The sequence below is a fragment of the Ranitomeya imitator genome, chromosome 8 (assembly GCF_032444005.1).
Source record: "Ranitomeya imitator isolate aRanImi1 chromosome 8, aRanImi1.pri, whole genome shotgun sequence".
Lineage (NCBI taxonomy): Eukaryota > Metazoa > Chordata > Amphibia > Anura > Dendrobatidae > Ranitomeya > Ranitomeya imitator.
This window is the reverse complement of record NC_091289.1, coordinates 13,159,141-13,231,229: the sequence shown is the minus strand read 5'-3', so window position 1 is coordinate 13,231,229 and position 72,089 is coordinate 13,159,141. Positions and strand designations below refer to the sequence as shown.

Genomic DNA, 72,089 nt, shown 5'->3' with positions numbered 1-72,089 from the left:
ATGTTTGATAGGAGTCAGATCTGTGTCGACGATGATACAACAATTTAATTAAATGGGATCAGCCCAATTTACAGGTAGCAAAAACAAACAAATCTTCCTGATTTCTTCACACTCAGCAACACCAAGCAGCCAAAATATAGAAATGTATTTGCTTCATCTCTCTCTTTCCGCCACTGGCAGAACATGCTTGTCCTGGCAGCACCTAGAGAGGGAACGTGACCGTCCATGTGAAGGCAGCTACTTAATGAAACCACCGCTATTCATGGATTTTATGAGCGTGATCGGCTACAGAAATCAAATATGCTTACAATTACATCTTGTGAGTCTGACAGCGTTTACCGAGAGATGCCGACCAGAAATGGCTATTAATATCCAGAAGCTTCAATATTACTTTATGTCCGCACACCCCGGACCGCGCTGATGGCTGGGATTTTGCTTTTTCCCGAAATAAAGAGCTTAGAAAAACAAGCTACGGTACGGCCTATGGGGAATTGGGAATATTTTAGGTTTGAAAAAAAAAAATTATGGGTAAAGACGGGTTATTGGTGTGGACGAAACAATGGAGAATGACACCTATTGGGCTGCACTCAGACGGCCGTCAGTTGTCAGAAAGTATTAATATTCTGTAGTTCTATATGCAAAACATTAGGGCTCATTCACACACCCGATTTGTGACATTGATCAGAGTTTGATCAGATTACGGTCCGAGTATCATGCATTTTTCTCATGTCTGTTTTTGGAACCAACCTTGATGAATCTATTGAAAAGAATGGATCGAACGCAGATAAGATACCTTTTGTGCCTCATCCGAGTTTTGTTCCTTTTTTACTGCTTCGAGGGATTCTTCAGCTTTGGGGTTCAAGTCCGCAGTAACTCTGTGTGACTGCAGACTTGTGAATCTTGACAGCGTGTACAAAGCACTGTATCAGGATTCTCCAGTGCCGGCGCCTGTAACAGCGGGTGCGTTACTGCAAGTATATATGGTCACATGCCGACAAGACGTGTGCAGCCTCGTTTAATACAAGTGAATGAAGCAAAACTGGACACATCTAGTCGGAATGTGGCCAGTTGCGTGCAAATCACATATTTTCCACTCAGAGTGGCACCAGAAAATCCTGACAGTGCACACTGTGCACGTAGAGTGACTGCAGACTTGAGCCCCAACTATGGGCAACCCCTTTAATAGCTGAGGAGAAACTTGGATACATTTAGGCAAAAATGCACCTTAATTTAGACTAGCTGACCCATGGCAGTATATTACCGCAGATTGGTTACCCAGGCAAACCGCACTTCACATTGTGCATAGAATGATCGGTAATATAATCATCATGCCCACAGGCTATCGCTGTTCTTGGAAACACATGTCCTGTTAACACAAAATGATGTGCTGCCATGAACGATTATTTTTTACAAGCAAAATTAAAAATCATTTCACCCAACGAACAAGTATGTTGCATGCTGCTCGTTCAACAGGTGATTGGCAGCTGCATGACTATCAGGAAATTAGCGTTCATAGTAAAGCTTGTTCCCAATAATCGGCCAGTGTAAATGCACCCAACCAGCCCATAAGCTTTCTTCACACAGTTTTGTGTTGCATTTTTTTTGCTCGAGGTGAGGAACCATCTATCTTGTTATCGAGAAGAGGAACCAACCAGCTTGTTATCAAGGAGAGGGACCATCAAGCTTACTATCGAGGAGAAAGACTACCCAGCTTGTTATCGAGAAGAGAGGCCATCCAGCTTGTTATTCAGTAATGGGACCATCCAGCTTGTTATCAAAGAAAGGGACCATCCAGCTTGTTATGGAGGAGATAGATGATCCAGCTTCTTTCTGAGGAGAAGAACCATTCAGCCTGTTATCGAGGAGAAGGACCATCCAGCTTGTTATGGAGGAGAGGGACCATCCAGCTTATTATGGAGGAGGGGGACTATCCAGCTTGTTATCGAGAAGCTGGACCATCCATATTGTTATGGAGGAGAGGGACCATCCATATTGTTATGGAGGAGAGGGACCATCCAGCTTGTTATGGAGGAGAGGGACCATCCAACTTGTTATCGAGAAGATGGACCATCCATATTGTTATCGAGGAGAAGTACCATTTAGCTTGTTAGGAAGGAAAGGGACCATCCAGCTTGTTATCAAGGAGAAGGACTATTGGACTTGTTATGCAGGAGAGGGACAATCCAACTTATTACCGAGGAGAGGCACCTTCCAGCTTGTTATCGAACTGAGGTACATTCCAGCTTATTATCCAGAAGGACCATTCAGATTGTTATTGAGGAGAAAGACCCTACAGCTTATTATTGTGTAGAAGGAAAATTGAGATTGTTATTGAGTAGAGGAACGATGCAGCTTGTTATCGAGGAGATGGATCATCCAGCTTGTTATTGTGGAGAGGGGACATTTTGCTAGTTATCATTTCTGATGGTTGAGTCTGTATTAGTGCCTATGGCAGTGGCAGCGCACACTTGAGGCACCATTAATGCTGAGCATTACATGGCAGTGTTACATTTGCTCCATCCAGACGATATCTATTTCAGAAAAGGCTGTACATATTTCAGCAGGACAATGGTGAACCACATATTGCATCCATCACATTATCACGGCTCTGCAGAAGAATAGTTTGGATGATGAACAAGCCACCTTCAGTCCAGACCTCTCACCAATAGAACACTTCTATAATAGATAGATAATAAACAGATTATTGATAGATAATTTCGAGATAGATGATAGATAATACATACAGTACAGACCAAAAGTTTGGACACACCTTCTCATGGAAAGATTTTTCTGTATTTTCATGACTATGAAAATTGTAAATTCACACTGACGGCATCAAAACTATGAATTAACACATGTGGAATTATATACTTAACAAAAAAGAGTGAAACAACTGAAAATATGTCTTATATTCTAGGTTCTTCAAAGTAGCCATCTTTTGCTTTGATGACTGCTTTGCACACTCTTGGCATTCTCTTGATGAGCTTCAAGAGGTAGTCACAGGGAATGGTTTTCACTTCACAGGTGTGCCCTGTCAGGTTTAATAAGTGGGATTTCTTGCCTTATAAATGGGGTTGGGACCATCAGTTGTGTTGAGCAGAAGTCTGGTGGATACACAGCTGATAGTCCTACTGAAAAGACTGTTAGAATTTGTATTATGTCAAGAAAAAGCAGCTAAGTAAAGAAAAACGAGTGGCCATCATTACTTTAAGAAATGAAAGTCAGTCCGTCCGAAAAATTGGGAAAACTTTGAAAGTGTCCCCTAGTACAGTTGCAAAAACCATCAAGCGCTACAAAGAAACTGGCTCACATGAGGACCGCCCCAGGAAAGGAAGACCAAGAGTCACCTCTGCTTCTGAGGATAAGTTTATCCGAGTCACCAGCCTCAGAAATCGCAGGTTAGCAGCAGCTCAGATTAGGGACCAGGTCAATGCCACACAGAGTTCTAGCAGCAGACACATCTCTACAACAACTGTTAAGAGGAGACTTTGTGCAGCAGCCTTCATGGTAAAATAGCTCCTAGGAAACCACTGCTAAGGTCAGGCAACAAGCAGAAGAGACTTGTTTGGGCTAAAGAACACAAGGAATGGACATTAGACCAGTGGAAATCTGTGCTTTGGTCTGAAGAGTCCAAATTTGAGATCTTTGGTTCCAACCACCGTGTCTTTGTGTAACGCAGAAAAGGTGAACGGATGGACTCTACATACCTGGTTCACACCGTGAAGCATGGAGGAGGAGGTGTAATGGTGTGGGGGTTCTTTGCTGGTGACACTGTTGGGGATTTATTCAAAATTGAAGGCATACTGAACCAGCATGGCTACCACAGCATCTTGCAGCGGCATGCTATTCCATCCGGTTTGCGTTTAGTTGGACCATCATTTATTTTTCAACAGGACAATGACCCCAAACACCTCCAGGCTGTGTAAGGGCTATTTGACCAAGAAGGAGAGTGATGGGGGCTATGCCAGATGACCGTGCCTCCACAGTCACCAGACCTGTACCCAATCGAGATGGTTTGGGGTGAGCTGGACGCAGAGTGAAGGCAAAAGGGCCAACAAGTGCTAAGCATCTCTAGGAACTCCTTCAAGATTGTTGGAAGATCATTTCCGGTGACTACCTCTTGAAGCTCATCAAGAGAATGCCAAGAGTGTGCAAAACAATTATCAAAGCAGAAGGTGGCTACTTTGAAGAACCTAGAATATAAGACATAATTTCAGTTGTTTCACACTTTTTTGTTAAGTATATAATTCCACATGATAGATAATAGATAGATAATAGATAAATAGATGATAGATAATAGATGATAGAACCATATCAGATCTATTGACACATTGTCACTGTTTCTTCCTGTTACATCCCGGGCGCTGGAGGTTTTGGGAAGATTCCAGGTCCTGACACGTCTGTGCGTGAATGTGGCCTTGGATCAGGCAGTGTAAATTATATCTTAATGGGCATTTCAACACATTTCTCTTTGATTTTACCAGAGTTATGAAAATATGAGTTAAGGCAAATCTAAAAACAAGCTCGTGAATCACTCATTGACGAGGGAGAAAAAGGCTTCTTTGGAAGTAAGAAAAAAAATCTTTTGACATAAATTAAAAAGCTCCTACAAGTTATTCTCTTTTTTTACGTCCCCTGATGGAAGTAGCAAAAACTGACTTCATGTTAGTTGTATCGAGGATCTGTAGAATTCCTCATCTCCGGGGTACGGCCGGGGGCTCGATGGGAGAGAAAGGACACCTGTGTTGGCCACGGCTGAGCCAGGATTGGGACGGGGCATTTGATACCTGGGCTTTGAGTCGCTAACGTCGGCCCTTCCCGTCCCGGATGTGGGAGGGTTAAAGGGGCTTTATTGGCCTAACAGCGGAACAGAAAGTGCTCAGTGAAAAAAGGAAAGATGTGTCTGGGGTGTAATATTATGGAAAAATAAAAAGGGGGTTTTAAAGGGACTTGTTTAGGCGCAGCCCCCGATACTGTAACACAGGCCTGGAATACACTGCCGGCTTTATCATAGCTGCAGAACATGAGCGGATGGAAAAACCTGAGGAAGTGCGAGATCATGCAGGGGATGATAGATTGATGGAACAGGATCTCACGAAGGTGGGTCGTGTAAATCCCCCCCAATCACAGTGCTCAGTGGTGGGATTTATCTTTAACCCCTTAAATACTGATCGCAAAGTTATGATGAGCTCTGAGGGCTGTGAAAGGGGCCGTCCAGGAATCTGGGGTATGCGATAAATGTGTGACTATGTCCTGAAGACACGAGTTATCCTTTGGAAGTGTATGGGAGGGGCAATAGCTGTATGTGGGAGGGACAATAGCTGTATGTGGGAGGGACAATAGCTGTATATGGGAGGGGCAATAGCTGTATGTGGGAGGGACAATAGCTGTATATGGGAGGGACAATAGCTGTATATGGGAGGGGCAATAGCTGTATGTGGGAGGGACAATAGCTGTATATGGGAGGGGCAATAGCTGTATGTGGGAGGGACAATAGCTGTATATGGGAGGGACAATAGATGTATATGGGAGGGACAATAGCTGTATGTGGGAGGGACAATAGCTGTATGTGGGAGGGGCAATAGCTGTATGTGGGAGGGAAAATAGCTGTATGTGGGAGGGACAATAGCTGTATATGGGAGGGACAATAGATGTATATGGGAGGGACAATAGCTGTATGTGGGAGGGACAATAGCTGTATGTGGGAGGGGCAATAGCTGTATATGGGAGGGACAATAGCTGTATATGGGAGGGACAATAGCTGTATGTGGGAGGGACAATAGCTGTATGTGGGAGGGACAATAGCTGTATATGGGAGGGACAATAGCTGTATGTGGGAGGGACAATAGCTGTATGTGGGAGGGACAATAGCTGTATATGGGAGGGACAATAGCTGTATGTGGGAGGGACAATAGCTGTATGTGGGAGGGACAATAGCTGTATGTGGGAGGGACAATAGCTGTATGTGGGAGGGACAATAGCTGTATATGGGAGGGACAATAGCTGGATATGGGAGGGACAATAGCTGTATATGGGAGGGACAATAGCTGTATATGGGAGGGACAATAGCTGTATATGGGAGGGACAATAGCTGTATATGGGAGGGACAATAACTATATGGGAGGGACAATAGCTGTATGTGGGAGGGACAATAGCTGTATGTGGGAGGGACAATAGCTGTATATGGGAGGGGCAATAGCTGTATGTGGGAGGGACAATAGCTGTATGTGGGAGGGACAATAGCTGTATGTGGGAGGGAAAATAGCTGTATGTGGGAGGGACAATAGCTGTATATGGGAGGGGCAATAGCTGTATGTGGGAGGGACAATAGCTGTATGTGGGAGGGACAATAGATGTATGTGGGAGGGACAATAGCTGTATATGGGAGGGGCAATAGCTGTATGTGGGAGGGACAATAGCTGTATATGGGAGGGACAATAGCTGTATGTGGGAGGGACAATAGCTGTATGTGGGAGGGACAATAGCTGTATATGGGAGGGACAATAGCTGTATATGGGAGGGACAATAGCTGTATGTGGGAGGGACAATAGCTGTATGTGGGAGGGAAAATAGCTGTATGTGGGAGGAGCAATATCTCTATGTGGGAGGGAAAATAGCTGTATGTGGGAGGGGCGACAGCTGTATGTGGGAGGGACAATAGCTGGATATGGGAGGGACAATAGCTGGATATGGGAGGGACAATAGCTGTATATGGGAGGGACAATAGCTGTATATGGGAGGGACAATAGCTGTATATGGGAGGGACAATAGCTGTATATGGGAGGGACAATAGCTGTATATGGGAGGGACAATAACTGTATATGGGAGGGACAATAGCTGTATGTGGGAGGGACAATAGCTGTATGTGGGAAGGGCAATAGCTGTATGTGGGAGGGAAAATAGCTGTATGTGGGAGGGACAATAGCTGTATATGGGAGGGACAATAGATGTATATGGGAGGGACAATAGCTGTATATGGGAGGGACAATAGCTGTATGTGGGAGGGACAATAGCTGTATGTGGGAGGGACAATAGCTGTATGTGGGAGGGACAATAGCTGTATGTGGGAGGGACAATAGCTGTATATGGGAGGGACAATAGCTGGATATGGGAGGGACAATAGCTGTATATGGGAGGGACAATAGCTGTATATGGGAGGGACAATAGCTGTATATGGGAGGGACAATAGCTGTATATGGGAGGGACAATAACTGTATATGGGAGGGACAATAGCTGTATGTGGGAGGGACAATAGCTGTATGTGGGAGGGACAATAGCTGTATATGGGAGGGGCAATAGCTGTATGTGGGAGGGACAATAGCTGTATGTGGGAGGGACAATAGCTGTATGTGGGAGGGAAAATAGCTGTATGTGGGAGGGACAATAGCTGTATATGGGAGGGGCAATAGCTGTATGTGGGAGGGACAATAGCTGTATGTGGGAGGGACAATAGATGTATGTGGGAGGGACAATAGCTGTATATGGGAGGGGCAATAGCTGTATGTGGGAGGGACAATAGCTGTATATGGGAGGGACAATAGCTGTATGTGGGAGGGACAATAGCTGTATGTGGAAGGGACAATAGCTGTATATGGGAGGGACAATAGCTGTATATGGGAGGGACAATAGCTGTATGTGGGAGGGACAATAGCTGTATGTGGGAGGGAAAATAGCTGTATGTGGGAGGAGCAATATCTCTATGTGGGAGGGAAAATAGCTGTATGTGGGAGGGGCGACAGCTGTATGTGGGAGGGACAATAGCTGGATATGGGAGGGACAATAGCTGGATATGGGAGGGACAATAGCTGTATATGGGAGGGACAATAGCTGTATATGGGAGGGACAATAGCTGTATATGGGAGGGACAATAGCTGTATATGGGAGGGACAATAGCTGTATATGGGAGGGACAATAGCTGTATATGGGAGGGACAATAACTGTATATGGGAGGGACAATAGCTGTATGTGGGAGGGACAATAGCTGTATGTGGGAAGGGCAATAGCTGTATATGAGAGGGACAATAGCTGTATATGGGAGGGACAATAGCTGTATATGGGAGGGACAATAGCTGTATATGGGAGGGACAATAGCTGTATATGGGAGGGACAATAACTGTATATGGGAGGGACAAGAGCTGTATGTGGGAGGGACAAGAGCTGTATATGGGAGGGACAATAGCTGTATGTGGGAGGGACAATAGCTGTATATGGGAGGGACAATAGCTGTATGTGGGAGGGACAATAGCTGTATATGGGAGGGACAATAGCTGTATGTGGGAGGAGCAATATCTCTATGTGGGAGGGAAAATAGCTGTATGTGGGAGGGACAATAGCTGTATGTGGGAGGGGCGACAGCTGTATGTGGGAGGAGCAATAGCTGTATATGGGAGGGACAATAGCTGTATGTGGGAGGGACAATAGCTGTATGTGGGAGGAACAATAGCTGTATGTGGGAGGAGCAACAGCTGTATGTGGGAGGGACAATAGCTGTATGTGGGAGGAGCAATAGCTGTATGTGGGAGGAGCAACAGCTTTATGTGGGAGGGACAATAGCTGTATGTGGGAGGAGCAATAGCTGTATGTGGGAGGAACAATAGCTGTATGTGGGAGGGACAATAGCTGTATGTGGGAGGAGCAATATCTCTATGTGGGAGGGAAAATAGCTGTATGTGGGAGGGACAATAGCTGTATGTGGGAGGAGCAATATCTCTATGTGGGAGGGAAAATAGCTGTATGTGGGAGGAGCAATATCTCTATGTGGGAGGGAAAATAGCTGTATGTGGGAGGGGCGACAGCTGTATGTGGGAGGGACAATAGCTGGATATGGGAGGGACAATAGCTGGATATGGGAGGGACAATAGCTGTATGTGGGAGGGAAAATAGCTGTATGTGAGAGGGGCAATAGCTGTATATGGGAGGGACAATAGCTGTATATGGGAGGGACAATAGCTGTATGTGGAAGGGACAATAGCTGTATGTGGTAGGGACAATAGCTGTATGTGGGAGGGAAAATAGCTGTATGTGGGAGGAGCAATATCTCTATGTGGGAGGGAAAATAGCTGTATGTGGGAGGGACAATAGCTGGATATGGGAGGGACAATAGCTGGATATGGGAGCGACAATAGCTGTATATGGGAGGGACAATAGCTGTATATGGGAGGGACAATAGCTGTATATGGGAGAGACAATAGCTGTATATGGGAGGGACAATAGCTGTATATGGGAGGGACAATAGCTGTATATGGGAGGGACAATAACTGTATGTGGGAGGGACAATAGCTGTATGTGGGAGGGACAATAGCTGTATGTGGGAGGGACAATAGCTGTATGTGGGAGGGACAATAGCTGTATGTGGGAGGGAAAATAGCTGTATGTGGGAGGGACAATAGCTGTATATGGGAGGGGCAATAGCTGTATGTGGGAGGGACAATAGCTGTATATGGGAGGGAAAATAGCTGTATATGGGAGGGACAATAGCTGTATGTGGGAGGGAAAATAGCTGTATGTGGGAGGGAAAATAGCTGTATGTGGGAGGAGCAATATCTCTATGTGGGAGGGAAAATAGCTGTATGTGGGAGGGGCGACAGCTGTATGTGGGAGGGACAATAGCTGGATATGGGAGGGACAATAGCTGGATATGGGAGGGACAATAGCTGGATATGGGAGGGACAATAGCTGTATATGGGAGGGACAATAGCTGTATATGGGAGGGACAATAGCTGTATATGGGAGGGACAATAACTGTATATGGGAGGGACAATAGCTGTATGTGGGAGGGACAATAGCTGTATATGGGAGGGACAATAGCTGTATATGGGAGGGACAATAGCTGTATATGGGAGGGACAATAGCTGTATATGGGAGGGACAATAGCTGTATATGGGAGGGACAATAACTGTATATGGGAGGGACAATAGCTGTATGTGGGAGGGACAAGAGCTGTATATGGGAGGGACAATAGCTGTATGTGGGAGGGACAAGAGCTGTATATGGGAGGGACAATAGCTGTATGTGGGAGGGACAATAGCTGTATATGGGAGGGACAATAGCTGTATGTGGGAGGAGCAATATATCTATGTGGGAGGGAAAATAGCTGTATGTGGGAGGGGCGACAGCTGTATATGGGAGGGACAATAGCTGTATATGGGAGGGACAATAGCTGTATATGGGAGGGACAATAACTGTATATGGGAGGGACAATAGCTGTATGTGGGAGGGACAATAGCTGTATATGGAAGGGACAATATCTCTATGTGGGAGGGAAAATAGCTGTATGTGGGAGGAGCAATATCTCTATGTGTAAGGGACAATAGCTGTATGTGGGAGGGACAATAGCTGTATATGGGAGGGACAATAACGGTATATGGGAGGGACAATAGCTGTATGTGGGAGGAGCAATAGCTGTATATGGGAGGGAAAATAGCTGTATGTGGGAGGGACAATAGCTGTATGTGGGAGGGACAATAGCTGTATGTGGGAGGAACAATAGCTGTATGTGGGAGGAGCAACAGCTGTATGTGGGAGGGACAATAGCTGTATGTGGGAGGAGCAACAGCTGTATGTGGGAGGGACAATAGCTGTATGTGGGAGGAGCAATAGCTGTATGTGGGAGGAACAATAGCTGTATGTGGGAGGGACAATAGCTGTATGTGGGAGGAGTGACATCTGTATGTGGGAGTGACAATAGCTGCATGTGGGAGGAGCAATATCTCTATGTGGGAGGGAAAATAGCTGTATGTGGGAGGGACAATAGCTGTATGTGGGAGGAGCAATATCTCTATGTGGGAGGGAAAATAGCTGTATGTGGGAGGGGCAATATCTCTATGTGGGAGGGACAATAGCTGTATGTGGGAGGGACAATAGCTGGATATGGGAGGGACAATAGCTGTATGTTGGAGGAGCAATAGCTGTATATGGGAGGGACAATAGCTGTATGTGGGAGGGACAATAGCTGTATGTGGGAGGGACAATAGCTGTATGTGGGAGGGACAATAGCTGTATGTGGGAGGAGCAACAGCTGTATGTGGGAGGGACAATAGCTGTATGTGGGAGGGACAATAGCTGTATGTGGGAGGAGCAACAGCTGTATGTGGGAGGGACAATAGCTGTATGTGGGAGGAGCAATAGCTTATGTGGGAGGAACAATAGCTGTATGTGGGAGGGACAATAGCTGTATGTGGGAGGGACAATAGCTGCATGTGGGAGGAGCAACAGCTGTTTGTGGGAGGAACAACATCTGTATGTGGGTGGGACAATAGCTGCATGTGGGAGGGACAATAGCTGTATGTGGGAGGAGCAACAGCTGGATGTGGGAGGGGCAATATCTGTATGTGGGAGGGACAATAGCTGTATATGGGAGGGACAAAAGCTGCATGTGGGAGGAGCGACAGTTGTATGTGGAAGGGACAATAGCTGTATATGGGATGGGCAATATCTGTACGTGAGAGGAGCAACAGCTGTATGTGGGAAGGGAACAGCAGCTTAAGTGGGAGGGGCTGCAGCTGAATTTGGGAGAGTGGCAGCTGGATGTGGGAGTGGCTACAGCAGGATGTGGGAGTGGCTGCAGCAGGATGTGGGAGGGGTCGGAAGCTGAATATGGGAAGGGCGGCAGCTGGATGTGGTAAGGAGTAGCAGCTGTACATGAGAGGGGCAGCAGCTGTATTTGGGAGGGGCTGTATCTGTATGTGGGAGGGATTGTAAGCTGAATATGGGAATGTATGTGGGAGGGGTGGCAGTGTAATTTGCGACGGGCTGCAGTTGGGGAAAACCGGGTCCAGCAAGTATTATAATTCTACTTCCCAAATGTAGCAGAGCTAATAGTTGGCTACCAACAGCTCTAATGTGACTATCCACCATGTTGGAGATCGATGACGGGGTTAACCCTTGCACAGGACTCCGAGCGCTCCTTATTCTGTGATATTAGTGAGCATTTTCATTACTTTAATTCTTCTGCAGGATCGGCCTTTTTCAGCGGCATTTTATCCATTGCAGCTGAGCTAATTTGATGAAAGGGTGAAACAGATTTTGGAGCCAGGTTAAATATGTCGAGTTCCTACCTACGAGCATCTCTCTGCCTCTCAGCGGCAGCCAAAACCAACACGTCACTGAATAACATAACAAGACCTGGAGGGATTGGATTACTGAATGAGGGGGTTGGATGCCTCTAATAACGCTGCTATTCTATTAAAACTTCCATCAAACTCTTCAGACGTGGAGGGGAAAGTCTCCGCCGTTCCACCAGGGGTAAAAATAGCCCCCGGTCCTGGCTGTGTACTGAAAAGAGGCTGCGAATAAATATCAGGATCTGAATAAAAGTCATAGCCACAGTAAAACACGTTAGAGACAAAATTAGAAAACTTAAAATGTTCCCCCTTCTGGCTACATGATTTCCTAATACGTCATACAGCAGGTGCCATGTATAAAGCAGGCTCAGGAGCTGAGACCGCCGCACACAGGGCAGATGCTGGCTGTGCTGCACAGCTAACATCTGCCCCTCTCAGCAGCGAATGGAGATACCTCTGATCGCTGCTATTTAGCCCTTAAATACCATTGTATGTCTCTGACAATGGACCTTAAGTGTCATTATCGGGCTCCGGTGTGCAAAGAAACTCATGTCATGGCGTAATCCTGGGATGTCGATGATTTGTCATGGCAGCTGTGGACTTGCTGAAGGCCCCCATTGCTGCCAGTTTGGTATTCCTCTGGATACCAGTAACACGATGGGCTTCATAGGAGACCTTGACTTGCACTACATACATATGAGGCACATAAAGCGCCCTAAAAAAGTACTCATATCCTGTGATAGCAACAAAAAGTAGCAAGTATTTGTGAAGTGTAAAGGAAATGATACCTGGTTTTCTAAATATTTTAAAATTATAAGTCTGACGATTGTGAGGTACATTTGTATTCAGCCGCCTGTAGTTTGATACGCCTATATAAAATACTGAGTGACCAATCGCCTCCAGAAGTCACATAATAATTACATTGAGTCTACCTGTGTGTCATTTCTTCTCAGTATAACTACAGCTGTTCTGTGAAGGCCTCAGAGGTTTGAGAACATTAAGGAACAAACAGCATAATGAAAACCAAGGAGCCCACCAGACAGGTCAGGGATAAAGTAGTGGAGAAGAGGAAAGCAGGGTTAGGTTATAATAAATAGCACAAGCTATGACCATCTCATGGAGCGCCGTTCAATCCATCAGCCAAAAATGGAAGGAGTATGGCACAACTACAAACCTACGAAGACATGGTCGTCCACCTAATCTGACATCCCAAGCAAGGAGAGATCTAATTAGAGAAGCAGCCAAGAGGCCCATAGTCACTGTGGAGGAGCTGCAGAGATCCACAGCTCAGGTGGGAGAATCTGTCCACAGGACAACTATTATTATACTGCACAAATCTGGCCCTTATGGAAGAGTGGCAAGAAGAAGCCATTTTTTAAAGCCATAGAGAGTCCTGTTTACAAAAAACTATGTAGGGGACACAGCAAGCATGCGGAAGAAGGTGCTCTGGTCAGATGAGACCAAAGGAGAACTTTTTGGGCTAAATGCAAAACACTATGTGTGGTGGAAAAGTAACACTGCACATCACCCTGAAAACACAGTCCCCACTGTCAAACATAGTGGTGGCAGCATCATGCTGTGGGGAGGCCTTTCTTCAGCAGGGGCAGGGAAGCTGGTCAGAGTTGATTGAAAGATGTATAGAGCTAAATACTGGGCAGTCCTGGAGGAAAACTTGTTAGAGACTGCAAAGGATTTGAGACTGAAGCATAGGTTCACCTTCCAGCAGGACAACACCCTGCCAGAGCTACAATGGAGGGTAAACATCAGAGCATATTCATGTGCGTGAACAGCACCGTTACGGACCAGACCTAAACACCAGAGGATCTGTAACAAGACATGAAAATTGCTGATCATAGACGTCTCCATCCAGTCTCACTGAGCCAGAGCGAGTGTGCAAAGAGGAAAGGGCAAAATGTCACCTCTAGATGTGCAAAGCTGGAGAGCCAGACCCCAAAAGACTGCAGCAGTAATTACAGCGAAAGGTGGTCCTGCAAAGTACTGACTCAGGGGGCTGAATACAAATGCATAACACAATGTTCAGATTTATATCTGTATCATTTCCTTTACTCTTCTTGTTCTCTCATGAAATCTCAATAAAAAAATGTGGAAAAGTTTACGGTATATGAACACTTTTATAAGGCAGGATAGATAGATAGATAGATAGATAGATAGATAGATAGATAGATAGATAGATAGATAGATAGATAGATAGATAGAAGATAGATAGATAGATGATAGATAGATAGATAGATAGATAGATAGATAGATAGATAGATAGATAGATAGAAGATAGATAGATAGAAGATAGATAGATAGATAGACAGATAATAGATAGATAATAGATGACAGATAGATAGATAGATAGATAGATAGATAGATAGATAGATAGATAGATAGATAGATAGATAAGAGATAAATAGATAGATAATAGATGATAGATAATATATAATAAATAGATTGATAAAATATAGATGGATGATAGATAGATAGATAATAGAGAGATGATAATAGATAGATAATAGATAGATAATAGAGAGATGATAGATAGATAGATAGATAGATAGATAATAGATGGATAGATAGATAGATAGATAGATAGATAGATAGATAGATAGAATTCTCACCGATCCTCATGATGGGAAGGAAATCCAGAATGATCATTTTAGTTGTTCCTCCGGTTTCTTTAGACATTTCCCCGTCGATCAGTAATTGTCATTCTTTATTAGTTTCGAGCATGTCTTCTCCGGTCCTCTGCGGTCAGTGCCGGCTGCTAGGACTCTCATCATCCTCATGTAGGCTGAGGTCAGCTGACCGAGTACAATGTCAGTGAGTCCCTTGTTCCGTCCGCTGGAGTCCTGCGCTCCAGGTCAGCCCTGGTGAATGAGTCCAGGGGCCGGTGACCAGCGGGGCTCAGACTTGTTTCGCCTCTTTGTTCGGGGTTGTGACAGATGTAATGGCGCGCACATTCCTCGGGTCACACTGTACTTTTAAGTCTGGAGAATTGAGTTTTACATCTACATGAACACAGGCCTCACACAATCCGCAAGAGCAGCAATAGCCTCCTGGTATTCCAAGCACGAAGCGTGGCGTGCGACAATGACGACGGGATAAAAGCCACGTCAGGAGACGGAGAAACGATCGCCATATCACTGCCCAGACAAGTGTGCCTTATACACGGGTGCACAAACTTTTCATTTTATACAATGCCCGCAGTCAGTCTAAACTACTTAAAGGGATTATCTGAGAATTAAAAATAAAGCGTGACCTGTGAATCCCCCCACCACTCAGTGTTTGTAGTCTGTTACTATGGAGTAGCGCTGGTCGGCTTAGCCGCTGCATACACAAAACGGGAATAGACTTTATTTTAGTTGTAAAAATTAGCAAATTTGCTGTGTTTTCTATTTAAATGGTCTCATCTGACGGGGCAGTGCGATGACTAACGAATTACAAAGTGCTTCATTTACCCTATAATGATGAAATGCCCGACTGTAAGAGGTCATCATGGCAGACACCAAATTGGCAATTATAGGATGGAGGCTTTTCTTAGAACAGATGGTGCTGTGGGTTACACATAATCTAGAGACCCACGATGTAAAGTTGGTGGAGTAAGGCTGAACTTGATGGGCCTGTGTCATCTCTTTTACCTATGTAACATTTTCAAACTTAAAATCACTCTGAAGTGTCGGCCACTAGGTGTCTCCCTTCTGTGTTACTTGTGGCCCACGGCCTGCGCTCCATAGCCTGCTGTCATGTGTCATCCACATCGGCAACAGAAACACTCTGAGATGGATTACAGGAAGTGAGGGTGTGTCTTTGTCTCTACAGGAAGTGAGGGTGTGTCTTTGTCTTTCTACAGGAAGTGAGGGTGTGTCTTTGTCTTTCTACAGGAAGTGAGGGTGTGTCTTTGTCTCTACAGGAAGTGAGGGTGTGTCTTTGTCTTTCTACAGGAAGTGAGGATGTGTCTTTGTCTCTACAGGAAGTGAGGGTGTGTCTTTGTCTTTCTACAGGAAGTGAGGGTGTGTCTTTGTCTCTACAGGAAGTGAGGGTGTGTCTTTGTCTCTACAGGAAGTGAGGGTGTGTCTTTGTCTTTCTACAGGAAGTGAGGGTGTGTCTTTGTCTCTACAGGAAGTGAGGGTGTGTCTTTGTCTTTCTACAGGAAGTGAGGATGTGTATTTGTCTCTACAGGAAGTGAGGATGTGTATTTGTCTCTACAGGAAGTGAGTGTTTGTCTTTGTCTCTACAGGAAGTGAGTGTTTGTCTTTGTCTCTACAGGAAGTGAGGATGTGTATTTGTCTCTACAGGAAGTGAGGATGTGTATTTGTCTCTACAGGAAGTGAGTGTTTGTCTTTGTCTCTACAGGAAGTGAGTGTTTGTCTTTGTCTCTACAGGAAGTGAGTGTTTGTCTTTGTCTCTACAGGAAGTGAGGATGTGTATTTGTCTCTACAGGAAGTGAGGGTGGGTGTTTGTCTCTACAGGAAGCGAGGGTGGGTGTTTGTCTTTCAATAAGAATTGAGGGTGTGTTCTTGTCTTTCTACAGGAAGTGAAGGTGTGTCTTTGTCTTTCTGATCCTGTTCTGTTTGTTGAACAACAAACAGAAAGACAATATTTAAAATAAGGGCATTGGACAGCAACAGGAGCAATGCATTATGGGACCATGCATGCAGGGAAGTGAGGTAAAGGACTGCTCTTGGACACGTTACACTGGCCTGAGCCCCAGAAGCAACTTTTCTTATGGTTGTGGATGAGAGCAATGAGATCATTTACTGTAATTTTGGGTGAAATGGCTGCTGTGTATAAAGATGCATGATAGCAATTACATTGAATAATATGTGGTTACGAAGGTGGACTTAACCCTTTGGCAGTGTTGCTTGTTCCTAATGTCAGAGTAACCCCATGACACGGATGATGCTATGAATTAGTGTGAGATACCAGTGACATGACGTACAGGACGCTCAGCTCCGAGCTGCAGCCTTGCACAGACTTTTCTATCCACAAGCACAATGGAAAATATAAAACCTGCTAAATAAAAGTGACTTTTTTTTTCCAAACAGGAAGGCGGAGATGAGCGATCTGTGTCTACGTACAAGGACACAACTGGCACTAAAAATAAGGTCTTTGGGAGAAGTGACATCATGGGACCTGTGCAGACAAATAATCTAATAATGAAAAATACAAGCAAAGTCCATGAGGAGGATTGTTCCCAGCAATGCGTCATGGGGCACATACTGTATGACAGAGGCACCACGTGGCTGCCAGGGGTTGGGACAGAGAAGATCCAACCCCGGTGTAAAAAAAAAAAACATTTCCGGACTCCCATCTCTGGCATAACTACATTATTAGCAAATAAGAATATGGCATCCTGTGTCATGAAGAATGCAAAGCAAACATCAGGTCCTGCCCCATGATGGAGGGTCTATTTGATCTTTAGTCCCCCCTCCCGTCTATGTCCTACATACATGTACTTTGTATAATTTGGGTCCCCAAAATGTCATTTTATGGATTGTTACTGACTACAGAATACTGCACTCCGACAACTATGTTAGTGAGGCTAATATATGTCCAGGAGGTTGTCGCTTCCCTTCATCCACTGCTTTACTCAGCAGAGATCAACACAGAGGACAGGATAAATCCCCTTCTCGTTGATAAATCTGTGCTCCAAGCTGAGGTATAATGAGAGTCACATACTGGTGGACTAGTCAGACCCCGGTCATCAGACAGACCCTTTAATCTTATGCAGCCTGGACTAGACAGACCCCGGTCATCAGACAGACCCTTTAATCTTATGCACCCTGGACTAGTCAGACCCCGGTCATCAGACAGACCCTTTAATCTTATCCAGCCTGGACTAGTCAGACCCCGGTCATCAGACAGACCCTTTAATCTTATGCAGCCTGGACTAGTCAGACCCTGGTCATCAGACAGACCCTTTGGTCTTATGCAGCCTGGACTAGTCAGACCCCGGTCATCAGACAGACCCTTTAATCTTATGCAGCCTGGACTAGACAGACCCCGGTCATCAGACAGACCCTTTAATCTTATGCAGCCTGGACTAGTCAGACCCTGGTCATCAGACAGACCCTTTGGTCTTATGCAGCCTGGACTAGTCAGACCCCGGTCATCAGACAGACCCTTTAGTCTTATGCAGCCTGGACTAGTCAGACCCCGGTCATCAGACAGACCCTTTAATCTTGTCCAGCCTGGACTAGTCAGACCCCGGTCATCAGACAGGCCCTTTAGTCTTATGCAGCCTGGACTAGTCAGTCCTCGGTCATCAGACAGACCCTTTAGTCTTATGCAGCCTGGACTAGTCAGACCCCGGTCATCAGACAGACCCTTTAATCTTGTCCAGCCTGGACTAGTCAGACCCCGGTCATCAGACAGGCCCTTTAGTCTTATGCAGCCTGGACTAGTCAGTCCTCGGTCATCAGACAGACCCTTTAGTCTTATGCAGCCTGGACTAGTCAGACCCCGGTCATCAGACAGACCCTTTAATCTTATCCAGCCTGGACTAGTCAGACCCCGGTCATCAGACAGGCACTTTAGTCTTATGCAGCCTGGACTAGTCAGTCCCCGGTCATCAGAGAGACCCTTTAGTCTTATGCAGCCTGGACTAGTCAGAGCCCGGTCATCAGACAGACCCTTTAGTCTTATGCAGCCTGGACTAGTCAGACCCCGGTCATCAGACAGACCCTTTAGTCTTATGCAGCCTGGACTAGTCAGACCCCAATCATCAGACAGACCCTTTAATCTTATGCAGCCTGGACTAGTCAGACCCCGATCATCAGACAGGCCCTTTAGTATTATGCAGCCTGGACTAGTCAATCCTCGGTCATCAGACAGACCCTTTAGTCTTATGCAGCCTGGACTAGTCAGATTCCGGTCATCAGACAGACCCTTTAATCTTATGCAGCCTGGACTAGTCAGTCCCCGGTCATCAGACAGACCCTTTAGTCTTATGCAGCCTGGACTAGTCAGACCCCGATCATCAGACAGACCCTTTAGTCTTATGCAGCCTGGACTAGTCAGATTCCGGTCATCAGACAGACCCTTTAGTCTTATGCAGCCTGGACTAGTCAGTCCTCGGTCATCAGACAGACCCTTTAGTCTTATGCAGCCTGGACTAGTCAGATTCCGGTCATCAGACAGACCCTTTAATCTTATGCAGCCTGGACTAGTCAGTCCCCGGTCATCAGACAGACCCTTTAGTCTTATGCAGCCTGGACTAGTCAGACCCCGATCATCAGACAGACCCTTTAGTCTTATGCAGCCTGGACTAGTCAGACCCCGGTCATCAGACAGACCCTTTAATCTTATGCAGCCTGGACTAGTCAGATCCCGGTCATCAGACAGACCCTTTAATCTTATGCAGCCTGGACTAATCAGATCCTGGTCATCAGACAGACCCTTTAGTCTTATGCAGCCTGGACTAGTCAGACCACGGTCATCAGACAGACCCTTTAATCTTATGCAGCCTGGACTAGTCAGATCCCGGTCATCAGACAGACCCTTTAATCTTATGCAGCCTGGATTAATCAGACCCCGGTCATCAGACAGACCCTTTAGTCTTATGCAGCCTGGACTAGTCAGACACCGGTCATCAGACCCTTTAGTCTTGTGCAGCCTGGACTAGTCAGACACCGGTCATCAGACCCTTTAGTCTTATGCAGCCTGGACTAGTCAGACCCCGATCATCAGACAGACCCTTTAGTCTTATGCAACCTGGACTAGTCAGACCCCGATCATCAGACAGACCCTTTAGTCTTATGCAGCCTGGACTAGTCAGATCCCGGTCATCAGACAGATGCTTTAAGGTACCGTCACACTTACGCTGCAGCGATACCGACAACGATCCGGATCGCTGCAGCGTCGCTGTTTGGTCGCTGGAGAGCTGTCACACAGACCGCTCTCCAGCGACCAACGATGCCGGTAACCAGGGTAAACATCGGGTTACTAAGCGCAGGGCCGCGCTTAGTAACCCGATGTTTACCCTGGTTACCATCGTTAAAGTAAAAAAACAAACACTACATACTTACCTACCGCTGTCTGTCCTCGGCGCTCTGCTTCTCTGGTCTGACTGTGAGCACAGCGGCTGGAAAGCAGAGCGGTGACGTCACCGCTCTGCTTTCCGGCTCACAGCCAGTACAGGAGGAGTGCAGAGCACAGCGCTGGAGGACAGACAGCGGTAGGTAAGTATCTAGTGTTTGTTTTTTTTTTACTTTTAGGATGGTATCCAGGGTAAACATCTGGTTACTAAGCGCGGCCCTGCGCTTAGTTACCCGATGTTTACCCTGGTTACCAGTGAAGACATTGCTGGATCGGTGTCACACACGCTGATCCAGCGATGTCAGCAGGAGTCCAGCGACGAAATAAAGTTCTGGACTTTATTCAGCAACCAACGATCTCCCAGCAGGGGCCTGATCGTTGGTCGCTGTCACACATAACGATTTCATTAACGATATCGTTGCTACGTCACAAATAGCAACGATATCGTTAACAATATCGTTATGTGTGAAGGTACCTTAAAGTTCTGGACTTTCTTCCCCGACCAGCGACAGCACAGCAGGGGCCTGATCGCTGCTGCCTGTCACACTGGACGATATCGCTAGCCAGGACGCTGCAACGTCACGGATCGCTAGCGATATCGTCTAGTGTGACGGGGCCTTTAGTCTTATGCAGCCTGGACTAGTCAGATCCTGGTCATCAGACAGATGCTTTAGTCTTATGCAGCCTGGACTAGTCAGATCCCGGTCATCAGACAGACCCTTTAGTTTTATGCAGCCTCGACTAGTCAGACCCCGGTCATCAGACAGACCCTTTAGTTTTATGCAGCCTGGACTAGTCAGACCCCGGTCATCAGACAGACCCTTTAGTTTTATGCAGCCTGGACTAGTCAGATTCCGGTCATCAGACAGACCCTTTAGTTTTATGCAGCCTGGACTAGTCAGATCCCGTTCATCAGACAGACCCTTTAGTTTTATGCAGCCTGGACTAGTCAGACCCCGGTCATCAGACAGACCCTTTAGTTTTATGCAGCCTGGACTAGTCAGACCCCGGTCATCAGACAGACCCTTTAGTTTTATGCAGCCTGGACTAGTCAGATCCCGTTCATCAGACAGACCCTTTAGTTTTATGCAGCCTGGACTAGTCAGACCCCGGTCATCAGACAGACCCTTTAGTTTTATGCAGCCTGGACTAGTCAGACCCCGGTCATCAGACAGACCCTTTAGTCTTATGCAACCTGCAATCAGATTATTGATTATCTATTGTAATGGTGTAAGGTATTTTATTGCTGTGTTTTTGGGACTCCGCAGGTTTTCTGGAAATCCTAGTTGGGAAACACAAGTAGGCCAACATGCTGTCCAGTGCAAAAATAAAAATCATTCATCCCCAGAAGGGAAGATACAATTGCTAACTTCTCCTTACAAGTGCGCCATATGGCGACACATAACGTATCGGTGTTAGATTGCTCCTTATTACTCTGCCGGAGATTATTTCTTTATACCTTTTGTGACTTTGTAGCTTGTTTTCTTATTCCTAGATATCAGGAATGGCCGGAATCGGTGGTTTGTACACTGCTTCTATAGTAATGCCGGGATCTTATCAGGCGGGAACTGCCTGAGAATATAAACTGAGCGGCCGCCATCAAATATGTGGCACGAGCTAAAAAGGCAAATAAAATTGCACTAAAATAGTCCTGACTCTCTTTTATATATCGAAATGGTGTGTTTTTATAGGACATTTCCCCCATAATAAGAAAAGGAAAATAGAATGAACACAAAAGTAACAAGGTATAAAAAAGTAACATATAGTATAGGGAGCCTTTAAGATTGTTTTTTTAATCAGACTAGTGGTGTGGCTGAGCTGACAACAATAAAAATTATGCTTATTTTTTAGTAATACAATGCTAAGAAAACAACAAACAAAATATCCTGGAGGTGCGATTATATATTTTGGGTGCACTGAGACGCCCCATTGCACTTCCAGGCTAATTTCCACCTGTAAGCTCACTGGTACATCCTATTTCTACAAATCAGGCATCATTTTTATTGTTTTTCTACAACCTTTACAGCTGTACCACTAATTTCAGTAGTAAAATCGTCCTGACAGTTCCCATCTATGAGGCGGAGACTAATCAATATATTATTTAGTTGTCCATCTTCTTCCATGATTGCCATGTAATAGTCTATTACTGAACACTGCTGGGATTTTTTTTCTCTAATGATATGATACTGTTATTTATTGTTTCAGGAGCCAAACCAGCAGGTCACAAAGGGATCTTTCTAGTTTCTTTGTCCCCCCAAAAAAAACCTTTGTCACAATGTATTTTCTTAAAGCAAAGCTGAAATGTAACAAATCTCATAACTTTTCTTTCTTCATATCAGTTTATGGTGGACCTGTAACTGTAAGAAATTAGTATTTGACATAATAATCTAATCTAATAATATGGAATAATGCAAAAAAAAATGTATATAAAGTGACACATAAATAATAACAAATAATACATATAATTAATTAAATATACTCGTAATTCCAGATGAGAGCAAAGCACAAAGGAGTGGAATTATAAAGATTATTATTATTATTATTATTATTATTATTATTATTATTATTTTATATATTCTACAGACCATGTCATAAAGATAATAATAATTATTATTTTTATATATTCTACAAATCATGACATAAAGATAACAATTATTAGTAGTATTTTTATATATATTCTACTAATCATGTCATAAAAATATTATTATTTGTGTATATATATATATTTATTATTATTATTATTATTAGTTTATATATTCTACAATTCATGTCTGATTTTTTTTTATAGTAAAGCCAAGAATATAATAACAACACTAAACATAAAACTAAGAATAACTGATTTATTGTTTTATTAAGAATTGTTTTACTAAGAAAAATGTATTTTTTTACTAAGAATAATTGATTTATTAGTGTTTTATTAAGAATTGTTTTGTTAAGAATAATTTATTGTTTTACTAAGAATAATTGATTCATTAGTGTTTTATTAAGAATTGTTTTACTAAGAATAATTGATTTATTGGATAATTGAATTGATGCAGTGCTGCTGCAATCTGCTCTCTCACCAGCAGGTGGCACTGTCCGCCTGCCTATAGGAAGCTCCATGCAGTTCCTCATGCTGCAGGGCTCCCAGGCTCTGATGAATAGATAATGTGCTCGAACTGTTAAAAAGGCAAAGGAGGAAGAAAAAAAAAAAAAACAATTGTGTCTTTCCTCAGTTATTAATCATAATTTATTGCTTAACATTTTTTTTAGAGTAGAAGCCGCAGAAAGCCTCACCCTTCAGTGAATATTGAAAGGCCAGAAGGAAAAAAAAAATCCAGTGTACATAGATTCTAAATATTTCAGGTTGTGTGACTTTGTGTTTGACCTTATGAGAAGATGAACTAATCCTGCAATATAATAGACTTTTATAGAGATATGGAAAATGGCTGCGCGTTATCTGCTTTTACCATAGCAACCATCAGACAGCGGCCGAGCCGAGATGCATGGGAGGTTATTAAATGTGCTGGTGTGTATTGGAAAAATACAGCTTTTTGTCATTGTGAGTCACTCAGGGTCTTTAATACGTAATATTTGGGTTATTAAAAAAAAAAACAACATGTTCACTTCTCTTTTACAGAAAACCAGGATTCCAAGCAGCAAAATGAGAAAAGAAAAAAAAAAGAAAAATGTGGAAAACATTTGCAGCCGGGAAATATCAAGTTTTTTTTTTTATGTATATTTTATGTATCGCAACTATGTAGCAAGGCGATAAAATGTAAATGTTACAATGTAACATTCAGGTGCAGCTCATCCGTCCCGCGCCACAAACATGCGCCGGTATTATTAATGCAGATGCAACATTTTTCCAATTTATTGTTATCGAAAACCTTAAAATGGGCGAGAACGGGCGGCCCCCAAAATGCAGAATTATTCACTTACCAGCAATTAAGCAGTTATCAGGTTGCACATCTCCTTTCTATAGGAAACACTCAGCTTTTCCTCCTGAGCCCTATACAGACATGTACGCTCAGTTCAGCGGAGCAGGCGTATTGTCTCCATTGCTTCTATTCAGGGCTTATCTCTCATGAGAACAAAGGATGAGGCAGGTTGAATATCAACATGACCAATCCTATTTTTCCAAAATTAATGCACCAGCACGGTGGCTCAGTGGTTAGCACTGTATGGTGGCTCAGTGGTTAGCACTGTGTGGTGGCTCAGTGGTTAGCACAGCATGGTGGCTCAGTGGTTAGCACTGTATGGTGGCTCAGTGGTTAGCACTGTGTGGTGGCTCAGTGGTTAGCACAGCATGGTGGCTCAGTGGTTAGCACTGTATGGTGGCTCAGTGGTTAGCACTGTGTGGTGGCTCAGTGGTTAGCACAGCATGGTGGCTCAGTGGTTAGCACTGTATGGTGGCTCAGTGGTTAGCACTGTGTGGTGGCTCAGTGGTTAGCACAGCGTGGTGGCTCAGTGGTTAGCACAGCATGGTGGCTCAGTGGTTAGCACTGTATGGTGGCTCAGTGGTTAGCACAGCATGGTGGCTCAGTGGTTAGCACTGTATGGTGGCTCAGTGGTTAGCACTGTATGGTGGCTCAGTGGTTAGCACAGCATGGTGGCTCAGTGGTTAGCACTGCAGCCTTGGAGTGGGGTCCTGGGTTCAAATCGCACCAAGGACAGCATCTGCATGTTCTCCCCATGTTTGAGTGGGTTTCCTCCGGGTTCTCCGGTTTCCTCCCACATTCCAAAGACTGATAGGCAATCCAGATTGTGAGCCCCAACGGGGACAGTGATGATAATGTGTCTAAAGCGGATGTGGAATTAATCGCGATATATAAGTGAGTAAAGAAATATCACACTGTCCGCCGGTCGTGCCATCATAGCCATGTTGTACTGACAATAGTCTAATGTGCATGGCCACCATAAGGCCATAAGGGCACATATAGGACATTACACAAGGGCCTTTTGGTGCCTTAACGTGGAGACATGGACACAGGGATGTAACTACAATCACCACCGGGCCCTGGAGCCTAGGGGGGCCAGAAAGACCAAAGCTATTAAAGACTTGCCAGAATTGGGGGTCCAGTTGGAGCTTCTGCTTTGGGGTCCATGAGCTTCAAGTTACACTCCTGCTTTGGCTATTTACATGGCAACAAGGTTGTAATAATCTGTCCATAACTCAACTAAGATGACCACCAAGTTTTTGATCCCTAAAAAAAATGGAGTCTAAGAGGTAACGTTTCTCCTTGTGGACAGTGACATGGCTGACGTGTCAGTGCAAGGAGACTTATAGGCCAGATCCTGGTTTGGATTGTATCCAGTCATGTTACAGGGCTTGTTTTTGTCTTTTCTAATTGCTACTTACCAATAGGTGGCGCTAGAGCTCAAGTCCTCTCTGAAGAGGCAATTTGCAAAAAATTGGGTGATTATTTTATTCCCTCCATATTTTTATCCACTTGTCTGTTTTTGTTTTTTTTTATAATCAAAGACCATTTTCTACGTTAATAATTGCAAGGGATCCATAAAAACGGATGCCGTATGGGTTGGGTCTCTATGGCATCCATTTGAGCTTAATGGGCGAATCTGATCCGAAAAATGGATCAGACCAGTGCATGCTGGGATTTTTACATGCAGACCATTGATTAATGGGGTTGATCCACCCCATTGGTCATAAGATACCCTGGTCTGAACGCGCCCTAAGAGACATAGGAAACAAATACATGTGTGGCATCGTCTTTGCTCCCCGTGACCCCAGGCGCCTTTGCTGCCCATAGACACCAGTCACTGATGAGGATTTATAGAAACTTTATTGGACACTTTTTCCGTGTCCGGTTCCTATAGTGAAATCCCATATTTACATTTTCACTCCCAGCACATATAACATTTCCGAGCCTAGTGTACCCAGATAGCAATAATAAAGCACCGGCGCCGACAACCCAACATCCCCAGATTCATCAAGGAAAATAAGACGTATATTTTGGTTTCTTTCCTCGGATAAATCAGAAGTCGTTCCTTTTTAATTTTGTACCCGGCAGAATGTAATAAATCATCTGTGAGATATGCTATGGCTGCGGCCACCAGTCAAGATCTCGTATCTCCATTACACTGCACCATTTTTTAAGATCTCCACTAATGGGACTGAGATCTATACTTCCCAGAATAAAAAATTCAATTGTCGGATACTTGGGTTTTTTGGTCTTTTTTTTTTGTATTCTTCTCCTTTAATTATATGAAAATGAAGATGTGTGATTTTTCTGTAGCGCCGTCGTCTCGTTGGTAATTAAATCACAACATAATGGTCCTGGAGAAATTCTGGAGAAAGTCCAAGATGGAGAATCCAAAGTAATAATGGGCAACAGCGCCATCCTGAGATTCCCGAAGGCAGAAAGAGGTACTGCGCCTTCTCAACAAGGACTCCAACATGGGAAGGATACAATCAGATACATTTATTAATTGATCGAATAAAACGATTTAGTTCTGTACAAATCAAGATCCTTGTTTTACGTAAGATCCTACTGAGGCTACAACTTTTTTAAAGTCGTTTTTTTTTTTGTTTATTGGAGTTTGGGATAAGTCCAAAGTCTTTGGGTTTTATGGCAAATTTACAGAATGTTGCCCGATATTTGTTACATTTGACACCTCTCACTCTCCGAACCATGAATGTATCAGACGCCGGCTGTGTTACTGTGTTTTCCTCGCCTGCCATTCACATGACTAGTGGAAGCGGTGGATCCCTGGTGGGTTTCCCCCACCCCAATCCCCTTAAGTGTTGGATTTCTCCCTCACTATGTTGCCTATAGGGGGCAGTATGTGTGCCTATAGTAACATAGTAACATAGTGAGGCCGAAAAAAGACATTTGTCCATCCAGTTCAGCCTATATTCCATCATAATAAATCCCCAGATCTACGTCCTTCTACAGAACCTAATTGTATGATACAATATTGTTCTGCTCCAGGAAGACATCCAGGCCTCTCTTGAACCCCTCGACTGAGTTCGCCATCACCACCTCCTCAGGCAAGCAATTCCAGATTCTCACTGCCCTAACAGTAAAGAATCCTCTTCTATGTTGGTGGAAAAACCTTCTCTCCTCCAGACGCAAAGAATGCCCCCTTGTGCCCGTCACCTTCCTTGGTATAAACAGATCCTCAGCGAGATATTTGTATTGTCCCCTTATATACTTATACATGGTTATTAGATCGCCCCTCAGTCGTCTTTTTTCTAGACTAAATAATCCTAATTTCGCTAATCTATCTGGGCATTGTAGTTCTCCCATCCCCTTTATTAATTTTGTTGCCCTCCTTTGTACTCTCTCTAGTTCCATTATATCCTTCCTGAGCACCGGTGCCCAAAACTGGACACAGTACTCCATGTGCGGTCTAACTAGGGATTTGTACAGAGGCAGTATAATGCTCTCATCATGTGTATACAGACTTCTTTTAATGCACCCCATGATCCTGTTTGCCTTGGCAGCTGCTGCCTGGGGGCAGTATGTGCCCTGCGGCCTTCGGCTTGTAAATGCCACAGTGTGTCCTAGTAAAATACAGCTCTGGCAAGAATTAAGAGACCACCACATGAAAACCCTGTCATGGGCAGCCCAATCTCCAGACCTGAACCTCATTGAAAACCTCTGGAATGTAATCAAGAGGATGATGGATAGTCACAAGCCATCAAACAAAGAAGAACTGCTTATATTTTTGTGCCAGGAGCAGTGTGCAAGACTGGTGAAAATCATGCCAAGACGCATGAAAGCTGTGATTAAAAATCATGGTTATTCCACCAAATATTGATTTCTGAACTCTTCCAGAGATAAAACATCAGTATTGTTGTTTCTAAATGATTCTGAACTTGTTTTCTTTGCGATAGTTGAGGTCTGAAAGCACTGGGGTTTTTTTTTAAATTATTTTGACCATTTCTTCTTTGTTAGAAAAAAATACAAAATGTATTGCTTGGAAATTCGCAGACATGTTGTCAGAAGTTTATAGAATAAATGAACAATTTACATTTTACTCAAAAATATACCGATAAAGAGAAAAATCAGACAAACTGAACGTTTTATATCAGTAGTCTAGTCTGATTAAACTTATTTTATGCAACAATGACCAAAAAGCTTTTATACCGTTTACTCAATATATCGGCCCCCCGCCAATACGGGACGGATGTGCAGTACCGGCCGCAGCCACTATACAGGTGATGGGCTTGTGGCATATGCATGCCTCTGATAACAGGTGCAGCTGATCGGCGGGGGTGCCAGGTGTCCCCCGATCAGATACTGATGACTTATCCTAAGGACAGGCCATCAATGTAAAAGTCCCGGACAGCCACTTTAATTATCGGAAGGAAGCAACAGTATAGCACCGGACATATGTGCAGGGGGCCTATAACTATTTTGTATGGCACCCCCTACTGGGGGGAGTTTGCAGCTTATTTTTGTCACAGGTGAGAAGGCTGGGTCTACACAGTGACATTAGGCGCCACGCAGGATGTACAGACGTCAGTGCTGACGCCAAGTCCTGGAATAATGCAGCTGACAGGGGCCACACTGCAACCTACAAGGTGCTGGGAGCAACATCCAGCGCCCAGTGTGGCCAGAATCGCTACGGAGCCCCAGGCTGACACTGTCCTATAGGTAGATAGATAGATAGATAATAGACAGGTAGATAATAGATACGGTAGATAAATAGATAATAGATAGATATATAATAGACAGATAATAGGTAGATAGATAGATAGATAATAGATGGATATAGATAATAGATAGATAATAAATAATAGATAGATAATAGATGGATAGATAGATAGATAGATAGATAGATAGATAGATAATAGACAGGTAGATAATAGATACGGTAGATAAATAGATAATAGATAGATATATAATAGACAGATAATAGGTAGATAGATAGATAGATAATAGATGGATATAGATAATAGATAGATAATAAATAATAGATAGATAATAGATGGATATAGATAGATAGATAGATAGATAGATAGATAGATAGATAGATAGATAGATAGATAGATAGATAGATAGATAGATAGAAGAAAGAGAATTAGAGCAGCACAAAGAAAGAGTCGGGTGCAGAGCCCCCCAGGCAAATACCAAACCTCAATTATATAAATACAGAAACGCTTGAGAAAGGTTCCTGTTGGGAACCAAACGTCGATTTCTGGGCTGATTAAATAGCTCCTTTTCACTACAAAACGGTGTGCTGTCTCAGATTTTTCTGGATTTTTAGATAGATAGATGGAAATTTGGCATAAGACTATAATAATATTGGTGCCAAAAACTGCAAAAATAGATGATAGATAGATAGATAACAGATAGATAGATAGATAGATAGATAGATAATAGATAGATGGATAGATAGATAGATAGATAGATAGATGATAGATAATAGATAGATGATAGATAGATAGATAGATAGATAGATAGATAGATAGATAGATAGATAGATAGATAGATAGATAGATAGATAGATAGATAGATAGATATTAAGTCCGGAAGGACAGGGTCCTCTCCCTTCTGTACCAGTCTGTCATTGTAAATTTGTTTACTGTTAATGATATCTATAACTCTGTATGTAACCCATTTCTCATGTACAGCACCATGGAAGTAATGGTGCTATATAAATAAATTAATTATTATTATTATTATTATTAATAATAATAATAATAATAATAATAATAGAAGAAAGATAGATAATAGGTAGATAAATAATAGATAGCTAATAGATAGATAGAATAATGATAGATAGATAGATAGATAGATAGATAGATAGATAGATAGATAGATAGATAGATGATAAATAGACTAATTCATTTTATAAGTGTCTGTGTACGTTATTCTCTATATGGGACATTAGTTGCTCTGGACCCTTTGACACTTTCCCATCTTGGGCATCTTATCTGGTAACACAAGGTTCCCTTTGCTGCAATTAATACTGATCACCCCTCAATTAGCTGCACTTTAGCCATCAGGCAGGTTACAGGCAGCAGCAGGTTATCTTCTCTGGATGAGTATTGAATGTTCATGGAGCTAAATCCACAGAAATACACAATCCTATCTCTGCAAAATGCCTCCTTACTTTTTTGCACCAAAATAATGTCACCCCTTCCTCATTTTAAATCAATCAACAAATAGATAGGGAGAGATAAATAACATAAATAATATAATTCTTGTTACAGTTCTGTGTATATTTATCAAAGGGATTAATATTACTACATAAACTAAATAATGATATTAATATTTATTATTATTATTGTCACTAAAATGCAAATCCACCATCCAAAATGAGGACTGTATTCAGATACAAAAACAAAAATGCATATTACACATACAATGTAAGTGATTCCAAGTGCTTCATTGTATCCAAATATTAAAATCTATAAGCCTTAATTCATTTTATTCAGTGATCACAATATTCAAATACTAAAATGTATATGAATATTGAAATATACATGCGTATAAACATATATTAATAGATAGATAGATACAATAGATAATAGATAGATAGATATAATAGATAATAGATAGATGATAGATACATTTGGAATTAGACCACATTAGCCTGAGAGCAGATTACAGCTTTATTCATTAATTACCGGCCCTAAAATATTTAGATTTGGATTTAGAAACATTGTAACGCTGTGATATTTGGATACAGGTATATCAATGTTACAATGTTTCTAGCTGTAAATGTAAGGATTCCAGGGCCGGTAATGAATGAATGAAGCTGTAATCTGCTCTCAGGGTAATGTGGTAAATGAGATGTTGCTGCTTTCTGTCATTATGAATCCAATATTCTGCGCCTCCTTCATATTGTGATATGGTTTATTTATTCTGTGTCATTCAGTGCAGTTATAATATATTAGAGGCATAAAGCCCCTGAGCCCTGCCTGCCCCTGCTGCCTGCTCCTGCTGTCTGCTCCTGCCCCTGCTGCCTGCCCCTGCTGCCTTCTGCTGCCTGCCCCTCCTGCCTGCTCCTGCCCTTGTTGCCTGCTCCTGCTGCCTGCTCCTGCCCTTGCTGCCTGTTCCTGCTGCCTGCTCCTGCCCCTGCTGCCTGCCCCTGCTGCCTGCTCCTGCTGTCTGCTCCCCCTGCTGTCTACCCCTGCTGCCTGCCCCTGCTGCCTTCTTCTGCTGCCTGCCCCTGCTGTCTGCCCCTGCTGCCTCCTTCTGCTGCCTGCCCCTGCTGCCTGCCCCTGCTGCCTCCTTCTGCTGCCTGCCCCTGCTGCCTGCCCCTGCTGCCTCCTTCTGCTGCCTGCCCCTGCTGCCTGCCCCTGCTGCCTGCTCCTGCTGCCTGCCCCTGTTGCCTGCCCCTGCTGCCTTCTTCTGCTGACTGCCCCTGCTGCCTGCCCCTGCTGCCTTCTTCTGCTGCCTGCCCCTGCTGCCTTCTTCTGCTGCCTACCCCTGCTACCTGCCCCTGCTGCCTTCTTCTGCTGCCTACCCCTGCTGCCTGCCCCTGCTGCCTGCCCCTGCTGCCTGCCCATGCTGCCTGCCCCTGCTGCCTTCTGCTGCCTACCCCTGCTGCCTGCCCCTGCTGCCTTCTTCTGCTGCCTGCCCCTGCTGCCTGCCCCTGCTGCCTTCTTCTGCTGCCTGCCCCTGCTGCCTGCCCCTGCTGCCTTCTTCTGCTGCCTGCCCCTGCTGTCTGCTCCTGCTACCTGCCTCTGCTGCCTGCCCCTGCTGCCTGCCTAGGAGGAGAAGAAGAAGAGGAGGAGGAAAATCCATAGATGTTGTCTATATGGCCATCAAGCTGCGAGATCTGCTCGGGTAAATGATGCATGTGATGCTGGGGACGTGCTGTTTGTTGTGTGGCTTTTGAAAGGCGCAGATTATCTGCAAGGTGGAGATAAGGAGCGCCATTTATTTCTGCAGCACTTTGGAGCCAATTTTCAACCCCGCTCAACTCTATTCTCCAGCAGCCTCCAGGAGCCCAGAGATAACGATTAGTCAATTTATTATCTTCCCCAGGAACAAAGATTAGCTAGCAGAGATGAAAAATTACCCCTGGATCCCAATAATAAGAGTAGGGGGGCTGCTAGAGACCCTCAGTTACCCCCCTCCCCCCCTGACTTAGGTGAAAGCACAGGGGGCAAAGCTGTCAGCTCCTCCTGCAAATGAAGAATATAGAAGACAATGTTACATTCTGACATCTTTACTGCAATAATAAATAAATAAGAGGACATCATTATCCGACAAATACATTCACCTGATACATTCGGTCCCATCCATTTCCTATTGAAGATCATTTATAGGGGAAAAATTGGCTTTTTATTATTCCTTTTCCCTAAATAGAAGGCAGAAGAAATTCTGCTTGAGCTGATCACTCAGGAGATTAGTTTCCTTGTTAGGACATGATTAATTATGTTCAGCCCAATGATGATTTAAAGGAATCTTTCACATTGCAATTATTTAAAAAAAAGAAGCAGTAATATCAGGAGGTGAAGGGGTGAAGCTTAGGATTAGGAAAAGAATCATTAAAGATTGTAAAAAAAAATTGTTTTCTTTATTTAGCATGTAGTTATTATATTTATTATTTATTATTATATTTTGTTTTCATTGTTATTTGGGCATTTATTTTAATATATTATTTACTGGCAACCTTTGATTGAAATATTAGTTTGTTAAAAAAAAAATTGTTTAGGGGCATTTTACTTATTCACACATCAGTTTTTATCAGTATTGTATCAGTATTTTTTATGCCAAAACCAAGAGTTCCTCCAAAACACAGAACAGGTGTGAATCTTTCAGTTATAGTTTTTCTCTGTAAGGTCAGTATTTGGTCAGTATTTGACATCAGTATTTTACATCAGTATTTGTAAACTAAAACCAGGAGTGGGTGATAAATACAGAAGTGGTGCATATGTTTCTATTATACTTTTCCTCTGATTGTTCCACTCCTGGTTTTGGCTTACAAATACGGATAAAATACTGATGAAAAACACATACTAATGTGTGAATAAATCCTCATAGATTCTGCTTTGGAGAAGGAAACATCATAATATTGTATGCAATCTATTATCCCCTGGTATCAGCCAGTTGACAGATTTCTTGCATATTCACTACTTTATGGGACATCTTTCCTCTGCATCCATAGGTGGAAATCAATTCAGCCCCTTCTCCCAGTTAGGAATTATTCCCAGGTCAGTATTTGGTCAGTATTTTTCATCAGTATTTGTAAGTCAAAACCAGGAGTGGAATTTACAGAGAAAAACTAAAATTGAGAGACTGACACTGGTTCTGTGTTTTGTAGACAGTCTTGGTTTTGGCATAAAATAGTGATGAAATTATGATGTGTGAATAAAACCATCTAAGGCTATGTTCCCATGGTGAGCTATTGTTGAGTTTTTAATGTTGCAAAAGTTTCTGCGCCATTTCTGAATCCATTAAAGTGTTTCTTCCATCTCCTAGACCCTATCACAATATGCAGTAAGTGTAATAATAATAATATTAGCAAATACCTTCAATTAGAATTGTTGTATAGTTCTTCTGATGAGCTATGGTGCTCATCCTATGTACAGGTATTGCAGTAGCTTAGGTATCCATGGTTACGATCACAAGCAACTAGCAAATTGTCACTATATGAGTGGTCCTAAACACATACTTTATATACTGCAATGCCTTGCACATGGTGTGACATAGCTTATCAGAAGAACTATACATTTCTAATTGGAGGTATTGGAGGTAATATTATTATTATTACACCTACTACATATTAGGATAGGGTGTTTGAGATAGCAATACCCCTTTATTTAAAATACGGTACTTGCATTTTTTTTTTTTTTTTTTCAAAATGCGCAATCACCAAAAATTCATCTTGGGAACATAGCCTAAGCCTACAGATTTTTACGCATAACTTTTTTTTTATTTAAAGGGTGCAGAGAATCAGCAACATAACAAAATCACCAAAAACTCACTGTGGGAGGGTAACTTTTCAGCCTCATTCACACATGATTATTTGGCCAGCATTGTTCATCAGTGTTTGTTTTGTATGGAGTGGAACTTACAGGGAAAAACTATAATTGAAAGATTGACACCTGGTGTGTGTTTTGGAGACGCTCCTGGTTTTGCCATACGAAAATACTGATGAGAAATACTGATGATAAATACTGATGATAAATACTGATGATAAATACTGATGATAAATACTGATAAGAAATACTGATGAGAAATACTGATGATAAATACTGATGATAAATACTGATAAGAAATACTGATGAGAAATACTGATGAGAAATACTGATGAGAAATACTGATGAAAAATACTGATAAGAAATACTGATGAGAAATACTGATGATAAATACTGATGATAAATACTGATAAGAAATACTGATGAGAAATACTGATAATACTGATAAGAAATACTGATGATAAATACTGATGATAAATACTGATGAGTAATACTGATGAGAAATACTGATGAGAAATACTTATAAGAAATACTGATGAGAAATACTGATGAGAAATACTGATGAGAAATACTGATGATAAATACTGATAAGAAATACTGATGAGAAATACTGATAATACTGATGATAAATACTGATGAGAAATACTGATGAAAAATACTGATAAGAAATACTGATGATAAATACTGATAATACTGATGAGAAATACTGATAAGAAATACTGATGATAAATACTGATGAGAAATACTGATGAAAAATACTGATGAGAAATACTGATGAAAAATACTGATAAGAAATACTGATGATAAATACTGATAATACTGATGATAAATACTGATGAGAAATACTGATAAGAAATACTGATGATAAATACTGATGAGAAATACTGATAAGAAATACTGATGATAAATACTGATAAGAAATACTGATGATAAATACTGATAAGAAATACTGATGAGAAATACTGATAAGAAATACTGATGATAAATACTGATAATACTGATGATAAATACTGATGAGAAATACTGATAAGAAATACTGATGATAAATACTGATAAGAAATACTGATAAGAAATACTGATGATAAATACTGATGATAAATACTGATAAGAAATACTGATGAGAAATACTGATAAGAAATACTGATGATAAATACTGATGAGAAATACTGATGATAAATCCTGATGATAAATCCTGATGATAAATACTGATGATAAATCCTGATGATAAATACTGATGATAAATCGTGATGATAAATACTGATGATAAATCCTGATGAGAAATCCTGATGATAAATCCTGATGTGTGAATAGGGCCTTATGAAGCTCCTTTAATTGTAAATATCTTGTATATTGGAACGTACCTGAACTATGAGGCTGCACAATACCAGTGTAGGCCCAGTGTCCATCTCCTTGTACAGATCTGATAATGGGGGGAGTAATTAGGCCGCTTATTCTGGATCTGTGCTGTGTGATACAGATAAGACTTTATCTGCACAATATCAAGAGCTCTTTCCCTGAACCCTATCACAAAGCCAGGCAGAAATGCCAGTAGAATAGGCCTCATTCTGCTCCTGTAACATCCTCACCCTCATTATTATGATAATTTTTTCCTATTAAAGTTTTTTTTTTCTTTTTCTTTTTTTTTCTGCAGGCCTTTTTGCCTTTGAATTGATTCTTCTAGAGCTGTATATTTTCTATGTGAAGAGAGAACAAGATAGCATTTTGGCAATTTTTAATTGTGTGGGTCTCATATTTTAATAATGGTGTTTTCAGGCTGCAGACTATCCCTATTTGCATGTCTATCTGGCTGATGGGACGAGCCTTGTTACCTGCTATCAGGGCTGAATGCTCAGGTTGCTGATACACAAGCACAACCTTCCCTTTTATATATTAGTTATGGCTGGCTTCCTTAATAGGACTTAAACATTTGGAGGCTTCTTTCTTCTAAACAATGTCTCTGCTGATAGCTGGATCTTCTTCATTCGCCTGATTTTATTTGCTGTGTGTTCAGCAATTTGATGGCAAATAAAAAGCAGAGCGAAAAAAAAAAAAACTAAAAAAAATAAAATAAAAATAGAGAATGGGAAGAAGCAGATAAAAGAGGGGGCGAGGGATGAAATGCACTGATCAGCTATGAAATACTGGCACTCTCATCATTGATGCCAGGGAACAATGCTCTGCGGATGTATTCTCTATGTGCTGCCACTTATGGGATGGGGGGAGGTCTGTACAGAGGAAAAGGGAACAAGTGAGGAGCAAAGATGGAGCCATAATGAGGAGGAAAGGGATCAACAGGCAAAAGGTGGAAATGATTGGGGTTATTGTGCTTCACAAACGTTTCACATAATCCACTTTTTTGTAAAGAGTAAAAAAATATAAAGAAACACATGATAGATAGAAGATAGATAGATAGATAGATAGATAGATAGATAGATAGATAGATAGATAGATAGATATATAGATGATAGATAATAGATAGATAGATAAATAATAGATAATAGATAGCTGGATAGATATAATAGTAGATAGATAGTAATAGATAATATGGATAGATAGATAGATAGATAGATAGATAGATAGATAGATAGATAGATAGTAGATGAATAGATAGATAGATAGATAGATAGTAGATGAATAGATAGATAATAGATAGATAGATAAATAATAGATAGATAGATAGATAGATAGATAGATAGATAGATAGATAGATAGATAGATAATAGATAGCTGGATAGATATAATAGATAGATAATAGTAGATAGATAGTAATAGATAATATGGATAGATAGATAGATAATAGATGATAGATAGATAATATAAGATAGATAATAGATAGATAATAATAGATAGATAATAGTAGATAGATAGTAATAGATAATATGGATAGATAGATAGATAGATAATATATAGATAGATAGATAATAGATAGATAGTAAATAATAGATAGATAATAGATAGATATATAGATAATATTAGATAGATAATAGATAGATAGATAGATAATAGATGATAGATAGATGGTATTAGATAGATAATAGATAGATAATAGATAGATAATAGATAGATAAATAACAGATAGATAGATGATAGATAATATAAGATAGATAGATATAGAGAGATATATAGATGGATATATAGATTGATCCTGATGGTAATTGTATTAAACACATAAAAATAGAAACATTTGGTTGTTAGAGGCCTACTGGTGTTCCCTATTATAGAGCAGACTTTGTTGCTGGCTGGGATCTGTAGTTCCCCAGCCCATGTAAAGCCACAGGTGGCAGTGTAGCAGAGTTGTTGCGCCTTTTCTGCGCCTGCCCGGGCTCTGCCTCTCTCGGATGCCATAATATCAATCCACAGCCAAATATCAAAGTCAAGTCGCGTAGGCAGTGACAGCAGCCAGTAACAATAGGTGCACGAGGCGGACAATGCGATCAGCTTGTATAGATATTGTAACAATGCAAATGAGGGCCAGGGGCAGAGGGCCTGATTGTGTACGTATACAGAGTACAGAGACTCTGCTGCCAGCTGTGTGAATAGAGAGGAGCTGCTGCCATCCCCAGTGCTGGTGAGGAGAGGAGCTGCTGCCATCCCCAGTGCTGGTGAGGAGAGAGGAGCTGCTGCCATCCCCAGTGCTGTGTGAGGAGAGAGGAGCTGCTGCCATCCCCAGTGCTGGTGAGGAGAGAGGAGCTGCTGCCATCCCCAGTGCTGGTGAGGAGAGAGGAGCTGCTGCCATCCTCAGTTCTGGTGAGGAGAGAGGAGCTGCTGCCATCCCCAGTGCTGGTGAGGAGAGAGGAGCTGCTGCCATCCCCAGTGCTGGTGAGGAGAGAGGAGCTGCTGCCATCCCCAGTGCTGGTGAGGAGAGAGGAGCTGCTGCCATCCCCAGTGCTGGTGAGCAGAGAGGAGCTGCTGCCATCCCCAGTGCTGGTGAGGAGAGAGGAGCTGCTGCCATCCCCAGTGCTGTGTGAGGAGAGAGGAGCTGCTGCCAGCCCCAGTGCTGGTGAGGAGAGAGGAGCTGCTGCCATCCCCAGTGCTGGTGAGGAGAGAGGAGCTGCTGCCATCCCCAGTTCTGGTGAGGAGAGAGGAGCTGCTGCCATCCCCAGTGCTGGTGAGGAGAGAGGAGCTGCTGCCATCCCCAGTGCTGGTGAGGAGAGAGGAGCTGCTGCCATCCCCAGTGCTGGTGAGGAGAGAGGAGCTGCTGCCATCCCCAGTGCTGGTGAGCAGAGAGGAGCTGCTGCCATCCCCAGTGCTGGTGAGGAGAGAGGAGCTGCTGCCATTCCCAGTGCTGGTGAGGAGAGAGGAGCTGCTGCCATCCCCAGTGCTGGCGAGGAGAGAGGAGCTGCTGCCATCCCCAGTGCTGGTGAGGAGAGGAGCCGGGCTGCCATCCCCAGTGCTGGTGAGGAGAGAGGAGCTGCTGCCATCCCCAGTGCTGGTGAGGAGAGGAGCCGGGCTGCCATCCCCAGTGCTGGTGAGGAGAGGAGCCGGGCTGCCATCCCCAGTGCTGGTGAGGAGAGAGGAGCTGCTGCCATCCCCAGTGCTGGTGAGGAGAGAGGAGCTGCTGCCATCCCCAGTGCTGGTGAGGAGAGAGGAGCTGCTGCCATCCCCAGTGCTGGTGAGGAGAGAGGAGCTGCTGCCATCCCCAGTGCTGGTGAGGAGAGAGGAGCTGCTGCCATCCCCAGTGCTGGTGAGGAGAGAGGAGCTGCTGCCATCCCCAGTGCTGGTGAGGAGAGGAGCTGCTGCCATCCCCAGTGCTGGTGAGGAGAGAGGAGCTGCTGCCATCCCCAGTGCTGGTGAGGAGAGAGGAGCTGCTGCCATCCCCAGTGCTGGTGAGGAGAGGAGCTGCTGCCATCCCCAGTGCTGGTGAGGAGAGGAGCCGGGCTGCCTGTGCTGCAGGGGATGTGAAGCCTCCAAGCATCGCCCAGGACAGCAGGTGAGGACGGGGCCGCGGTGCAGATGTGACCGTGTGCACGATATCCCACCAGCACTGTGCACATCTGCGGCATCTGCTGGTCTGTGGATGCGCTGCTGCTGCTTAGGTGCTTGTATCACCTGCTGTATCATCCATCACAACAGATTCCATGTGTTTACAGACGTTTGTCTATTTCTACACAATGGATCTGTATTATAGGGCGCCGATGCTTTCCTTGTGTGATACATTCGGAGACGTACAGCGCTGTGCACACTGCTGCCGGCTGCGGCTTCTCCCCGGGAACAGATTGTTAGTGAATGGCAGCAGCCCTCTCTGCTTCCCACATCACATCCACAAACTATTGTTGTATCTTCTTATAGCGATTATTAATCTCTAACGTCCCTCTATAAATATGATATAAACACATAGAAATGCGCAGGATCATTACAGACGGAAATGAACAAATCAGATCCCAAATGTTTTGTAAAGAAGCTTTTGCCATATGAAGGTTGGAAATAATATAATTCTGTGCATCTTACAAATCTGATCTACAGGACTCAGTTATTGGTTAATTATTAGTAAAATGTCCTACTGTCTATCTGTATATCTATCAACTATATATATATATATATATATATATATATATATATATATATATATATAATCTATATATCTAGCAATTATATATCTATTATCTGCCTATTATCCATCTACCGATTCTCTATCTATTATCTATCTATCTATCTACCTATTCCCTATCTATATTATCTATATAATTATTATATTATGTATATTTTTCATTTTAGTTATTTTTACCATATTATATTTTAATGAAAATTGTTTACGTTTTGTTTGCTTTTTTTTTTTTAAAGAATTTTAGTAAAATGTAAAAGAATTTAAATGGAAACATCTGTAGCAAAGTAAATACAGTATAATGGATATTTAAACCATTTATGATACAGATTGATTATATATGGAGACAGATATATATGAAATAGTTATGAGATAGAGGGATGGATGGATAGATAATAGATGACAGATAGATAGATAGATATTAGATAGAAAGATATGTAGATAGATAATAGATAAATACATGATAGATAGTAGATAGATAGATAATAGATCGATAGATAGATAGATAGATAGATAGATAGATAGATAGATAGATAGATAGATAGATAGATAGATAGATAGATAGATAGACGGATGGACAGAGGTGAGAGCTTCCTGCGGGGGATGTCGCAGCAGTGTGCACAGGGCCTGATGTCGCAGCAGTGTGCACAGGGTCTGATGTCGCAGCAGTGTGCACAGGGTCTGATGTCGCAGCAGTGTGCACAGGGTCTGATGTCGCAGCAGTGTGCACAGGGTCTGATGTCGCAGCAGTGTGCACAGGGCCTGATGTCGCAGCAGTGTGCACAGGGTCTGATGTCGCAGCAGTGTGCACAGGGCCTGATGTCGCAGCCTCTCCGGCACCTGCTGCTTGTGGGCTCAGTCGCTCCCGTGCAGGAGATTTTCAGCTTTGCATGTTTAAGCCACTTTATTTTGTGCAGGACATTCCCCCCAGTAGTGTACAGGACCCCCAGCCCCGGCATTGGGGGGAGCAGACCCTCACACACGTGCCCAGGAGCTCGGGGCTGTCACAGATGAAGCAGAGGAACAAAAGGATTTTCCGGGCGGACTGCGCCTGTAATGTCGGGTATAGCGCCGGGTGTTATTGCAGCGCAGGGAGAATAATAGCGTTATCTGCACATCTCCAGCCCCCCGATAATGGTCCTGTCACCACCATCATCATCATCTTATCTAGAGGAGCAGGAGCACTGCGGGGGGGAGCACCGGTGAGGAGCCTGGAGACGGCTGAGGTGCGGGCGGTGTGCACGGGTCGGGGCTGAGCCCGGAATGTCTCAGTATTCCAGTATGCAGCAAATATTCATCTCCAGCTAAACAATCTGATATAATAATGATGTGTGAAGAAGGAACCGTGTGATATCAGCTGTCCATGACCAGCCGCTAATATAATCCCAGGATCATCCAACTGGAAATTGTTATTCGTTTAAAATCAGCCAAACTGATCAATCAGATCTATCTATTATCTATTATACATCTATCTATCTATCTAATATCTATCTATTATCTATCTATTATTTATCATCTATCTATTATCTATCATTTATCTATCTATCTATCATATCTCTCTATCTATCTATTATCTACCTATCTATTATCTATCTATTATCTATCATCTATCTATTATCTATCATCTATCTATTATCTATCTATCATCTATCTATTATCTATCATCTATCTATTATCTATCATCTATCTATTATCTATCTATCTATCATCTATCTATTATCTATCTATCTATCTATTATCTATCATCTATCTATTATCTATCATTCTATCTATCTATTATCTCTCTATTATGTCTTTATCTATTATCTCTTTATCTATTATCTACCCAATTAACCTCACATCTTTCTCCTTATCTCCCTATCTATTATATTTATCACATATCTACTTACTTATTTAATCCTAAATGTATCTAATGGAAGCAATATTCAACTTTTATTTGCATTTATTTCCTATTTATTTAGATGTTATACTTTGCTAATATCAATCTTTCATATTGATTCATCTAGAATCCATCTACCGAGTTAATGTATATCTACAACTAATTTGTATCTGTTTACCTTGCAGTTATATTAGTTCATCAGATATCCACCAATATATTCCTATATTCCATATCTATAAAAAAAAATCATGTTTATTCATCTCGAATTTACCTATCCATTTAATCTATCTATCATCTATCTATCTATCTATCTATCATCTATCTATCTAATATCTATTATAATCTAATCTATTATCTATCTATTTATTATCTATCACTCTATTATCTATCTATCCAGTATATATATATAAGGTGTATGTGCAGGATGGATACATGTTTGCATCCACACTATCAGCAGTTATATAGGGCACCAAAATGGGTTCATAATACCTCTCTCCACAGTGCCCCCCATTTTCAGCAGCAGGAGTGACCCGAAGGCAGGAGTGAGTGTGTGCAGTGAGTGTGCAGTGAGTGTGTGCTGAGTGTGCCCTGCAGTGTGTGCTGAGTGTGCCCTGCAGTGAGTGTGTGCTGAGTGTGCAGTGAGTGTGCCCAGCAGTGAGTGTGTGCTGAGTGTGCCCTGCAGTGAGTGTGCAGTGAGTGTGCCCTGCAGTGAGTGTGCAGTGAGTGTGCAGTGAGTGTGCCCAGCAGTGAGTGTGTGCTGAGTGTGCAGTGAGTGTGCCCAGCAGTGAGTGTGTGCTGAGTGTGCCCTGCAGTGTGTGCTGAGTGTGCCCTGCAGTGAGTGTGTGCTGAGTGTGCAGTGAGTGTGCCCAGCAGTGAGTGTGTGCTGAGTGTGCCCTGCAGTGAGTGTGTGCTGAGTGTGCAGTGAGTGTGCCCAGCAGTGAGTGTGTGCTGAATGTGCCCTGCAGTGAGTGTGCAGTGAGTGTGCCCTGCAGTGAGTGTGCAGTGAGTGTGCCCTGCAGTGAGTGTGTGCTGAATGTGCCCTGCAGTGACGTCACTGCTATGTGCCTGTGTAGAGGGAGCAGCTCCTCTCCTGCACACAGCCGCTATTGTGCTGGTATGTTGGCTCCTTCCTACTGAACCCCGCAGACCCTCGCAGTAGGTTTTCCAGGCAGGTAAGATCCTCTGCCCCCCCCCCCATACCCATCACCATCTGTGCACAGACTTGACACAGGGTTTGCTGGTGCTTGTTGTGCAGCTCCTGGTGCTGCCGGAGGATGTGATGATACCTGGCGTCCTCCATACCTGTCATTGTCGCTGTAGACCAATTAGGGGCACAGATGAGAGGCGAGAAGAATGGAGGCAAAAGAAGAAAGGACAGTGGGCACGACCCAGGAGTGCGGGGAACAAGCACTCCAATCCTCCAAACCTAGACACACACACACACATATATATATATATACACACCAAATACCCCCTCCCCCACACACACACACACCAAATAACCCCCCCCCCCTCCCACACACACACACACACCAAATAACCCCCCCCTCCCACACACACACACATATACTGTATACACAGAGGTCACTGCCGGCTCCTCACACTGGTGCTGACCTGCGGGAACAACTGCTGAATTTCTACAAGTAGCAGTTATTATTATCCTCATTATTTTACCATCATCTCTCCCATCTGTGACCTTTATCTTGGCTGTGATTTCTTCACTTGTAATATAGTATCGAATATCATGTAGTCCATTAATATTATATCTTGTATCGAAATAAATAGCAAAGTATAAAAATCAGATAATAAATAACAAGATGATATAATTGTGGAGAATAATCCTGAGATGCTCCAGCAACTGTGTATGAGAAGAGCGGAGTGTGCGTGTATATATATATATGTGTGTGTGTGTGTATATATGTGTGTGTGTATATATGTATATTCTGTGTCTGTATATATATATATATGTGTGTGTGTATATATGTGTGTGTGTGTGTGTGTATATGTATATTCTGTGTCTGTATATATATATATATATATATATATGTGTGTGTATATATGTGTGTGTGTGTGTATATGTATATTCTGTGTCTGTATATATATATATATGTGTGTGTGTATATATGTATGTGTGTATATATGTATATTCTGTGTCTGTATATATATATATATATATATATATATGTGTGTGTGTATATATGTGTGTGTGTATATATGTATATTCTGTGTCTGTATATATATATATATGTGTGTGTGTATATATGTGTGTGTGTGTGTATATGTATATTCTGTGTCTGTATATATATATATATGTGTGTGTGTATATATGTGTGTGTGTGTGTGTGTATATGTATATTCTGTGTCTGTATATATATATATATATATATGTGTGTGTATATATGTGTGTGTGTGTGTATATGTATATTCTGTGTCTGTATATATATATATATGTGTGTGTGTATATATGTGTGTGTGTGTGTATATGTATATTCTGTGTCTGTATATATATATATATGTGTGTGTGTATATATGTGTGTGTGTATGTATGTATATTCTGTGTCTGTGTATATATATATACATAATGTCTCACACTTAAAGCAGATAATGTAGATTTGTTTCCATTATCACAAGTAACAAGTCGGGTCGTGCAAATAGGCAAACGACCTTTGCAGTATGTCTATCTATCTATCTATCTATAGATAGATATATATATAGATATATATAGATATCAACACACACAGATATATATACACACATATATAGACACACATGTACATGTATATAGAGACGCACATATATACGGACACTATATACACAGAGACATATATATTTAGGCACACACATATATATATACATATTCAGACATTATATATACACATATATACACACACACATATATATATATATACACACACACTTGTATCGTTTATCTGGGCGCAGTTGATTCCCTGATATTTGCCCCCATGTTCCTTCTCGCCTTCCCTCCTCGCAGTCTGATCTGTTTCCTTGGGGGCTGCAGATAATTGGGTAGGAGACCTGTGTAAGCAGCCGTGTGAATGTGGCGGTCGGGCTAAGCCGCTGCAGACGGTCGTGTGCGAGATATTTCACGTCCCGTTGAGTGGATTAATGAATGAAGCCCCGGAGAGGAGCAGGCGGCGGTGCCCGGTCACTGCAGCCCCCTCCACCTCCAGTGAGGATAATGTTCCCGGAGAGCCGGCGGAGAGAGGGTTAACAATCCGGGGAGCGAGAAGCTTTAATTCCAATCTACCATGTAATCAGAGAGTCCCTTCTCCGGGCGGCAGTGACAGCTCCCCGCACCGCTCCCCGCATTGCTCCCCGCACCGCTCCCCGCATTGCTCCCCGCACAGCTCCCTGCTCCCCGCACCGCTCCCCGCACCGCTCCCTGCTCGCCGCACCGCTCCCTGCTCCCCGCACCACTCCCTGCTCCCCGCACCGCTCCCTGCTCCCCGCACCGCTCCCTGCTCGCCGCACCGCTCCCTGCTCCCCGCACCGCTCCCTGCTCCCCGCACCGCTCCCTGCTCGCCGCACCGCTCCCTGCTCCCCGCACCGCTCCCTGCTCGCCGCACCGCTCCCTGCTCCCCGCAACGTTCCTGCTCCCCGCACCGCTCCCTGCTCCCCGCACCGCTCCCTGCTCGCCGCACCGCTCCCTGCTCCCCGCACCGCTCCCTGCTCGCCGCACCGCTCCCTGCTCGCCGCACCGCTCCCTGCTCCCCGCACCGCTCCCTGCTCCCCGCACCGCTCCCTGCTCCCCGCACCGCTCCCTGCTCCCCGCACCGCTCCCTGCTCCCCGCACCGCTCCCTGCTCCCCGCACCGCTCCCTGCTCCCCGCACCGCTCGGCGGCTCTAGTGACTTCATTGCGGCCGCTGACACTGTTCACACACAGAACTATCCTCCACAATATCGCGACATTTGGGATCGCATACGATTATATCGTCCTCTCACCGCAGCCAGGATCTTGCGTAAAACGTATCTGTATTATTTGTTGTCCTCGATTTCCATCTAATAACCCGCAGAAATAAATCACCAGGAGAAAAGTATCATTCACACATTTATTGGACATTTTCTGAAAATATTTATTGAAAGAATCAACAGCAAAGATTCAGAATGTTACAATGTATCTACACAGTAATAATGGGGCGCAAAGTAGGGAGGGACGAAGCGCCTTATACTGAGGCTTCTCTGCGTTTTAAATCAAGGCTGAGCCTTTTCTGTCCCTTTTGAGGCTTCTCTGAGCCTTTTCTGCCCCTTTTGAGGCTTCTCTGAGCCTTTTCTGCCCCTTTTGAGGCTTCTCTGAGCCTTTTCTGCCCCTTTTGAGGCTTCTCTGAGCCTTTTCTGCCCCTTTTGAGGCTTCTCTAAGCCTTTTCTGCCCCTTTTGAGGCTTCTCTGAGCCTTTTCTGCCCCTTTTGAGGCTTCTCTGAGCCTTTTGAGTCTTTTCCTGCCATTATTGTACAGATTGTGTCTGTATCAAGTGGCAATAAAGTGACAGCGCCGAATAACAGACTGATGTGTGATCCAGGGTCTGCGCAGGTGTGAACAGTCCCCTAATCCTGCATAAAGGACCCCAGCAGAAGCCGCCTCAGCCCCGCGCTATAAACACAAGTGATGGAAGTTACTCACCTACAGGGGTCTCATCTCCAGAGGAGTCCGCAATGCACCGATAATGAGGGGGCTGCAGCTGCTGGATCCAGTGCGGGGTCCCCAGGTTCCCGGGGGTGGTCTCAGTGCGGGTTCCCCAGGTTCCCGGGCAGGGGGTGGTCTCAGTGCGGGGTCCCCAGGTTCCCGGGCAGGGGGTGGTCTCAGTGCGGGCCCCCAGATTCCCGGGCAGGGGGTGGTCTCAGTGCGGGGTCCCCAGGTTCACGGGCAGGGGGTGGTCTCAGTGCGGGGCCCCCAGGTTCCCGGGCAGGGGGTGGTCTCAGTGCGGGGTCCCCAGGTTCCCGGGCAGGGGGTGGTCTCAGTGCGGGGTCCCCAGGTTCCCGGGCAGGGGGTGGTCTCAGTGCGGGGGCCCCCAGGTTCCCGGGCAGGGGGTGGTCTCAGTGCGGGGTCCCCAGGTTCCCGGGCAGGGGGTGGTCTCAGTGCGGGCCCCCAGATTCCCGGGCAGGGGGTGGTCTCAGTGCGGGGTCCCCAGGTTCCCGGGCAGGGGGTGGTCTCAGTGCGGGGTCCCCAGGTTCCCGGGCAGGGGGTGGTCTCAGTGCGGGGTCCCCAGGTTCCCAGGCAGGGGGTGGTCTCAGTGCGGGGTCCCCAGGTTCCCGGGCGGGGGTGGTCTCAGTGCGGGGTCCCCAGGTTCCTGGGCAGGGGGTGGTCTCAGTGCGGGGTCCCCAGGTTCCCGGGCAGGGGGTGGTCTCAGTGCGGGGTCCCCAGGTTCCCGGGTGGGGGTGGTCTCAGTGCGGGCCCCCAGATTCCCGGGCAGGGGGTGGTCTCAGTGCGGGGTCCCCAGGTTCACGGGCAGGGGGTGGTCTCAGTGTGGGGTCCCCAGGTTCCCGGGCAGGGGGTGGTCTCAGTGCGGGGTCCCCAGGTTCCCGGGCAGGGGGTGGTCTCAGTGCGGGGTCCCCAGGTTCCCGGGCAGGGGGTGGTCTCAGTGCGGGGTCCCCAGGTTCCCGGGCAGGGGGTGGTCTCAGTGCGGGCCCCCAGGTTCCCGGAGCGCGGTGTCGGGGGTCCCTGTTCTCCTCCTTCTGCTCCTGAACACAGATCCTCTGTCTGCATTTCCTCCGGACTCTATGGGGAGTTAACCTCTGCAGCGCCGGCCGGTCCTCCCAGCATATGACTGGTGGTAATACTGGGACATCACACATTATAACTGGTTTCTGCCCTTTCCTGGATACTTTCTATCTGCTGCTACAATGTGTGGACGGAAAGGTTTATGGGAAGAGCAGACAGGAGCCCTGGAGGTAATAGTGCAAAATCCTGGGGTCAGGAGGGGGCTGGCCGGGGAGCTTGGCCTCCACTCTGCACTACTACCGACTACTATAACGCTCATCATCATCATAGATACTATTCGTTTCCCACTTGTAGCCACAGGCTGATTGGAATTATGGTAAAATGTGGGACACAACCCTCCATTTCCTTGCAGATTTGGCGGTGACGTCAGGGAGCCGGCGTCTGGATGGCTGCATTGGCGAACGAGAGACACAGCATCAAAAGCCAAAGCCAGCCCCCTGTTACCTAATTACTTAACTTTCAACCCTTTAAATACCCCCCCCCCCCCAAAAAAAAAAAAAAAAAAAAAAGCTCATGTGCAAAACACACACACAAACCAAACAAAGGGTCCAATCCTGGTTCAGTGACTCAGTGAGTAAGTGCCCCTGTCTCCATAACGCCCTGCGGGCATCATCACCCCAAAATAAAGGCCACTATTAGCATTAACCCGTTCGCGGCCTGTTTGGCAGAAAAAGAAAAAAAAACAACCAGACTAGTCCGGTTTACTGGGTGAATGAACTTGTTTTGCTTTAATTAGTTGTTGTGTTTGTGGTGGGAGGAACAGAAGACCCCAGAGCTGCGATCTGCATATTCTAGTGCGGCTTTGTGCAGACTGTAATCTGATGACTGGATTGTTTATTTTACTATTTATGTGTTAATCTTCTACCTGTCACAGTTACTGGCAGCCCCATCACCTGCACCCACCATGTACCCACTGAGCCAGCCCCCACTATGGAACATCCCCCAATATCAGGTGTGGATGCAGACAGACCCCAATCTATAGGCACAACTCTGGGTACAGGCAGCCCCATCATCTGCACCCACCATGTACCCACTGAGCCAGCCCCCACTATGGAACATCCCCCAATATAAGGTGTGGATGCAGACAGACCCCAATCTATAGGCACAACTCTGGGTACAGGCAGCCCCATCACCTGCACCCACCATGTACCCACTGAGCCAGCCCCCACTATGGAACATCCCCCAATATAAGGTGTGGATGCAGACAGACCCCAATCTATAGGCACAACTCTGGGTACAGGCAGCCCCATCACCTGCACCCACCATGTACCCACTGAGCCAGCCCCCACTATGGAACATCCCCCAATATCAGGTGTGGATGCAGACAGACCCCAATCTATAGGCACAACTCTGGGTACAGGCAGCCCCATCATCTGCACCCACCATGTACCCACTGAGCCAGCCCCCACTATGGAACATCCCCCAATATAAGGTGTGGATGCAGACAGACCCCAATCTATAGGCACAACTCTGGGTACAGGCAGCCCCATCACCTGCACCCACCATGTACCCACTGAGCCAGCCCCCACTATGGAACATCCCCCAATATCAGGTGTGGATGCAGACAGACCCCAATCTATAGGCAGAACTCTGTGTACAGGCAGCCCCATCATCTGCACCCACCATGTACCCACTGAGCCAGCCCCCACTATGGAACATCCCCCAATATCAGGTGTGGATGCAGACAGACCCCAATCTATAGGCACAACTCTGGGTACAGGCAGCCCCATCATCTGCACCCACCATGTACCCACTGAGCCAGCCCCCACTATGGAACATCCCCCAATATAAGGTGTGGATGCAGACAGACCCCAATCTATAGGCACAACTCTGGGTACAGGCAGCCCCATCACCTGCACCCACCATGTACCCACTGAGCCAGCCCCCACTATGGAACATCCCCCAATATAAGGTGTGGATGCAGACAGACCCCAATCTATAGGCACAACTCTGGGTACAGGCAGCCCCATCACCTGCACCCACCATGTACCCACTGAGCCAGCCCCCACTATGGAACATCCCCCAATATCAGGTGTGGATGCAGACAGACCCCAATCTATAGGCACAACTCTGGGTACAGGCAGCCTCATCATCTGCACCCACCATGTACCCACTGAGCCAGCCCCCACTATGGAACATCCCCCAATATAAGGTGTGGGTGCAGACAGACCCCAATCTATAGGCACAACTCTGGGTACAGGCAGCGATCTATGGGCAACAAGAGACAAAATCTCAATTAGCAAGTAAATTAAGAAATGTGTAATGTCTCACACTGACTATTATCTATCATCTGTCCATCACTCTATTTCAACTTATTAAACTATCCACTTACTAATATTTATTTAAATATATTTGTTATTATATTAATTTTAGTTATATACAAAAGTATAATTTAACATTATATATAGTAGGTAACATTGCCAGTAGGTGTGAGCGTCACTGAAAGTTAATTCAATAAATAATATCAAGACGTGACAAAGGTTTGTTTTAATTGGAAATGTAAATTTGTTTTGCTACAGTATCTTTTGGTTGGTGCAGTAGCGAAGTGTTTACTGCATGTGCAGGTGTGAAGATACATAGATAATAGATAGATAAAGATAAATGTATCAATCATCTTATATTCAGTTTTATCTATCTATCATCTTATATCTATTATCTATCTATTATCTATCTATTATCTATCTATCTATTATCTATCTATCTATCTATCTATCTATCTATCTATCTATCTATCTATCTATATATTATCTATATATTATCTATCCATCTATCTATCTATCTATTATCTATCTATTATCTATCTATCTATTATCTATCTATCTATATATTATCTATATATTATCTATCCATCTATTTATTATCTATCCATCTATTTATTATCTATCCATCTATCTATTATCTATCTATCTATTATCTATCTATCTATCTGTTATCTATCTATCTATATATTATCTATCTATTATCTATCCATCTATTTATTATCTATCCATCTATCTATTATCTATCTATTATCTATCTATCTATCTATCTATCTATCTATCTATCTATTATCTATCTATCCATCTATCTATTTATTATCTATCCATCTATCTATTATCTATCTATTATATATCTATCTATTATCTATCTATCTATCATCTAGCTATCTATCTATTATCTATCTATCATCTATTATCTATCTATCATCTATTATCTATCTATCTATCATCTAGCTATCTATCTATTATCTATCTATCATCTATTATCTATCTATCATCTATTATCTATCTATCTATCTATCTATCTATCTATCTATCTATCTATCTATCTATCTATCTATCTATGTGATGTGTAGATAGCCTCAGCTCTGATGATGACTGATGAGTTTCCATGCCGCCATATATTGCACATGTCCAGTATGTAGAGTATGTAAATGATGCAGCAGACCCCCTCCCATTAGTGCAGCCACTAATGACCCCCCCATGTCCCCAGTAATCAGACCCCCCTCCCATTAGTGCAGCCATCAATGACCCCCCCCCCCCCCCATGTCCCCAGTAATCAGACCCCCCTCCCATTAGTGCAGCCACTAATGACCCCCCCATGTCCCCAGTAATCAGACCCCCCCCCCCCCCCCTCTGAGGTCTTTAGCTGTTTGGAGTGAATTAGGGAATGTGGCTTTTCAGGGGAGTGACCAATAGGAGCGGCGGGCTGAGCGGCTGCGCGCTGTGATTGGCTGGCCGGGGGTTATTAGCTGTGCGAGGCTGCGAGCCGCTGTTTAGTGAGGGGAGTCCAGCTGGCGCCAGGGCTGAGAGCGGAGGCTGCGGACGGGACCGGGGAGGCCGGGAGCGGACAGGCTGCCTCACACTGACCGCCCCGCCGCTCTGCCCGATCGCTGCACACTCTGCTGTAAGTAACTTTTCTGAAACTTCTTCTTCCCCCGCTGAGCTGATAACAGAGAGCTGCGGAGGTCGCGATACAATGTCTGTCTCCCCGTGATCCAGTGTCTCCCCGTGATCCAGTGTCTCCCCGTGATCCAGTGTCTCCCCGTGATCCAGTGTCTCCCCGTGATCCAGTGTCTCCCCGGTGCCCCCAGTTCTGCGCTATTGCTGCCCCCGGTCCTGGAGCTTTGCCCGGTGACCCTCGCTGACTGTCATGTCCTCCGCTCTCCGCAGGTGAGGAGCCCGAGGATTCCGCTGCAGTCCCCAGTCTACAGGACCTGGGCTCCACTGGGAGCAATGATGGAAGTGGCCACCGAGCAGCCCCGCTGGATGGCCCACCATGCCGTGCTGAACGGGCAGCACCCCGAGAGCCACCACCCGGGGCTGGCGCACAACTACATGGAGCCCACCCAGCTGCTGCCCCCCGATGAGGTCGATGTCTTCTTCAACCATCTGGATTCCCAGGGAAATCCCTATTATGCCAACTCTGCGCATGCCCGGGCCCGGGTGTCCTACAGCCAGGCGCACGGTATGTGGGTGCCGCACGGTGTGAATGTGGGTGCCGCACGGTGTGAACGTGGGTGCCGCACGGTGTGAATGTGCTCCTGTCATGGGGACCACACGATCTGTCACACTTCCTTCTCCAGTGGCTGCCATCTTCTGTAACCCTTTATTTGCCACTGACAACACAGGAGCTCAGTTTAGTTTATTGGACCCCCAACAAACTTCCTAATATATTAGCATTATTTGTATTTTAATATTTTAGTTTTTATCATTAGTTTATTTCAGAAATTATTATACAATTTTATTATTTTATAATCTTTATTTAAGTATAATATTTATTTATCAATTTGCATAAATAACACATGGATACCTTCCCCCCCCCCCCCCAACAATAAATAAATTAAAAAAATAAAGATCAAGCGATGGGATATGAGATTGGGGGGAGTCTTATTTATTGTGCTGGATGTGACCCTCATCCGAGGAAGATTTAGGCCGATCTCTAATATCTGGAGATTCCTGGTGTATTGACAGCTTCTAATCATTATAGCTATAGAGTCCCGACAATTTCTGCACAATTTTCCACTTTATTTTTTGGTAGTTTGAGCTCTTGTCTTATGTACTATTTGGTTGTTGCGGAGCGTCATTTGCATGATATATGGTATATTGGGGGGCTGGATACGGTCTGGATGGTATATTGGTATATTCTTCCCCACTATCCCATAGAATGTGAGTCCGCAAGGACAGGGTCCTCTCCCCTCTGTACCTGTCATGGTAAATTTGTTTACAGTAAACGATATCTATAACCCTGTATGTAACCCCTTTCTCATGTACAGCACCATGGAATTAATGGTGTTATATTAATAAATATTAGGGGGCTGTGATGCTGGATGCGGTCTGGATGGTATATTGGGGGCTGTGATGCTGGATACGGTCTGGATGGTATATTGGGGGCTGTGATGCTGGATACGGTCTGGATGGTGTATTGGGGGCTGTGATGCTGGATGCGGTCTGGATGGTGTATTGGGGGCTGTGATGCTGGATGGTATATTGGGGGCCTGTGATGCTGGATGCGGTCTAGGTGGTATATTGGGGGCCTGTGATGCTGGATGGTATATTGGGGGGCTGTGATGCTGGATGCGGTCTGCATGGTGTATTGGGGGCTGTGATGCTGGATGCGGTCTGGGTGGTATATTGGGGGCTGTGATGCTGGATGGTATATTGGGGGCCTGTGATGCTGGATGCGGTCTAGGTGGTATATTGGGGGGCTGTGATGCTGGATGCGGTCTGGGTGGTATATTGGGGGGCTGTGATGGATGCGGTCTGGATGGTATATTTGGGGGCTGTGATACTGGATACGGTCTGGATGGTGTATTGGGGGCTGTGATGCTGGATACGGTCTGGATGGTGTATTGGGGGCTGTGATACTGGATACGGTCTGGATGGTGTATTGGGGGCAGTGATCCTGGATGGTATATTGGGGGCTGCAGGTTGGGATATGTTGCAGTCGGGGATTATTGTGGCTAATTACCGGTATCTTCTGCTCACAGCTCGCCTGACCGGCAGCCAGATGTGCCGGCCACACATCCTGCACAGCCCGGCACTGCCCTGGCTGGATGGCGGCAAGTCTCCCCTGGCCGCTGCCCATCACCACAACCCCTGGACTGTCAATCCCTTTGCCAAGACCCCCCTGCACCATGCGGCCACGGGGGGCTCCCTATATCCTGGCGGGGGCTCCTCGGGGGCCGCCTCTGCCTCACATTCCAGCCCGCACCTGTTCGGTTTCCCCCCGACCCCTCCCAAGGATGTATCCCCGGATCCGGGCAGTGCGGCCTCCCCGGCCTCCAGGGTGGAGGACAAGGACAGTATCAAGTACCAGATGTCCCTGTCTGAGGGGATGAAGATGGAGGGAGGAAGCCCCCTGAGGAGCAGCCTGGGGAACATGGGCGCCCAGTCCTCCACCCACCACCCCATCCCCACCTACCCCTCCTATGTGCCGGCAGCTCATGACTACAGCAGCGGCCTCTTCCATCCCGGCAGCTTATTGGGAGGCCCGGCCTCCAGCTTCACCCCAAAACAGAGGAGCAAAAGCAGATCGTGTTCAGGTGAGACCCCAAAACTGCCTAGAGCTTCTTACTGTATTTAGGGAAAATGTGATCACACGGATGACCAATAATCCCCAGTGATATCCTATATACAAGATTAACGATTTCCTCTATGCATTAAAAAAGAAAATCACTCACTTGTCCAGCTTGTGAAAATATTGAATGGAGGGGATGAAAATAGAATAAAAATCTTGTCCTTTATTAGCGCAAGATAAAAACAAGCTGACGCGTTTCAGGCAATAGAGCAGTTTTGCCTGAAACGCGTCAGCTTGTTTTTAGGATGCGCTAATAAAGGACAAGATTTTTTATTCTATTTTCATCTCCATTCAATATTTTCATCAGCTGGACAAGTGAGTGATTTGCATTTTCACCTGGGAGGTGATCCGTGCTCTGCACATGTCTACTGAGAATTGGTGAAATCCTAGTATTTGCAAATAAAGGCGAATAAAATGTTTCAGAGGCACAAACAAAGCACTTTCCAAAAAGTCAGATAACTCCCTTCCATAGGGAACAGCTGTTACCCTTGTAAATGGAGCAGAAAATATATAAATTGTGATGTATAAATTATATCCCTACTGGGAAAATGTCTGGGAGCTCAGGAACACAGGCTGGATACATTTGTAGAACATGGCAGGGATAAATCGCTATCAGTAGGTGGGCGACAGACCCTTCAGGGGGAACTGGCCACACTACAAACAGGGGGAAGCTTGGTGGGCGACCCTGGCTCCAGGAGAGGGGCAATGGATAAAATATGACTTTACTATCACTCTATCTAGGTCATGAATATACATGACTTCCCAATGTCTGCACAAAAGGAATGTTTCACCAATACAGAATTATTTTTTTTTAAATCTAGAATTAACGTGAAAGAGAAATAAAAACAAAATGGATAATTTTATATAGATTCGTGCTGTGCAATATTACAAATTATCTATGGAATAGAAATGTATGCAACGGGAAATATGTTATATACCGAAAAAGCAATTATTTTAAGATACGTTTTTAACAATTTTAGTAAATCTCCGATAATTATGTAAAATGCAGGATATGTTGTTGAATTAATCCATCCCGAATATAAAGTGCAGAGATTTCTATTATAGGACATAAGTAGCTGATGACGATCGTCACTGCTTGTTAATGACAGGAGCAATTTCCATCAGAATAAATAGAATGAATAGAGCTGTGTGCAGATGCAGCGTCTTTTTATTATAATTATTATTATACTATTCGTAGGTCACTTCTGTAGCTTCAGCTACAAGATTATATTTTTCCCCCGACAGCATTTTTTTTGTTTAGCTGTCACACACTGTTAGTAGCTGCACTAAATTTGCATCCAAATGTTAAAAAAGGTCAGAAAAATATATAAATTGGAAATCTAAAACCTAAGGGATCACTCCTGCTTCCTGCTCACTGGAGACCGGGAGGAAACCTCTTCCCTGGAATAATTTTGAGAAACCTTTATGCCTTGTTTTAGAGGCTTTTTTTTTAAATGTAATGTAAAAAATGTTGCTTTAACTATTATGGTCTTTATATGGAAAAATAATTCTTAGTTTATGGACTTCTACTTTTTTTTGTCCTGTATAAAATTATTATTATTTTTTTTTGCATAGAATGGATGATCTAATTAAATCTAATCCCCTTGTAATAGATCTTGTTGTTCATTATACAGATTATATAATATAATTATCGTATGTTATGTTTATTAATGATAGCATTATCAGTATGTTATGTTTATTAATTATAGAATTCTCGTATGTTTTATTATGGAATTATCGTTGTTTACAAATAAGAAACCAGAAGATAAATATTGTTACTTCCGACTACGTTTATTAGCAGTTGTCGGGTTTCTCCCGATAAATATTTGCGTTAATAATTGATTGCTTTTTCTATACTGCATTTTATATATATATTTGTTTCTGCATTTCTGTGGGTGCAATCAGGTGTTATATAATGAATCATTGCTGTGTGAACTTTACTGCTGCTTATTTTTTTCTGATTTGTGTCTGGAGATCCGTGCAAAAATATTGTGAATTTGTTTTTAAAGAAAGAAATCCGGTTTCTTCGTGTTTCCATTTAGAAGGGAGAGAGTGTGTGAACTGTGGAGCCACGGCCACGCCGCTGTGGAGGAGGGACGGCACCGGCCACTATCTGTGCAACGCCTGCGGCCTCTACCACAAAATGAATGGTCAGAATAGACCACTCATAAAACCCAAGAGGAGACTGGTAGGTGACTCTGACCCTTGGGAGGAGGGAGTGTGACCTGCGCTAGATAATGTCAGAACTTCAACTCTCATCACTTAGGAAGCTGGGAGTGCTTGAGTCACAGGCTGCAGTTCAGACTGATATATATTTCTTGTGCGATTTCTGGGCTTAGTCATAAATCCTCCTATATTGCTATGTTGGATATATGGATACTAATTTACATTTAGAGATCTATTATCTTGTGTTTTTTTTTAATATATTTTCTTTTACAATGTTTAGGTAGCATTTTTTTGCTTAATTCACACCTATGTCAAAAAAAAAAAAATACTTGTCATTATTTTGCATCAGTGCCTCATCTGCGTTTTTCACCGATTGGATAAAGAAATGAATAAAGCTCTTTTTTTATTTTTTTATTTGAAACTGATCGAGTAAACAAACGGATGACTGACGGATCAGTGTTCCATAGACTTCAATGTTAAACTCATTTCAACTGGATCCATTTTTTTTGCGTTCATATGTCCAGTACTGATGTGTTAGAACGGATCCAGCAGCAATCCGTTAACAAAATTGTGCAAACTCAACTTTTGTTTTTTTTTGTCCATCTAAAAACTATACTGGATCTCTTTTCTTTTCTTTTTTTTTTTTTGTAACATTGAAGTCTGGAAAACCGAGCCATCCGTTTTTCTTTTATTTGAAAAGGATCCACTTTTGGCAGAAAAAAAAAATATTTAGCATCTACTACTGGACATGTGAACTTCAGAGTAATCTCTATTCAAATTGATCCAGTAAACAAAAAACGGATCCTTTTCACATGGTAGAAACTGATGGCTAACTGATCCTTTTTTCCATAAATGTTTAAACGGAATAATAATTATTATACATACTATTATAAATTATTATTATTAATAATAATAATAATAATAATATTAAATACTACTATTACTACTATTACTACTATTACTTTCTATTACTACTATTATTTATAGAGTGCCAACATATCCCACAGTGCTTTACAAATAATAAAAAATTAACTGGATCAGTTTTTTTTTTGGGTGGACTAAAGTTGTGCACAACTTTGTTGCCCATGGATTCCTGCTGGATCCCTTCTGTGGACATATTATTAATTACTTTGCTCCTCCAATACTTTGCAATGTTAAATATTTACAGCACAATGATGCAAAACACAGATGACACCTGCACAATTTTTTTCCCCTGGTGTTTAAATCCAGACATGTGAATGACGTCTTAGTAAGGATGTGATCAGTTTGTGGTCAGAAGGCTCCGCAGGAGAACAGTGACATCACATTTCTTCCTGCTATGTTTCCTATAACATTGAACTTGGGGAAGGGGTGACTTATTTTTGGTTACAGGGTTAAATTACAACCCCCACCCAGGGCTGTATGATCAAGCTTTCTACCTGACCTCAGAGCAGGCACTGCTGCCACCAGTCTTGACCACTGCAGGCAGTCGCAATCATGGAATATTGATCCTGCTACACTAGTGTCATTGACTGGAGCTAAAGTTCCAGGATGACGTCACAGCTAGTTTAGGACTTGGTTTGTGCACATATTTTGTGCATCACTGTCTAATGTTTAAAAGTACCGTCAAATTCTATTTGTCTGATCTTTGCTGATGCTTTTGAACAATTTTTGTACTGTTTCTTGTTAAATTAAGCCTTAAAAAAAAAAAAAAACTTGTGCACAACTTTCTGCACCATTTCTTGGCAGGAAAACGTTGCATAAAATAGGTGTTTTTTACATGCGTTTTTTGTTCAGATTTTTGCATTAATTAATCTATGTTCCCATGAGCTTTTCGATGTTGCAGATTTTCTGCACCATTTCTGAAGCCATTCAATAAAATGACACTTGCATTTTTTTTATTTTTTTATAAAGTGTAAAAATCTCCCCCAAAACTCATGGTGTGCACACATTTGCTGTATTTCATGGGAAGAAAAACGCTGCTTAAAATAGGTGATTTTTTTTTTTTTTTTTTGGTGCAGAAATTCTCATTAGTGTGCATATGTTCAGTATTTGGTGCAGAAATTTCTCATTGCATAAAATAGGTGCGCTATTTTTTTTTTTATTACTTTTTTTGGTGCAGATTTTCCCCGACCTGATTTAAATCTGCAAATCAAAAATATGCAATGTGTGCATGAGGCTTCAGGATTCTCGTTCACTTTGCTGACATCAGGAAACCCTTTAGGTTTTGTGATAAATCTGCAAGGTGTGCACAGGAGCCTGGGACCAATGCAGGGTGACCAATGCAGGGTGATCGGGCTGCTCCCTTCATGCTCTGCCCGACCAGTGCCCTTATCAGCCCCATAAATCAGGGGAACACCCTGGCTGTACTGTCTGTGCTGCTCTTGTGTAGTCTGGAGCACAGGGACTTCTCTTCCCCTTCTTTCTCTCCAGGACAATCCCTCCATTTTCTAAGCTATTCATGTTCTTTCTTTTTCCATGGAGTCACCTCTCCACTGTGTTCGGGAACCTGCCTTTGTTGTTCAGGGCTCTGTGAGCTCATGCTGGAAGCTTCCTATCCGGATATCTGCATTGTGCTGATAAGGAAACCTCCACTCTCTGTTTCCGGACATAAAATAAAAAGTTTAGAGAGTTTTACCCTCTAGGCGAGGCCGTCCGGGCTGTTTTGAAATGTCCAATACTTTACAAATAATGCCTCTGAGGTTAATAATAATAAATGTGTGTTTTCTTGGAAAGACTTGGAGGGAAGGTAGAACACCCCCCTCCCAAAAAAAAAAAAAAAAAAAAATTCAAAATATTAACTCCTGAAGGGCCAGTGAAGACTTCGCTCTGACCTCTAAAGTCATCAAGTCATCCTGTTACTCAGAGATGGGGAATTCCTTTGAGTCACCTAAAATATTAGCTCTTCTCTGCCTAATTGACTTTCAAGCTTAGAATAGTCAAATCCCTGGTGGCAGCATTGTTAAGAAGCTTGAAAAACAAATTATTCGGGGGTATTAATAAAATGTGGTGAATCACAAATTCATCAGATGATTGAACATATTTCATTTTTATTTTTTGTATTTTTGACGTTTTGATAATGTGCTTTGAGGAATTTACCGTGTATGTATGTGTGTATGTGTATGTGTGCGTATATATATATTTATATATATATGTATGTACACATATATACATGTACACATATATACATATATATATATATATACATATATATGTATATGTATATGTATATGTATATGTATATGTATATGTATATGTATATGTATATGTATATGTATATATATATATATATTTTGTATATATATGTGTGTGTGTATATATAGTGTTTTTCCTGGATACAATGTGCCCATTATTCTCATGGGCATTTGCGCTTTTGATGTTGCAGATTTTCTGCGCCCATTATGTAGAATACGTTACTTGCATTTTTTAAAAAAAAATACGCGGTGTAAAAACTCCTCATGGGAATGTGGCCTTATAGGCTATGCGGCTGTTCACATGTCTGTCTTTCTCTATTTAGACCTCATTTATATGTGTAATTTTTCACATGTGTAAAAAACAGTTTCATCAGTGGTTGATCAGTGTCCGTTTTTACCATCACCGATTTTCTGGTATAAAAAAATAATTACAAAACATCTCCAATCTATTGCAGTGTTATTTACGCACAGTACACGGGCTGCACACTGACTCCGTCCCTGTTCTGACCTTAATTTTCATGGATCCATAGACTTCTGCGGGTAATGCTGATCTGATCAAAATGGACATGTCGCCTTGTTGCTTTTCTGGACACATGATCTGCAAAAAGGTGTTAATATCACCATAGATTTTATTTTCAAAGCACCATTGATTCCATGTTTTTGGACACTGAAAAAAAAAAATATATTCAAGAACAAACTAATGATAGAAGGGTACAGAGGGGAGAGGGCTGTGCCCTTGTGGGCTTAGTCTACATGATAATGGGGAAAGACAGTAGGTCGAGGGGATTTGGTGGCGAGGTGGCAGCTCTGGTGGTTGCTCCATGGGTGGCGAGGTGGCAGCTCTGGTGGTTGCTCCGGGGGTGGTGTCGTGGCAGCTCTGGTGGTCACTCTGGGGGTGGCGAGGTGGCAGCTCTGGGCGCTCTCGGGGTGGCGAGGTGGCAGCTCTGGTGGTCACTCTGGGGGTGGCAAGGTGGCAGCTCTGGTGGTCGCTCTGGGGGTGGTGAGGTGGCAGCTCTGTTTGCTCTGGGGGTGGCGAGGTGGCAGCTCTGGTGGTTGCTCTGGGGGTGGCGAGGTGGCCGCTCCGAGGGGTGGCGAGGTGGTTGCTCTGGGGGTGGCGAGGTGGCAGCTCTGGTGGTCGCTCTGGGGGTGGCGAGGTGGCAGCTCTGGTGGTCCCTCTGGGGGTGGCAAGGTGGCAGCTCTGGTGGTCACTCTGGGGGTGGCGAGGTGGCAGCTCTGGTGGTCGCTCCTGGAGTAGTGAGGTGGCAGTTCTCGTGGTCGCTCCAGGGGTGTGGCGAGGTGGTGGTGAGGTGGCAGCGGTGTCAGTGTAGTCTTTAAGCTTTTTTGGAGAGATGCATTTGGAACTTTTAGATGGAACCTGAAAATGTATTGGATGATCGGACGTGTTGGGGCACAGAATTCCAGAGGATGGGGGACGCTTGGGAGAAATCTTGGAGATAATTGGGTGAAGATCGAATCAATGTGGAGAAGAGAAAGTCTTGGGAGGATCAAAGGTTGTGTGGGGGAAGATATCGGCAGATTTGCTGGAGATACACGGAGGAGACAGGTTATGGATGGAATTGTAGGTCATTGTTAATAGATTGATCTGGATATGTTGGGGAATTGGTGGCCAGTGAAGGGATTTGGGGAAGGACTAGCGGAGAGGTGGCTGTCGGGATTTATTGGGTATGTATATACTTTACCAGTGATCATCATGGACAGAACAAGTGATTAGCGACATCTGAGGCCTAATTGGGTAAGAATTATTTTTCATACTGATGGTAAAGATCGACACTCTGACCAAACACTGAAAATCTGATCAATCACAATGATGGAATGGTTTTGTTTTTGTTTTTTTAACATTCATGGAGGAAAAAAGATGTCTGAGGCCTCAAGTGTTACCAAATTTAGTAATATTTCTGCTTTTTCAGTAAATCTTCATAAATCATCAATGTATTGTTGCTTTATCAGCCTGTAGATGATGTAAGGTTGCCTGCTTCTGGTGGCACATACTGACCGGTATTGATCTCTCCCTTAAGTCAGCAGCTCGGAGAGCGGGGACCTGTTGTGCAAACTGTCAAACGACGACCACGACCTTATGGCGACGTAATGCAAATGGAGACCCGGTGTGTAACGCCTGCGGACTGTACTACAAATTACACAATGTAAGTCGCCCCCGGTGATGAGGCTTTCGCTATGGCAGAGCTTGGCTTCCTTGGAATTCAATGAGATTGGTTTCTGTTAGGTGCTCCCCGGGGTAATGCACCATTCATCCCGCAGCATAGCAATGCCACATCCAGTGTGACCTAACAATGCAACAGCTTGGCTACTGCAGCCCCGTAAAACCAAAAGGGAGACGGCGAGACAATGGCCAAACAATCATCCCCTTCTCTTTCAATTTGTTGAATTAATTTGGATGATGTTGGTTTAACCATTCAGCTACTGAATGATGTCTACTTGTCCCGAAACCCTCAGATCAGTAACAAGGGGGCAAAAATTGCAATAAAGACTCCAAAAATGAGCAAATATTTTTACGTATTTTCTTAAACTGTAACTTTTGTGCAATAGAATCATTCACTTTGCTCTGTACATCGGTGCTATATAAACGATGGGCACAGTGTCAAAAACCCGTCAGGAGGGTCTTTTTGAGATCATCTGGGCAGTGTCAGAAACCCGTCAGGAGGGTTTTTGAGATCATCTGGTTTTAAACTTGAGGAATATGAAATAATAAAGTTAGAAAATTAAACCTCAAATTGTAGGAAAATCTTCAAACAACCCAATGTCGCCAGTAGCTAAATTGGGCACCGGTGACATTGCTGACTTGTTCTCCAGCCTTGACACGCCGGTGCCATTGAGTAAGGGCTACTTTTTTTATTATTTTGGCTAGATTAAATTTTTATTTTTTCTTTAAACAAAAACCATCTGTGTCCCTCTTGATAGAAGGGATGGCTTACTTCTCAAGGAAATAGCATTAACCTGGCACATCTCTTCCACCGGAGCGCAGAAGTATTGTACATGGTTTAGATTAGACCCGAGTCTGATGTTTCTTGTATTTTGTTACAGGTGAATCGGCCCCTGACCATGAAAAAGGAAGGAATTCAGACCAGGAATCGGAAAATGTCCAACAAGTCCAAGAAAAACAAGAAAGGCCCGGACTGTTTTGAGGAACTTTCCAAGTGTATGCAGGAGAAAACGTCCCCTTTCAGCGCGGCGGCCCTGGCCAGCCACATGGCTCCGATGGGGCACTTGCCTCCGTTCAGCCACTCCGGCCACATTTTGCAGACACCGACACCAATCCACCCTTCCTCCAGTTTGTCCTTTGGGCACCCACACCCATCCAGCATGGTAACAGCAATGGGATAAATAGAATTCCTACAGAGACTGTAAGCGCACGTGGGCATTGCCTTGGGTTGGCGCCCGGAGACCTCCGAGAAGACAATGTAGAGTTGGCCTGCACCTCGTCTAGGCGTTCACATTGGACTTGAGCAGGACTCCATGGTGGGACCAGATAAGCACTTTCCTCCTCCCTCCGGACTGGAAATAGGAATAATCTGTTTTTTTTTTCCACTTACTGACCAACCAACCCGCAGTGAAGGTAATAAGATGGACATCGCGAGATCTTATCATCTTACTTTTCTCCTTGTTTCTAAATTACTGTGAATATTGTAAATACATTAACGTCTCTTGTGGGTGTAAAAAAAAAGAAACCCGGTGGTAGTTGATGCTGGATTTATACTACAGACTTGTTACAAAAACAAAATAATGGACACCTTTTTATATAGAGAAAACAAAAATTAAAAAAAAAAAATAAACGAAAGGCTTAATTTTAAAAAAATGAAACAAATATTTATTTTTTGCTCCTGGAAATATTTTTTTTTTTCTCAATCCGTCTTTGCCCTGGTCTTTTGGGAATCATCTGGTTTGTGAGCTTTTATTTGACTGTTTCGCTGCCTGGTTGCTCCTTCTTGGACATCTTTGACCTGAACTTAACCCTTCTGGTGCTGGAAGAGGTTTTTTGGGGACCAAACAACCGTGAAGGCAAACAAACATTGAAAAATTGTTTTATGTGGTTCTCTGTAAGTGATTTCACCTGGTCCTAGATTTCTTGAGCTTATTTTATTTTTTTTTGCTTTTTATTTTTTTTTATTTTTAAGGCTCATTGGCTTCGCTCCCTGACATTCCTTGTTTGCACGTGCCAGATTTTCTTGAAATTCAGATATGTTTTCAATGTAACGGAGAAATATTTAGATCTCTATTTTATCATTTCAGGATGGCCTTTTTTAAAATGTTCGACCCTTAATTGTTCTATTATTTTAGGGCGATGAGACTTCACCTCTTGATTTTTAGATAAAGAGAATTTAGGACACGTAGACAAAAAATGCAAAAAAAATTGTGTCCTCCCATTTCTATCTTTTAGCAAAAAATGTGATCATCTTGTAATTTTAAGATAATAATGTGAAAATGTAACATATGCTTGCCCCTTCTAAAAAAAAAAAAGTCTAAATGTTAATGATTTAATATCACATTAATATGTATATATTAATCTGAGGGCATAGCCGGTGGAGGATAAAATACAGAAAACAAATCCATCGATGTAAAAGGAAACGTATCGAAATTATTTCTCCTGTTAAACACTTACACAATGTACAACAATTAATTTATTTTTTGGGGGGGCGGATTAATTTAGGGCCAACTTGTATGAGTGCGGGCATAGATGCACATATTAAAAAGACGTTGATAAAAAAAAAAATATATAAAAATTTGGGATTGCACCCGAAGGTCCTCTTTAAAAATTTCTTTAAACTCTTGGATGCCAGGAAACACTTCCAGTTGCACGAGGGTTAATGCTCATGGTACAAGCTGTACATTATTTTGTACCTTTTTTTTATTTTTTTTTTGGTGGTTGGGGAGGGAAATTATATCACTGATACAAGAAATATAAAAGTGCAATATCTTGCCAGCCTGCAGTTCATTCTGGGGGCCCGGAATAAATTATTTTGTATCGGTAGCCGCATAAAAATGATACAGTATTTTTTTTTTTTTTTTTTTTTACTTTGTTTTGTTTAGTGACCTTAAGTTATTGTTGATTCTGTAAACCATGTTTATAATGTCTGTAAAAAGTGTATGCTATCCTCCTATTCAATGAAGGTGAATATTATGAATAATAATAATAATAAAACAACTTTTGTGGAATTTTGGATTTTCTTTTATTTACACATTTATTGATATCTAAAGATTCCTTAGTTTGGTAAAATCTGATTAAAAGTAAAACAAAATCAGATTATATAATCCAGAGTGATTTATTGATAAATCTAATAGAAATATTTTTGTTACTTTTTTTTTTGTTTGAAAATTTTAATTATGATTCCAAAATGGATAGTTTTTTTTTTTTTTCCATAAATGCAAAACCTGCCAGAAATTGAAAGTCCTTCACACATTTTTTTTTTTTTAAATTTTTATTTTGGAACATCTTTTTCATGTACTCTTTCATCGTTTAAGTCTTAGGCGATGACCCCAGAATTAGTATTTGGGTGAGTCTTTTACATTGCGGATTTAATAAAACAAAAAAACAACACTTATTTTGCAACATCAAACATTAACTGAAAGCTTTATGTGAACGTAGCCCCTTATATAGACACTTGGGTTAGATTCACATGATCAGTTTTTGGCGAATTTTTGATGTGGATTTTCTGCACCCATTAAATAAAATAGGTTACTTGCATTTTTTTTTTCGAAAATAGTGTAAAAAAAAAAAAATTCCTCAAACTGCCAGAATGTAGCCTTAACGTTAACAAAAAAATGAATCCTATAAATGCAGTACTCATAGAATTTACTGACCACGAAACCGACAGAATAAAAAAAAATCTTGGAAAAAAATGATCTGGATAAAAAGTCCTGAAAGGTGTGAAAACGATGAATGGAATCCAGACTAAGGCCGGGGTCACACTTGTGTGCAATGCGGGAAACTTGTGCGGATTCTCTCATCAATATCCGGCATTGATGCGTGAGTTTCTCGCTTTGCATTCACAAGTGTGACCCCGGCCTATAACCTTCTGGTTCGGCCGATGTTAAATTACGGATTCTGAATTGAGGCTTGGGGTTAAATCACAATGCACAAGTGGCATTATACTGCAGATCAGGGCAACATCTGGATTTTTGTGTTTAATGATTAATGTCCAAAAATAATTCAAAATTCACAAATCTGGAAAATCCACTCTAAAAAATCAAATAACTCCACCTATTAACATTGTTACTATGGTGCAGTTTACGCAGTAAATATATCTTGGTATGATGTATCCATTTTGCGTTCGGCTGTTTGTTCTTGGATTCATCTGTATATCTTGTTTATGCCACGTTCACACACAATCAGTATTTGGCCAGTATTTTACATCAGTATTTGTAAGCCAAAATCAGGAGCGAAATAGAGGAAAAGTATAATAGAAACTCGTCACCACTTCTGTATTTATCACCCACTCCAGATTTTGGCTTCCAAATACTGATGTGAAATACTGACCAAACACGGAATGTGTGAACGTGGCCTAAGGGTATGTTTCCACGTTCAGGAAACGCTGCGTTTTCGACACTGCGTAGACCTGCAGCGTCAAAAACGCAGCGTCCAGATGTTACAGCATAGTGGAGGGGATTTCATGAAATCCCATCTCCACTATGCAAGAAAAAACGCATGCGGCAGACCCACGAAAACGCACATGCGGCGCGTCTTTTCAGAACGCAGCATGTCGTTACAATGAAAAAAACACGCAAGAACACCGCAGGTGACCTGTCAGTGACCTCAGGTGCAGATTTGGTCAGGATTTTACCTGCATAAAATCCTCACCAAATCCTGAAGCAATCCTGAACCTGGACCCATAGAGCTACAACTTTGGATGGAGAAAGTACATGGAGCCTGGTTTAGGAGTGTATAGAACATTGCCAGGTTGTGTACAAATACTGACTTTTCAAAATGGTAGAAAAGAAGCCAAAAGACTTAACGTGACGATCAACGAGTAATTGTAAGATGGTGATTTACAAGTTTATTTACAATTCTGTGACAATCAGAACAAGTTATAAAAAAAAGTGTATCAGGTTTTGTCCATGGCACAACATTTAATTTATGAAAATGGTAAAATTCTATTCCCTGACTATTCCCTGACTATTCCCTGACTATTCCCTGACTATTCCCTGACTATTCCCTGACTATTCCCTGACTATTCCCTGACTATTCCCTGACTATTCCCTGACTATTCCCTGACTATTCCCTGACTATTCCCTGACTATTCCCTGACTATTCCCTGACTATTCCCTGACTATTCCCTGACTATTCCCTGACTATTCCCTGACTATTCCCTGACTATTCCCTGACTATTCCCTGACTATTCCACCTCTTAAGTCCTATTGCTGTGTTACATTTCACAGATCACACTAATCTACAGAGAATTATCCTACTACTAAACATGCTAAGACAACTACAGTATTTTGTTTCCAGGTGGAACCAGTTTGGCCGGATCCATGGGACAGGCATTCCTGATTCCAACTTCCGCTGTCTCTAGCTGAATCCTATGTACAACAACTGCATTAAATGAAGCAATCTACATTTCTCTTATTACACACATTGAATAGACACTTCGCTCTATCTCCATAATGGGCCAGAGATTTCATATATAGGACACTTGGTCCTAGGAAGAAGAAAAAATTAGGACATGTAAAATTGGACCGCACTCGGATAGTATCAGGGTATGTGCACACGATGCGGATTTTGCTGCGGATCCGGAGCGTTTCCACGGCTGCGGGTCTGCAGCGGTTTCCCATGAGTTAACAGTTCAATGTAAACCTATGGGAAACCAAAAAAGCTGTGCACATGCTGCTGGAAAATGATACAAATGATGTAAAATAATGTGTATGTAGCCTTACATTATATACATTCATCCTACATACGATGTATCAAATGCATATGGAAAATAGACGTTAACTCAAAACCCTCCGCTAACACTAAAAGATAAACATTATCGCAAATTTAAAAATAAACCTAAAGATATTTAGCAAAATTTGGATATACGAAACGTCTGCATAAGAGAATCGCTCAAAGAAAGATGTTGCAAGTTTTTCGTTGGGAGTAAGAAGCCGCCTGCGTATCACTAATTGCCGGTCTCCTAATTAATCATAGCACAATTATATTGTCCGGCATTCCGTTACTTTCACGGCACTTGGAGGATTTACAAAGGAATAAAGAACATAGTTCCCCTAATTGTCCTCTGTAATTGTGACAAATTAGTGGGTTGTTTTAATTGGAGCACGATCTAGAGGTTTTTTTTTTTGTATTCTCAAACTCCGCGGAAAGAGACAAATATGTCCCTGTCTGAAGTTTATCTACAGAGACGAGGACTATGGGGCACGGACGGCTATTTAACAGATGACCTTCGTCCCAATAACGTGACAATAGCGTCTGATCATTAATCCCCAACTTCTGTGCCGCTCTGAGCAACATGCTGAGAGCTATAGGACCGTATGGATGGCAGATTCTCATCAAAGCCCTTAAAGGGAGTGTCCCAACAGATCTGTATGGTAGACGAGAACGGAGAGGACTTACAGGTGGCGGTTGTCTTTACCGGAGAACCCCTTTTAACAGCAAAGTTTCACCTTGGATAATCATCTACTTATGCTTCCAATGTCATTTTCTCACATATAGTTAGTATCTGTAGAAGACCGCAATATGGAAGAACCGGTGCTGGGAAATAAGACCGCAGTCTATGGAAATGTCGCCAATTGTAGAATCCGCTGACATCATGGTGTCACGCTTTGACATTGCATCTAATCATTCCCTACGGTGTCGCACCTTAACCTGCAGAAACGCAAATCTTTCTAAATGTGTTTGATTTTCTGTCCCTTGTCATAGACTTCAATGCAAGTCTGACCGGCGCTTTCAAAGCCAAAAAAATGGATCATTCTCTGGAAATTATTAAAACAAATAATAAAAATATGACTTAAAAAAACTCAATGAGTTTCGACTGTACCCAGCCTTCCTCAGGTGTCACAGCCGAAATGCATTAAGTTTTTTAATTTTATATTTTTATTTTTATCCATTTTTTTAGGCACACCGCTCACCTCCATTTTCTCCTCCTGATTTTGCTCTGCTGGATCTCTCCCTGGCAGACTGTTCTGCAGGAACCAGGTCGGCTGCACCCACCTGTATATGGGGTGGTGCCCGATCCGCAGAACCCCAGCAGGTAAGAGGCTAGCCTTTTAATGGTGACCCCTATACTCACCTACTACGCTCAGAAAAGTGCTACTCTCGCTTTTCCCTGAGAATTACTGTCGGACGTCACATTGTAGCCCAAGCCTACAGAATGAAGGCTCTGCTGTGATGCCATGAAGATCAACACTGCCGCTCTTCATTCTTTCTATAGGAGTGCCGGCGCCATGAGCTGAAGCTGCTCAGAGGTACAACAGGGATTTGGATATTTGTGTTGACAATAATCCATCTTGAAAAGATGTTGCCTGAACCTGCTGATATCGATGGTTTCACCTGACTGTCTAATGGATGGTCAGGGGAGATGCCGGCTGGACTGAATTGTTCTCCTGGAGGTAAGTCGCTCCTGGCCGACATGTCAGTCATCGGCTTTCTCATGGAGAACACATGAGTGCTCATTCTGGAGCGGGTTAGTTGGCTTGGATGACTCTGCCGATGATCGGCCAACGCATCGTTCAGATGACTTCCACCTGACGTGTATGGCCATGTAAAGAATTGAGACTTTCTGCCCTGGGTACAAAGAATTGTCTGGTCAAGGAAACCATAGAAAAAAAAACATGAGGATGTAATGAAGTAACGCAATACTGGAAACTACCGAAAAGGTTCATATAGTGGCTAATGACTTCTTACATATTGGAAGCACTGTGTTTCTTTGCAACATTCAGTTATGTTGCTTAGCAACAGACAATGAAGTCAGTGGGTGACTACACCTTTCCTCTTGCGTCTGTGCAGTACAGAGCGGTCACTCACTGTTCTGGAAGCACAATGTGGAAATTCACACCCTCGGGCAGAAGTCCTCCACCTTCCTTCCCTTGAGAGCCACATTCGGGTCTGAGAGAGGGTCTCGAGCGACATCCAGAGCCGAGACCTCCCCCGTATAATGACATCCAGCTCCTGACTCCCCCACAGTAGTGGCATGGAGAGCCCACAATATCCGTATAATGACAGTCAAAGCTTCCCCATAAAATGAACATCTTACCACCATTGGGAATCCTCGCATCCACCATGTTATCATATCGAGCGTCAATCACCTTCTCTATCCGACCGTATCATCCTATTTCCAGTTTAGCACCTACTAAATTCATCACTTCAATCCCAAGGCCAGAACAAGCGCATCCAGATCAGCTCTTCTGCAAAGTCTCCATCTGGAGAGCTGCTCTTCATAGTTGTTTGTTAGGCCGGATGCTAATGCACCAAGGCAGATGGCCACAAGCCAAACATCACGGGCCATGAGCGACATGTGGCTCCCGAGCTGCAGGTTGGGCATACCTGCTCTTGGGGAATGGGACCAACCGGATCTGGATTTTTTTTACCATGAAGCTACTTGGAGTGGAAAGCGGTGGACCCTCTAAGCTGCATTCTGACTGCAGCTGGAAAACCTCGAGATGTGCAATCTATGGGAACCTCCCCATACAATGGTCTGGACTTCACTACTGGGAATCCCTAGGTCGGTGACCCCCAAAGAAGTCCTGGATTGTTGGTGGCTGTGTATCACTATAAGAAATGTAATCCATAGCAGTCAGCAGGTGGTGAGCGAATAGGAAGAGCACATAGAGAAAAAGCTCGGTCAGGAACCAGCCATAGCCAAAAGTGTAAAAAGTACAACGAGGCTTGGATGCCTGTAATATTACAGGTTCTTCATACTGGATTCTGTGATGAGGCGTGGAGCCAGAGAACTTGTCTGATTGCTGTATGTGGAGTTGGGAAATATTTTTTTTTTCTCCTAATATAGGTCAACTAACATCTGCTTGATGGGGTTTTTTCCCTCTTCTTAATCACCCCTTAAAAAAGGCCATCACGCTAAAACGCGCGTCGGGGTGGGTGTTTAACTTTCTAGCCTGTCCAGGTAATTATACAACTTAATATTGTGATCTTGATATGGACTGATCTAACCGAAATTATATGTCTGCTACTTAATTTAATTAGGCTAGGTTTGTGATACTTTACTATATATTTGGAGTCACATTGCTAGTATTATACTGGTTGTGAAATCCATATAATATTTTTCTACTCTACCCATAGTTGTGCACCCTTGCGTTTCCTACGTGTGCAACGCGGCTTGAATCCATTTCCCCCTGCTTTTGTCAAATATCCTGGAATATTTAATAAAGTTGTTTGTAAATTTTCTAAAAAATGCTATTTTGTTTGGGTGTTTGTTTGATCGTATTTTTTTGGCGGTTGTGTTTATTAGTAGTTTGCGATTACCCCAGCATTATTTATAATCCCGATGTAGCCCATAATAATAGGAAAAATAAGTTTCTATGGGTATAATTTTTCATGAAGTTGTTATGTTGATCAACATGTTAGGCTATAGGTTGAATTCCATGGACTTGTGTCTTCTTTCAACCTTAAAAACTATGAAACTAAAGGTATCAAACAAGAATCCAAGAAAGTAACAAAATAGCAAGGTTGGGATACAAACCAAGGATCGGAGGTGATCGCCAGGTATCCAGCATTAAATGACGCGCTTGATGATGTCATCAACTGGCGCCAATTGCCCGGCCTGACAGCTAGGACAGAGCGTCCGGGCCGGCGGAGAGGAGGGAGGTGCAGCTGACAGCATTGCGGACTGTAATGATCCAAATCCTTCTCTGCACTTGGATACAGTTTGTGATCGATATTATATTATTATTATTATTATTACATTTGAATTGTAAGCTTTTCTAGAACGATCCATTTGTCTCTCAATGGTCTCAGCCATTTGGAAGCGGGGGACGCATGGTAGTTTATTAAGCACAGACACTTTGTTTTTGAGCACAATGAAAGTTTTATGCGCGTACAGTGGGTGGACTACAAAATTAGGCAAACTTGAAAGACGATAGTCGACCGTAGTAACGGCTCCATCACATGAGCGAAAAAAAATAATCTCGTCGACTCGGCTTCATGTAAGAACCTTTGTTTTAACCACTGAATGAAATGCTTTGAAGCTCCACCCGTATAAGAATAAAATACATTTCTTATTTATTGGTATTTTCGACACCGCAGCCGAATCTGCAGCTTGCTACAGGCCCAGAATCAGAGCGCTCGCGCTTATTTCCGTGGTTCCAGGATTTGGGGATTTTGATGGGCAGACCTGGTTTGCTCAGTATGTAATGACATGGATCCATCCTTGACATTCACATAATGGGGTTTTTCCAAATTTTGTGGCCTTAACTGTGACCATAAAAACATTTTCACGGCTCTGCCTGGGAATCCCTGTTCTTTGGTGGAGGTCCAGTCAATAGCCATAAAGGTCTATGATAGAATAAAACCCTCATAACCTTTCATTAGTCATGTTGGGGCCAATGGACCCAAATGAGTTGGATTCCATCAAATTTCAGTAGTTTCTGAGCTCGGCCTCCACGCCCTCCTCATCGTGAGACGCATTTTTTCAGTTTTTTTATTTTTTTGAGGGGATCCGCTATAAAAGACTCAATTTAAAACTCTGTGTGCACATACACTAATGGTGGTGCTCTTGAATAGCCGAGATATTTCTTCTTTTTCCCTCTCATACACACACACAAAAACACGTATGCAGCACGTTGGGCTCAATATGAGTTCTCCATGGGGAAGTGGGGAAAACTTGCTGCCAGATACCTGTGGTGGCAGCTTATCAAAAATTTGGGATTGTTGAAATCCAACATGCACACTGTGTCTTCCCCTGAAGGTTGGGGTACCCCATACACATAAGATGTTGGTTGTTCCCCCAGAAATTATCAGGTTTACTCAACGTTCATCCATCTGTATCGCCGCCTTAACTTTGCTTATCCAACATCATCTCGCTCATAGTGTACATGACCCCGGGACGGCTGTTCTTCATC

At 43.4% G+C, this 72,089-nt stretch overlaps 1 protein-coding gene across 2 annotated transcripts; it reads left to right on the top strand.

Annotated features, from left to right (window-relative positions):
* The first annotated feature begins 50,909 nt into the window (after positions 1-50,909).
* On the top strand, positions 50,910-64,238 carry GATA2 (GATA binding protein 2). Of its 2 annotated transcripts, none has more exons than XM_069736311.1 (6): positions 50,910-51,036; positions 51,303-51,597; positions 53,120-53,674; positions 55,752-55,897; positions 61,085-61,210; positions 62,109-64,238. In XM_069736311.1, the coding sequence occupies exons 2-6, from the start codon at positions 51,366-51,368 to the stop codon at positions 62,406-62,408; spliced, it is 1,359 nt and encodes a 452-aa protein (XP_069592412.1). In that variant the 5' UTR covers positions 50,910-51,036; positions 51,303-51,365; the 3' UTR covers positions 62,409-64,238. The 2 variants fall into 2 exon arrangements, with proteins under 2 accessions (XP_069592412.1, XP_069592411.1); XM_069736310.1 differs by having other exon boundaries at positions 55,719-55,897.
* Positions 64,239-72,089: the final 7,851 nt, after the last annotated feature.

Coding starts and splice junctions, on each gene's coding strand:
- GATA2 (XM_069736310.1), top strand. CDS start 51,366: ATGATGGAAGTGGCCACCGAGCAGCCCCGCTGGATGGCCCACCATGCC. Junction 51,598..53,119: donor GTCCTACAGCCAGGCGCACG/GTATGTGGGTGC, acceptor TTCTGCTCACAG/CTCGCCTGACCGGCAGCCAG. Junction 61,211..62,108: donor TGTACTACAAATTACACAAT/GTAAGTCGCCCC, acceptor ATTTTGTTACAG/GTGAATCGGCCCCTGACCAT.